At 44.2% G+C, this 72,089-nt stretch overlaps 1 protein-coding gene across 2 annotated transcripts; it reads right to left on the reverse strand.

The window, feature by feature from the left end:
* Positions 1-6,849: 6,849 nt before the first annotated feature.
* LOC138919072 (protein phosphatase 1L-like) lies at positions 6,850-59,598 on the reverse strand. Of its 2 annotated transcripts, none has more exons than XM_070243107.1 (4): positions 58,491-59,589; positions 8,682-9,045; positions 7,593-7,715; positions 6,850-7,514 (listed from the first exon to the last, which is right to left on the reverse strand). In XM_070243107.1, exons 1-2 carry the CDS (start codon positions 59,037-59,039, stop codon positions 8,953-8,955), a joined length of 642 nt encoding a protein of 213 aa, XP_070099208.1. In that variant the 5' UTR covers positions 59,040-59,589; the 3' UTR covers positions 6,850-7,514; positions 7,593-7,715; positions 8,682-8,952. The 2 variants fall into 2 exon arrangements, with proteins under 2 accessions (XP_070099208.1, XP_070099209.1); XM_070243108.1 differs by lacking the exons at positions 6,850-7,514; positions 7,593-7,715; positions 8,682-9,045 and adding exons at positions 13,050-17,933; positions 29,888-30,082; positions 31,748-31,822 and having other exon boundaries at positions 58,491-59,598.
* Positions 59,599-72,089: the final 12,491 nt, after the last annotated feature.

The raw sequence follows: 72,089 nt of genomic DNA on the forward strand, positions 1-72,089 counted from the left end.
AAGAGCAGCAGAATACACATTCTTCTCAAGAGCACACAGAATATTTTCCAGAAGAGATCATGTTTGAGGTCACAAAACAAATCTTAACAAAATTAAGACGACTGAAATTATACCAAGTATCTGTCCTGAACACAATGGCATGAAACTAGAAATCAACATCGCAAGGAAACCTGCATCATTCCTGAGAGACGGAAATTAAACAGCAGCCTCTTACACAGACATTAGGTCAAGGAGGAAATCAAGAGGGAAATTTAAATATAGCTCAAGACAAACAAAAAGAATTAAAAACACAACAAAACTACGGGATGCAGCAAAAATAATACTAAGAGGGAAGTTTACAGTGATTAACTTGTAACATCTTAAAGAATGATCTCAAATTAACAACCTAACTGACAACACACAGCACTAGAAAAAGGGAAAACTGAACCCAAAGTTAGCAGAGAGATGGATGTCACAAAGGTGAGAACAGAAAAAAGGAAATAGAGGAGGAAGGCAAAAGATTAAAAGGATGAGCTAATGTTTTGAAAAAAGAAAATGGACCAATGCTTAGAAGATAGAATGCCTCAGTAAAGACAGAAGAAGCAAGTAAAGTAAATGAGAATTGAAAGAGCAGGTCTTACAACTGATGCATCAGAAATAAAAAGATCATAGAGATGCTTCTGAGCTCTGGCTCACTAACACAATGGGTGACCCAGCAGACTGAGTAAGTTCCTAGAAGCAACCTACCCAGTCTCACCCATGAGGAAACAGACAACTGAAGAGACCAGTGACAGAGAAGGAGGCTGAGTCAGTGATCACAAATCTCCCACAAGGAGGAGAGGGAGTGAGGGCCCGACTTCATCGCAGACGCAGAGCCGGCCTGCCCAGCAGCAGGCTGACTCCTATGCACCTGCTGGCGCCCTGCATGCTCCTGCAGACGCAGGCCCCTGGCTCACCCTGGCTCACGCCAGCTCTAGTGGCCTCAAGCAGAGTCCTTGGCACCAGGGACTCAGCAGGCTCCAGAAACCCAGGCCCCCATCTCAGCCTAGTGCCTGCCATCTTCAGCAGCCCGAGGTGGCTCCCGTGACCCCAAGTTTTGTCCCTGGGACCAGGCTCCTGGTGGGTAGTGGAGGATCCACACTGTGGCTGATGCAGTGCCTGCCTTCTCCCGTGGCCTCAGGCAGCTTCCATGGCAGGGCTCCCAGTGGGTTCTGACAAACCAGCACCCCAGCTCACTTCAGCATTTACTGACTCCAGCGACCCCAGGCAGATCCCAGGGCACCAGGCTCCTGATGCGCTCCTGGGAACTCAGGCCCATGTCTCACCAGGGCACCTTACAGGTCCAGCAGCCCCAGGCAGCTCCCAGGGAAACAGGCTCCTGGCAGGCCCCTCCAAAACCAGGTCCCCAACTAACACATGTGCTTGCTGACTCAGGTGGCCCCCGACAGCTCCCACGGCACCAGGCACCAACAGCTTCCCAGGAACCCAGGCTTCCACCTTAAAACAGCACCTGCTGGCTCCTGCGACCCCTGGCTCATCCCATAGCTCCTGGCTCCCAGCTGGCTCCCAGGATCCCAGACTTCTGACCCACTCCAGCACATGCTGTCTCTCATGACACCTGGCTCTGCCAGACTCCCGTGAACAAAGACTCCCAGCTCACCTCAGCACCAACCAACGCCCATGGCCCCAGATGACTCCTGCCGCCCCCGGTTCTCAATCACCACGTGCAAACCCATGCTCCAGGGCTGGTACTCACCAACTCAGGTCCCAGCTGTGCCCAGGACCAGACTGGATGACATGCACCAAGCTTTCCACTCACCCCAGCACCGGGCTGCCCAAGGACTCCAGCAGCAAGCCTGCCCCGGGACCCCACCAGATGGCCCACATGGAACCCCGAGATGGGCTCACTGTGCCCAAGCCCGTCAGTAAAGCCTGGGAGAGGTGCCCACTTCCTCAAATTTTCTGACCTCACAGCAACGCCACAAAGATCGTGAATAATCAAAGACCCATAACACCACCAAAGAGAATTATAAAACTCCAATGTCTGAAGAAGAAATGGGGATATAAGAACTATCTGACCAACGCTTCAGAACACTGCTCTTGCAAAATTCAGTCAGCTATTGAATTCAGATCCCTACTAACGGAAGTTAGGAAAATCGTGCAAGAACAAATGAGATGATCAACACAGAAATATAAATCATTAAGGCAAAACAAACAGCAATACTAGAGTTAAAGACACAAAGACTGCACTGAAAAATTCCATAAAGAGCTTCAAAATCAGATTCAACAAGGTAGAAGCAATAAGTAGTGAAGAAGAAAACATGACGTTTGAAATCATCCAGTCAAAGGAGCAAGAAGAAAAAGCATGAATAGGGGTGAGGAAAGCCGATGTAAATTATGGGATCCCATAACCAAAACAGCTGTGCATTATTGGATCACCAGAGGAAAAGAGAGGGAGAACGGAAAACAAAGTTGATTAACAAAAATAATCGCTGACAAGTTCCCAAATCTGGAGAGAGATTTAGACATTCACGTTCAGGAAGCTAATACGTCACCCCAACATTTCAGACTCAAATCATCTTCTCCAAGGCAGATTATAATAAAACTATCAGAACTCAAAAAAGGATCATACAACATGATCAAGTCCAACATTTGCAAATCAATAAATGTGACATGCCACACTAATCGAATGAAGGCGAAAATCAGAAAATTAACTCAGCAGATGTAGAAAAAGCATTTGACAAGATCCAGCACCCCTTCAAGATAAAAACTATCAATACATTGATTATTGGAGGAACATACACAAACTTAATAGAAGGTGTACACGACAAACACACACGTAAGAGCATACTGAACGGTGAAAGGCTGAAAGCTTTCTTGCAAAAGATCGAGAGCAAGCCAAGGGTGCCCACTCTCAACAAGACTTAGGAAGGCTTAATCAGAGAAATTTGGCAAGAGAAAGGAATAAAACGCATCCGAACCTCAAAGAAAGAAATATAAGTACCTCTGTTTGCAGACGGTATGATCTTATTTAGAGAAAGTCCTAAAGACTTTCCCCTAAACTGTTAGAACTAATAAATGAATTTAGTGAAGCTTCAGGATACAAATACACAAATCAGTGGCGTTTCTGCACGCTAGCAATGAGCCATCTAAAAAAGATATGAATGAAACAATCCTGTCTACAAAAGCATCACAAACAATGAAATGCTTAAGAATAAATTTAACCAAGAAGGTGAACCATCTATACACTGCCAGCTATAAGACAGTGATGAAACAAATTGAAGAAGACACAAAGAAATGGACAGACATCCTACGTTCACGGATCAGAAGGAATTAATGCTGTTAAAACTACCACCCAATGCTATCCAATGCCATCTCAAGATTCAACGCAATTCCCATTAAAATTCCCAGGGTATTTTTAACAGAAACAGGAAAAACAATCCTAACATTCTTATGGACCCACAAAAGACCTCAAATAACCAAAGCAATGCCAAGAAAGAAAATCAAAGCTGGAGACATCACAATTCCTGATTTCAAACTTTATTACAAGGATATGGTAATAAAAATGGTAAGGTACAGGTTTAAAAATAAACACATAGACCCACACAACAGAATCAGGAGCCCAGAAGTAAAACCACACACATACACTCAGCAAACAGTTCACATCTGAGGTAAGAAGATTCAAGGCAGAAAGGAAAGTCTCCACAATAATTGGTGTAGGGAAAACTGGGTAAGCACATGCAGAATGAAATTGGACCCCAATTTCACACCACTCTAAAAAATTATCTCTAAAGGAATTAAAGACCTAAATGTAAAACCCATAACGGTACCACTACTACAAGAAAACATAGGGGAAAAGCCCCTTGAAATTGGTCTTGGCCATGATTATTTGGATGGAACACCGAAAGTTCAAGCAACAAAAGCAGAACTTAGCAAGTGCGATTACATCAATCCATAAAGTTTCCTCACAGCAAAAGAAACAATCAGCCAAAAAAAGGGGGTTAATATCCACAATACATACGGAATTCTTACACGTCAAGAGCAAAGAAACCAAAAGTATGATTTACAAATGGTCAAAGGACTTGAATACTTTTCCAAAGAAGACATAAAAATGGCCAACAGGTACATGAAAAGATGCTCATAATCACTAACCATTGGGGAAATGCAATCAAAACTGTAATGAGCTATCACCTCACACCTACCAAATTGGTTATCCAGAAGACGACAGACAGAAAGCACTGGTGACGCTGCATAGAAAAAGGAACCCTGTGCACTGATGGCATGAAGGTAAATGGCTATAGCCACAGTGGAAAGTAGTGGGGAATCTTCTCAAAGAAATAAAAACAGAACTACTCTAGGATCAAACAGTTCCATTCATGGGTGTATATCCAAAGGAACTGAAATCAATAAGTTGAGGAAATGTCTGCATCCCCATCTTCATTTCAGCATTATTCACAGAGCCAGGACATGGAAATGATCCAAGTGCACACCAATCGATAAATATGTAAAGAAAATGTGATATATAGATATGTAACTACAAATATAATATAGAATGCAATATTATTCAGCCATAGAAAACAATGAAATCTGGCCTTTTGCAACAACATGAATGGACCTTGAGGGCATTATGCTAAGTGAAATAAGTCAGACAGACAAAGAAAAATACTGCATGTTCTCACTTACATGGAATCTAAAAAAACTGAACTCAGTGAAATAGACAGGAGAATAGTGTTTGCTAGGGTCTGCAGGGTGGGGGAAATGGGGACATGTGGGTCAAAGTGTACAAACCTCCGGCTATAAAATGAGTAAGCTCTGGGGATCTAATGTACAGCATGGTGACCATAATTAACAATACTGTATTACATAATTGGAAGATTATAAGACAGTAAATCTTAAAAGTTATCACTAGAAAAAAAAAAGCTAATTATGTGATGGAATAGAGGTGCTAACTCACCTTATTGGGGCAATCATTTCTCAACACATACCTGTATCAAATCATCGTCTTTCACACCTTAAACTGACATATGTTTTACGTCACTAACATCTGAATAAATCTGAAAAAATTCTCCGAACAAATGAAAACTTAGGAGTAGATAACGTACTGGTGAATTCCACCAAACTTATAAGGAAATATTAACAACAAACCTCCTTACACTCGTCAAAGAAGTGAAAGAAAGAGAATAGTTCCACACTCATTTTCTGAGGCCAGCATTACCCTGATAGCAACACCAGACAGGGACAACTAAAGAAAATAAATTTGCAGACCATTACCTCTGACGACTAGAGTTGCAAAATCCTCCACAAACTATTTCCAAACAAAATTCACCAGCACATTAAGAGTATACGATGTGACCAAGAGAGATTTGTTCCTGGAATGCAAGGATGGTTCAACATACAAAAATCCATCAATGCAACAGGCCAATCACAAAAAGGAAGGGAAGAAAAAACATTATCATCTCCATCGATGCAGAAAAGCACTAGACAAAATACAACACCCTTTCATGATAACACCATTCTACACATAGAAATAGAAGAAAATGACCTCCACATATTAAAAGCCATATAGGAAAAAGCCGCAGTGAACAAAATACTCAATGCTGAAAGACTGAAAGCTTTTCCTGTCAGATCAGGAATAAGGCAAAGATGTGTGATCTCATCACTTTCATTCAACATAGTACTGGAAGTGCTGACCAGAGCATTTAGGCAAGAAAAAGAAATAAAAGCCATCCAAATTGGAAAGGAAGAAGTAAGACTATCACTGTTTGCAGATGATATACTCTTATACAGAGAAAATTCTATAGAGACCACTGAAAATCTACTCAACCTAATAAATGAATTCAGCAAACTAGCAGGATACAAAGATGGCACACAAAACTCAATGGCATTTCTACACATAAATCATGAAAACTCTCAAAAAGGAAGTTATCAAAAAGACAGTCCCTCAGGCCCCCGCCCATGAATCCATGAGAGAACACGAGGGATGAGAGACACAAGGCAATCAAGCAAGATCTTCATATTTATTGATGGTAAAAAACAGATCTCTATAAGGAGCTTGAATTAAAAAACATAACAAGGCCATGAACCCCATGTAAAATAGCCTTTTACGTGGAAAGCAGTTGATGCTCCTTATTTCTTTAAGCCCATTTTCCCTCATGTCAATACCTTCATGAAAAATCTTGGCCTAGGGAGATGTTATTCCAAAGACCACCCAAATACTGCTTTCCTTAAGACTCTTCATACTCTCCTCAAGCCTCATTTCTATGGGCATCTTCCAGACTCAAAAAAGGTGATGGAGAAAAACCTGCCAACCTTCCTTTTCATTCCATGCAGGAGGAAGAGAATTCTTTAGATGTACTGATCTCAAGTCAAAGGGCAACAGGTATGGACTACAAGGGGCATCTCAAAAGGTACGGAGAAAAAACATCCAAGATGACGGAAAGGAAACCACAGGTGGTACCACTAAAGTTGTGGAGGGCCATAAGCTGCCATTCCTTGAAAACAACGGCAGAGCAGGTCATGACAGCAGTAGGGAGAAGGAAAGATGACATGGGAATGACTGCAGAGGGACAGATAACACCCAAGGCCTTGCTCAGACTGTGCATTTGAATCAAGCTCACACAAGTCACAGGCAAACCCAGGGTTCCAGCCCAGGGCTGCGTTCATGATTGGCTTCCCTAAAAAAGCTGCTTCAAGTCAACGCCCAAACTGGATGCCGGACACAGAAGGTGAGCAACAGAGGAGTGGGTGTGGACAGACACCGGGAGGTCACTGTGGCATCTCCAGGTCCCACGATGAACACAAGCGACTGGGACTGATCACTACACACGGGGCCAGAAAGATGAACCCTGCGATAAAAGCATGGAATTACTATTGTTAGTACTTTTACAAAAAATGCTAAAGCAATGAGACCATTAAATCTTTACAATCTGTAACAGCTGAACGAGCGAGCAGCACCTGAGCCGTTCATCATTTAATGTACGAACAAGTAAAATTCGTGTTGTGTATCTAAAGCTCCATTTTGCAAAAATCACTCAGAACAGGAAAGCCTACACAATATAATTATGGTACTTTCTGCTACACAGGAATGCATACAAGGGACAATTAGCATACAGCAAACCGGGATTCCGATGTACTGATCGGGAACTCTAGATGAAGAAAAGGGCCAACAGAATTTGGAGATGAGTCTGCAATATAGTGATGATAAGAGCTGTGCTTATTGAGGGGATGTATGTTATCTGCCACACCTTGTTCTATGTGTTTCCAAGGGATCACCTTTCTAAAAACTACAATTCTATGCAGGAGGAACTATTGCTACCACACTGTTTCACAGCTGGAGGAGCTGAGGCTCAGAGAAATTCACTTCTTCTAGGTTACGCACCTATTAGGTGTCAGGGACAGGATTGGAACCCAGGCAGGTTGACTCCAGAGCTCATGGTCTGAACTCCCATGGTAAACTGCCTCCATTCGGGAGAGCGCGAAGAGCAGAAGTCTTAGAGTTAGGCCGAACTGGGTTCACATCCAGACTCTGCCAACACCTGTGTGACCACAGAGACGTCACTTCACCTCTGTGATCCTCAGTTTCTTTATCTGAAAACTGAGATGGTCACGCCTACCTTACAGGGTTGAAAAATGAGATCCCACGGAAGGCACTGGGCTCACTGGTGAGGCCTCATGGTAGCTGCTATTTGTTGTTAACCGGAACAGAGCATCTCTGAGAACCCTGGCAGAGTCTCTGTCTTGGAGAACAAGAGAAAACCAAGAAGGCACTTCAGGAAGCTGACAGACTGAGGAAGTGGCAGAGCTAACGGAGCATATAACACTGAGAATTTAGTTTCCTCCTGCAATCAATGGAAAGCTATTGGATGATTTAAATAATAGGGTAATATAGTAATATTTGTACTTTTTAATGATAAAAGTGCTACATGCCTGTTTTGAAACTTGCAAACAAGATAGAGCTGCTTAGAAGGAAGAGCTCCCCTGACCCTCCCATGAGCACTTAGAAATGTCACTGCAGCAGCCACATGGGAGTTGGACTGAGGCAGAGGACAGTGGTTAGGGTACTTCTCCAGTCCAGGCAGGAGACCGAGGACGACTGAACTCAGAGGGTGGCAGTGGGGCCGGGCAGGAGGGGACAGAGGAGCTCGTGGGGGAGCTGTGAGAAAGCAGTCTGCAGTCAAGTGGAGAGGGAATCAATGCGATGCTAGGAAAGGAGGTCAGATGGAGAGTCACGTGCCAATGAGAGGAAGCCTTGGGCTTCAAAGGGCGCACAAGTGACCAGGAAGAGAGGAAGATGACAGACCTGCTGGTGTTGAACGGGCTGCGGAGTGGAAGCGATGCAAATGGGTATCCCAGGTCCAGAGCTCCAGTGTCTGGGGGACCCCGGGAATGGTTTATTGCCACCTGCTGATTCAAGGACCATAAGCACACACCTACAGTCAGAAACACTTAAAAGATTACTCACAAACGCAATGTTCTATGAGTTTTAACAGAAAAATTGAGAAACAAGCCATGAGAAACAAGGCTAAGATATCATTTGGCTTTGAACACTGGACTTTGATGAAGAAAGGAGGAAGGAGTAGAAAGACAAAAAGGAACGAGAAGGACAGAGTGGGGTCAGGGACTCAGCAGCACTTGTTAACTGGGCTTCAGACCTTTAGTCAACTGCTTCAGACTCAGGCCATCTGCTTCCTAACGTGACTGACCTGTGTCCTCAAGCAGTGTCATCCAAATTAGAAGTACCATGTGGTCAAGCTATTGTAGAGGCGTCTTCTCACTACACAGGGACCTTATCAGCACTGCCTGGCGCTGGTTCTGAGCAGCTGTCCTGCATCATCGCTGTGTGGCAGGATGTCCCACCAGGTGGAAAGTGCCCATCCCCATTTCTCTAGCACTTTCTTCCTTGTCCTTCCCTCAGGCAGGTCCAGGATGCTCTCTTTTCTGAAAACTGCTCCCACGCTGGGATTCTTCGTCCCATCAGAATGAGTCTTGTTCCCCCTGTGCTCCATTCTCCTGTTCAAGACAAGCACAAGGCCTCTCTGCACGGTGAGGGTTTTGCTTTGACTCACTCTGGGGAGACAGACAGAAGACAACACAAAGAATAAATCTGGGGAATTGTGAAGGTCATGGAGCTGTATAAATTCCTAAGAGGCACCTCTGATTCACATTACCATCCTCAGTGATATGGCGATTACTACGATCCCCCTGGGCCTTATTCCCGAGTGGGGTCTCATCCAGCTTCCCCACTTCACACAAAGCTCCAAAGCCATAAAATAAAAGCATATTCATTCTGTCTACATAAAAAATCTCAAACAGCAAACACTTCCATGAGCAAGGTTTAAAAGAAAGACAACACTTGGGGAACAAGTAACTGAAACTTCCCTACAAAGGACCAATTTCCTTAGTATATAAAGGGCTCCTGCAAAGCAATAACAAAAGACCACTCATTCAGTAGACAAACGGGCAACGGATATAACGAGGCAGTGCAGAGAAATGGGAATATGGATGGCTCTCGAACATGTGAGGTGTTCCTACTGAAGAGAAATTTAAAACCCTACCACGAGATGTCCCTCACCCCTTAGACTGGCAAAGCAGGAGTCCGGCCACATTCTGTGTGTGTGCGTGTGAGGAAACACGTGCTCTCTTACACTCCTGCTGGTGTGTAGACTGGCATCACCTCCACGGACAGCTGTCCAGCAATATCCACCACACTACAGATGCACCAACCTTCCATTCCTGAAATCTGACTTCCAGGAATTCACCCTCCAGATATCCTCACGTGTGCAAAATGACATAGAAACAAGGTGACTGACAGCATTGCTTCTCACACAAAGGGACTGGAAACAACCCACGTGTCTCTCAATAAGACAGTGCTTAAATACTGTTTCTGCGCGATAATGTTCCTACCAGCTATAAGAAAGACCGTGGGGTCAGCCCAGTGGCGCAGTGGTTACGTTCGTGGGCTCCTCTTTGGCAGCCCAGGGTTCGTAGGTTCGGATCCCTGCTCTGGACCTGCTCACTGCTCATCTGGCCATGCTGTGGCACTGTCCCACAGACAAAATAGAGGAAGACTGGCACAGGTGTTAGCTCAGCGACAACCTTCCTCAAGCAAAAAGAGGAAGATTGACAACAGATGTTAGCTCGGGGCCAATCTTCTCAGTAAAAACAATAAACAAAACAGAACAAAGAACAGAAGCTGGGGCCGCGCCGATGCTGTAGTGCTTAAGTTCATGTGTTTGCTTTGGCGGCCTGGGATTTGCAGGTTCGGATCCCAGGCGTGGACCTCCACACCAGTCATCACAGCATCCCACATCAAAATAGAAGAACATTGGCACAGACGTCAGCTCAGGGACAATCTTCTTAAAGATAAAGAGGAAGATTGGCAAGAGATGTTAGCTCAGGGCCAATCTTCCTCATCAAAACAAAAAACAACAAACCAGAAGCTTATCCTAAGAAAGTGTAGACTTTGGCGGAAGTCCTAGGAATCTGGTGCAACTTCAATGCAAGGCAGACGTTGGAGAATCTCTGGAGATGAGAATCGCAAGCTAGACACGGGCTATTCAGTGACGCTGTGCTAAGGAGTTTGGATGTGGTTCTGAAGGCCATGGGGAAGCTCTAGGGAATCATAAGGAGGGGCTTTAGAAAGATGCGACCACACCAGTGTCCAGGACGGAAAGGACAAGACGCAAGGACAAGATCGATGTTCACTGCACAACGTCATTCCGAGGGAGACAGGCTACCTGTGGACGACTAAAGCAGAGAAGCAAGAGGAAAACACGGGGATGATCAACCACTTACAACCTGCTCTGTGTCCGCATCACAGTACACGATTGTTTCTGAAAGGCATGAAAGGAAATTAATTACACTCTCCTTTCTAAGAAGCATGCCAAACAGCTTTTACGTTTGTAGCAGGGCTCATCAAAAAAGTTTGGAATCATTACTCTGGTCATTTTCCTCATTTTATAAACGACTCACAGGGCCTGACCCGTGGCCGAGTGGCTCAAGTTCCACGTGCTCTGCTTCAGCAGCCCAGGCTCAGGGGTTTGGATCCTGGGTGGAGACGCACACCACTCGTCAGCCATGCTGTGGGGGTGACCCACACACGAAATAGAGGAAGACTGGCACAGAAGTTAGCTCAGGGCTAACATTCCTCAAGCAAAAAGAGGAAGATTGGCAACAGATGTTGGATTAGGGTGACTCTTCCTTGGCAAAAAAGAAAGAAAAAAAGACCCATTCATAGTGTATCTATAAGCACAGATGTGAGATGCATCCCTGTCCTCACCCTCACTAGAGTCCTTTGCAAGAAGCTGGCAAGAAACCTGGCTTCTTGCCAAATGTGCCGGGATTAGGATGAAAAAACGAAACAGGACACAGCAGAGCACAGGTAACCGGAAGGCTGACAGTTTTGTTTTCGTTTTTAGGCAAGCAAAACTATTTAAAGATGAAGAAATAGAGCAGAAAAAAATCCACTGACATTCTCCTATGAAAGAAACAGGATGGCCTTCTAAAAGAAAACAATTTCTAGGCCAATGTTGCCTGACACCCTAAGACTATTTTCCCTTAAAAATAATCTTTGGGGTCCATTTCCAGTAACATGGGGGCCAAAATCACCTGAAACTCCTCCCACAGAGTGACACACTTAGAAATAAGGACTAAAAAACGTCAGCCTCTTTAAGTAAAGCTGAGTTTGCAGGTAATTGAAGAAACTCCTAGGGGTCCACGCCCAGAGCATTTAGCGGACGTGAGTTCAGCAGCTCTGAGGCTGGGCCACGGCAGCTTGGTCATCTCCCTAGTGAGGTGCTCAGGTTCTGGTGGCCATGTGGAGGCAGGAGACAGAGCCTTGGACCTCAGTACGGCCGGGGTTGGAATCGAGACCCCTGTGGAAAGTTGGAGCCTTCACAGGCCCACAGCTTCAGTGAGGGCGAGCTAGACAAGAACGAGCTCAGGAGCGTGGAGACAGCCTGGGCCTGGTGAGGTGGAGGGAAAGGTCCCCCATGAGGACGCGGAGCTCCAAGCCTGCTTGCACGCGGGCCTGGGCCTCAGGATGTGTCTCTCCTGCAAGGTCCAGTGATCCTCCAGGTCAAAGTCAGCATGAAGGACCCCTCGCTGGTGGTCTCCCTCGAATCCAGGCAGGAGCAACAAAGACGGCTCTAGAGGGTCATCTTTCCCACAGGATCCACACAGGCAAAGCCGCCCTGAGCACGATGCACAACAAAAACTCACAGAGCACACGAGAGCACCACCACGAGCCCCTGTGAGAACCAGGAGCTGCATTCGACACCAGCCCTTCAGACAGTGGAATCATCTGACCCACAGGCTAAAACGGCCGTGTTAACACGATTAAAGGTCTAAGTGAAAACAGGGAGTAAGAACAGACTTTTGTTTTTAGAAAAAGACCAAGTGGTTGTGAAAGAGAATTCCAGAAATTAAAAAGAAAAACGTTTTCAAGTTAAAAACTCAATGGAGAGGTTAAACCACAGATTGAGCACAGCTAAGGAGAAAAGTGGTGAAATGGAATACGGACACAGAACACAGCACAGAGAGAGAAACAGAAATAGGAAAGAGAGGGAAAGAGACACAGAGAGCTAAGGGAAAAAAGTCACCTTCACAGAAGCAATGGGGAGACTGTTCCCAGACAGATGGAGTGGGATGTGAATGCTCAGCTCAGGAAGTGAGTCCTGAGCAGGAAGAACACAGCTGCCTTCACACCCAAGGCACTTAGGTGAGTCACCAGAACACCAGCACAAGTGATCACAGAGAGAACACAGCATCTCCTATGTGCTCAACGCTTTACTCAAAGATCATCCTTTTAATATGTTGGCCTATTTCCTTCCAGTCTTTCATCTATGCATGTTTAGTACACATACAAAAATTTCAGGGGAAAATAAGATTGATACAATACATATAATTTTGTATGTACTTTTTTTACTCAGCGTTTTCCCATGAGCATTTTCCCAGGTCATTATGCAGCAGCAGCGGAACTGCATCAATAAGAGCGAAGAAGACTTGAGTTGTGGTTACGAACGTGGGATGTGAAGTCAAGCGTTCTGTGTCTGAGTCCCAGCTCACGACTCACCAGCTGTGTGACCTTGGGTAAGTTACTGGTCCTCTCTCTGCTCCCATTTTCTCATCTGTAAATTAGTGTGAGTTGCTATTTACTAAGCTATCTGCCAGGCACTGTGCTAAAGACTTGAATAATCCCATTTGATTTTCACAAAACCCCTATGGATTACATGTGTTATTGGCATTATTTTACAGACGAGAGACTGGGCCTTAGAAAGAATGTGAAGTGATTCGCCCCAAATCACACGGCTGCTGATGGTGCTTCGACTTGAATTGAGATGTGTCTGCAAAACCTGCGCCCTTGATGCCACACTCTTCTTCCATACGTTTGAACAGCCTCAGAGTACGCACAGACCGTGAAGCTGACCACGAGAGGCCCCGAGTGCTGCTCATCTCCACTTATTTCCTTATTTATGTGCTTTGTCCATGTTTCTTTAGACATGTTCATTTTTCTAATTTCTATGTTGTATAGTTATATATTACATTATGTCATACATTACAGTATATGTTATGTGTGTATATATGCATATATGTTACATATATTGTCTATTAGGTTTTATATAGTTATATAGTATAGATATTAGCCAGTTTTATCAGGAATATGTTTAATAAACTTTGATTTTAGAACAGCTCTGGAGTTGCAGAAAAGTTGGGAGATAGTAGAGCGCGCTGTCACATGCCCCACACCCAGTTTCCCCGCTGTGAACACCTTCCGTGGGATGGTACGTTTGCCGGTAGTAGTGAACCAGTACTGACGCGCTATTGCGAGCTACAGTCCACACGTCACTCTGTTTCCTTGTTCCCACCTAAGTCCCTCGTCCCAGGGTCCCACCCAGGATGCACCCCACGGTTAGCCGCCAGGGCTCCCTGGGCTCCTCTCGCTGAGGTGGGTTTTGCCTAGCATTCATTTTTGCAAATCCTCCTTCCAATTTATAATCTCCCTTTCTCATTTGTGTGTGCTGTTTCCTGATGTATATGAAAAATAAACTCTATATTCGAATGGATCAGTCTTTTGTTCTGTGGTATCTTCTGCTGTATTTATTCTTAGAACGTTCTTCCCTACATCAGAATGGCAGAAATGTTTACCTATAGAAATTCACACTGTTTCACATTTTCACTTTTTATGTATATCTAATTCACCAAACCATACGGGATTTCTTTTGGAATATGGTATGAGGGGGGTCTGATTTGCTCTTTTCCAAATAGTTACCATTCCTCTGAGCACCACCTCTTACAGAGGCCTTCCTTGGCCCCTTGATGTGTGATCCTCTGTTCCCTGTGAACGTTTGCTCTTCTGAGCTGCCCGCTCTTTCCCACGGCTATGCCGACCACTCACCCCAGTGTGCTCAGGACTGTATCAGTTTTAGTGCTGGCAGCCCCGGTCCTGGGCACTCTCAGTCCCGGGCAAACTGGGACAGTTGGTCACCCACCCACCACCCAGCCTTGCACCACTGCCATGCTGTACTGCTTACTGTTGTGCGCCTGTTGTGCTCCCCCAAAATGGGCTGTTTCTCTTTCATGAAATACAGAATATTTCACCAAATTGCAGCATAAGAATCCTACGGGAGCTGCAATCCAGGGAAAAATAATTTGAGAGCAGACAGTGTTGCAGTATCGAGTGTCCTCCTGGGAACACGCAATGCCTCTGTCCAGCCTTCTTTATGTTTCTCAGTAAGACGCAAAGTTCTCTACACACAGGCCTCTACATCCACCTCATTCCCGGGCAACCTAAAAGTTCACACTGCTATATTAAATGGCAACTTTTCCCCCATTATATTTGCTAAATAATTTTTAAAATATTCCATGTATATTCACACAGTTTTTCCTAGATGCACCAGTGTGAATATGCGGGTGCTTTATTGATCAACCACAGCCTTTCTTTCTTTTGCTTTTTCTGGGTTACCCTAAGTCTTCTCCACTTCTACCCCCGCCCCACATCTCAACAACCTAATACGTATCTTTTTATTTTCCCCATACAGAGATACACCTAGACAGACAGATGGATAGATAGATAGACACATAAAGTAGTTACGTTTTTTTGATCATTGACTGTTTGGAAAGATGAGACGTTATTATATACATCTTTAAAATCTTCAATACCTCTCACCAGATTGCTTACCATGGCTGTAATACTAAATATTTCTCCCATCAATGTGTGAGAGTGCCTGCACAGAAAAAACACTCTTCCTCCCGGGTGCCTCCTGACTCTCACTCCACTGCCACACAGCACTCCTGACGCCAGATGTGTGGGTGCTCTGCTGGGAGCCGTGGCTACATCATTTGATCGGCTGTTTGACAGGGTCCAGCCGATTAACGCCGAGGGGTGCAGGGTCGCCCCTTGGTGAAGAATAACTGGCCAGCCCCTCACATAGTTCTGAAACCTGTGCTGCTTCTAATTGCCCTTCATTCCTTTTCCTTTCTTAACCTCCAGTTTTCACTCCTTTGGGTGGCTGCTTGGGAGGCACTACCTCCTGGGAAAATTAGATATAGTAAGAGAATGTGACCACCTGCAGGTAACTTTCAAGATATTTTTCAGTTAATTATGGGAGGAGCACACAGTCCCATTTGAGACAATCGGAAAGGAATCCTGCCCAGATAAGATGTCGAGTTAGGTTTATGGCCTCTGTCTGCTTAATGTTTCCTTCTCCCTCCAGTTCTTTGTCTAAATATATATATGCATCGTCCTTCTAAGTTGGTTGATTGGATGATCAAGAAGTATCTACATATTATTCTGGACCTTCTGCTTTCTGTTAAAATGTTATAGAGGTTTTCTCCTAAAAGCAATAAATAATAAATGATTGATGAGTAGAATGGCCGAGGGGTGCAAGAATGCCCCTCGGTGAAGAATGGCCGGCTGACACCCCTGATATTTTCTGAATTATATGCACGCTTTCTAGTAAGGTTATGTTTATACTTATTTCTGTTTTTTATTCCTGAAGATATATAGTTTAGCTTAGCTTTTCAGCCCTTTACTTTACTAACAAAATGATACTTTCTCCGGCAGTGTGCTTAAGGGACTGTTAGCTCTACAATCTAAAAGACAAAGGAATGCTTCCACCCCCTAAAGGGCACGAAAAAGTAAAGATGTTTAACTGCCCGCTGAGAATGCAGATAGCCCTGGGGATAAGACACCCTGGAGTCGCCTTTTGTTCCCATTAACCATCTACACTAATGGCGTAAATGATTGAGGGAGGCAGGGATGGCTCCACCAGGATGCAACCAGACGGACTGCTGTCCTGTCCGGAGGCCTGGACCTTCTCTCTTTGATTTAACTTTGCCATGAATTACAACAGGTGTCTAGGTACCTATCGCCTTTAGCTTAGAGACAACAAACACTAGTTAATTGCGGAGAAGACTACCATTAACCTTATGCTCTATAGAATAGAATGCTAATAAATATTCTTGTGCTCGTTTTTTACTTCCTTATGTCTCTGAGAATATTCATAGAACCATTTCTGTACTAATCCTGAAAAATATATACACAACACTTGTGCACAGTAAAGGCGGACTTGCTAACACCAACCCAAGTCTCACGTCCTCTTTATTTCCCCCTCCCTCAGGTTTTCGCCGGCGCCATCTCTCCCGTGGGAACCTGGACTCTGCCGAGGCTGGACCCCGGCAGTGCTCCACACACCAAGCCATCCTCCAACCCCAGCTGGGCTTCCCCAATTCAACTCCGTTCTAACGCTGACTACTTAGAGTGGGCACCACAGCTCACAAGTTAAGGGCTCAGTCCCACGAGACTGGCCCCACTGCAGACGCTAGTTGAAAAGGGCCAGTTTGTCACCTGCACTTCGGACTGACCAGCTATCAACTGGGGCACACATGACCCCCTCCCTGGGTGTGACAATTTGCTAGAATGGCTCACAGAACTCAGGGAACACTTACATTTACGGGTTTATTAAAGGGCATAATAAAGGATGTGGATAAAGAGCCAGATGAAGACATTTATAGGGCGAGGTCAGGAAGGGCCCTGAGCATAGGAGCTTCTGTCCTCGTGGGTTTGGGATGTGCCACCCTCCTGGTGTGTAAACGTGTTCACCAACTCAGAAGCTCTCCAAACCCTGTACTACTGGGATTTTTATGGAGGCGTCATCACATAGGTCTGATGGACACTAATTCCATTTCCTGACCCTCTGCCCTTCCTGGAGGATCGGGTAGGACTGAAAGTGCCAAACTTCTAATCACCCCTTGGCCTTTCTGGTGATGAGCTCAGATCCTGAAGTTATTCAGGAACCCATGAAGAGTCACCTCGTTAGAACAAGGGATGCTCTTATCACCCAGGAAATTACAAAGGATTCGGGAGCTCTGTGTCAGGACCCAGGCTCAAAGAACAAATGCTAGAACAGAAGATGCTACTGGTGCTTCCATCATTTAGGAGAGCACAAGGTTTCAGGAGCTCTGTGCCAGGAACTGGGAGCAGAGGCCAAAATATATATTTCCTATTATTTCGGAGTACTTTTTTCCCACACACCCAGCAGCAATAACTTTTGCCAGCAAGAGTCACATCATAAAAGATTTCCTGGATAAAATATGGTGCATTGGAGCAATGGAACCCCATGCAGCTGTCAAAGGAAATGAGGAAGGTTTCCATATACTGCTACGGACTGATCTCCAGGACACACCAGGACGGGAACGAGCAAGGTTCAGGACAGTATTACAGGAGGTACTTTTCACGAAACAAAGGGGCAATATAAGACCAGATATGACTACTTGTTTATGTTTTCAAAATAAACAATGGAAGTAGAAACTAAGACCTAATAAAAATGGTTACCTCTAAGAAGAAGGAATAGGTGGTTGGGGGTCAGGAGGGGAAGCTAGACTTCTCCGAATGTGTTTCATCATTTTCACTTTGGAATTATTTTCATAATTATAAAAATTACACCAAAAAATTCCTAAAACATGAAAAAAAATACAACAAATGACTCAAATATAAATCAGCTGTTGGCAGGAGCAACAGAGAGAATTATTCCAGGTTTCTTAAGGCACAGGAATTGCACAAAACTGGTAGGAGATACCCCAAAGACAAAAGGAATCCAAAAGAAATTGTAAATGACATTCAATAATCATATTTGTTAGTAATAATACTGGAATTGTTATTTTTAAACTGTAAGATATATATCGTAGAAGAAAGTAAAGAAATAATTATGTTAATGTAATTAGCATCTGAGATTTCAGCATAAAAGAGAGATGAATATAAAATTAAGGAAGTTGAGAACAAACTCTTTAGTCTTAATGTTGAAGTGGAAATATCAGAATAAATTGATTTATATTTCTCTTTCTAAAATTACACTTTTAATGTTTATAGTGGAATAAGTCTCTCCTCTTTTCTGGAGCTTCTGGGTACGTGGTCTTCACTAGAAAGACTACAAGGCGATGTTTTGATATATGTATACTTTGCGAAATTATTACCAGAATCAAGCTCATTAACATATCCACACCTCACACAGTTATGATTTTTTTGTGCTGAGAACACTGAAGATTAACTCTCAGCAAATTTCAAGGACACGATTCAGGATTGTGAGCTGCAGTCACCATGCTGGGCATTAGATCACCAGCACGTGTTCATCCTACAGCCCTGGAACTTTGTACCCTTTGACCCACGTCTCCCCATTTCCCGCCAACCCCCCTAGACCCAGCCACCACTCTACTCTGCTTTTATGAGTATGACTACTTTAGATTCCACACATAAGTGAAATCAGGCAGTAGATCTATTTCTGTGTCTGGCTTGTGAGTTGTTTTTTCAGCTCTTGTAAATGTAATGTTTGTCTCATTTCCCTTTCTAGGTGTATACAGCTATAACACAGAAAATTATTCATTGTGTGTTTCTGTTGGATCTAAATTGGCTCGTTCATTATACATTTTGGTTACTAAAATCTCCTGGGTTGTCTACGTATATAAACATATGTTAACCAAAAGAGATGGATCATTTAATCTCATCTTTCATACTATACATACAGATATTCTTCTCTGACTTCATTCTCTAGAACAGCATGGCCCATGGAGTTTTCTGATGATGCAAATGTTCTACAGCTGTGCTAACACAGTAGCCACTAGGCACACGTAGCTGTAGGGCACTTTCAGTGTGCCTAGTGAGACTGAGAAACCTTTAAATTTTATTGAAGTTTAACTACTTTAGATGTAAATAGCGACATGTGACTAATAGCTACCCTATTGAACAGATCAGATCTAGAATATCTGAAACAATGTCAAATAATAATGAAATCGTAGGAAAGTCTGTATAGTCCCGGCTTTACTCAAAATAGTTTCAGTCTTTTGCTACTTAGCGTACCCTTTGCTGACAGTTTTTTGGAAACCGAGTATTACATTGAGGTATTTTTTTTTTCTATTTCTATTTTACTTAGACTTTCTATTAGAAATTCTGGCTAAAGTTTACCAAATTACTTTTCTCTATTTATTTATGTAATCGTGGGACTTTCTCCTTCATTTTGGAGACACAATGGATTACGATGATAGATTTTCTAATATCTGACTAGCCTCATTGCTGAAATAAGCCATATTTGGTCATAGTCTAACTTGATTCATGTGATTTTAAAATACAAATTAAAAAGCGACGTTTAACTGGAAATTACGTTCCGGCTTCTTCAGCAGCACCTGGCTCTTTCCGTTTCTTCCCCATGGGTGACAAGGGAGGACTCTGCTCTCCCTGTTGGGCAGAGACCAGCCTCACTGCAGAGCCCGGACTTAGGCTAGGCAGTTCTTATAAAAATGCTTAGGAGGACCAAGTTAACTACAAATTCCATGTGCCACAAACACTTTTTTCTAGTGTTTCAATAGAAATAAAAATTGCTAATTAGTTCAATTCTACTGGGTAACTCCTAGGAATAAAGTAAGGAGCAGCAAAGCGCATGTAGAACATACAAATTAAAGAAAAATTTATTTTCTCTTTATTGCAGAGGTACCAATTTAAGCAATGTTAGATGGCAGGCTTTATATATGGGGAAATATTCATTGAAATATACAGTATTTTCCAAATACTCTAAAAAGTAAAATATCTCCTAAATAAAGAAAGAGGTCAGGGAAATAAAAGATCATTCTCAGCAGAAGTAAAACATTATCACCTAGAACTAATTTGGGAGTATCCACATTAGAAACAGGAATGAGAAAGATAAAGGAGCACTTATGACAATACTAAGAGGAGTCCCAGATAAAGCATCTTCAACCTGTGTACCTGACTCCCACTCAGTCCACCCAGGGCTTGTGAGGACAAAGGCACAGGCTTAAAAACCGGCAGCCTCTCCACTTCCTATGGCAAAGAAGACATGAAGTCCACGGTTAAGTGAGGGAGGCGACTATAGACAAAACCTGGCGTGTCTGTAATATTCTTTACATAGACTACACTTCCGAAAGTTCAGTCCAGCCCACGTAAAGCATCAGAGCTCTTAAACAGAAATACGTGCTGTATACACCCTGAACCCTTACCGAACTCCACTTTAGCGCTACCTGTTTTCCTGATGCAATAAATCCCACGGCAGCTATAAAACAAAGAAGTTCTTACTGATGCCCTGGTGGTTTCTATCATCATTCCAGTGAGCGAAGAGCGAGGTTTTTTTTTTTTTTAGATTGATAGTTTCTAATATGTTATGACCCACTAATGAAAGCAGAAAAGCCACAAGGTACAGACCATATGAAAAAGTTCATAAAGAAGCTCAGGGCAAGAGAGGAGACAAAAAATAAGGACATTAGAGGAATCTGATGCCCTGTCATGTACAGTGGCCACTACAGTAGAGACTAGACACACAGCCAGAACGCTAGCCAGGTTAACATGACACCTCAAGCTAAAGGCCTATTTACCTCAGTTTCTATTATCTGGTACATCATGTCCACCTTTCAAAAAAAACAAGACATGCTAGAGACAAGAGAGAATACAGTCAGAAGAGACAGAGCAAGCATCAGAACCGTGCTCAGATATGGCAGAGATTTTGGAATTATCAGACTTAGAATTTAAAATTACTGTGATTAATATGCTAAGGACACTAATGGAAGAAACGGACAACATGCAACAACAGATGAGGAATGTAAGAAGAGAGAGGAAGTGGTAAGAAAGAAACACAAGAAAATGCTGTAAACCAGAAACACTGTAAGAGAGTGAAGAATGCCTTTGATGGACAAGGCTGAGGAAAGGATCTTGGAATCTGCACATACACCAATAGAAACTTTCCTAACTGAAATGCAAAAAGAGAGAATGGGAGTGTGTGGGGGGAAACAGGATATGGAAAATTTTGGACAATTACAAAAGTAATACCTATCCACAATGGAAATAACAGAAGGAAAAGAAAAAGAGAGAGGAGAAGAAAAATATGTGAAGTAACAATAGCTGAGAACTTTCCCAAAGGGATGACCGATTCCAAAACACAGATCCAGGGAGCTCAGAGATCACCACAAATAACCAATACCAAAACATCTACATCTAGGCATATACTCAAACTGCAGAAACCCAAAGACAGAGAGACTCTTGAAAGAGCCAAGAGGAGCTAAAGCCTTTAGTGCAAAAAGGGTAAGAAGTACAGTGCCCTTCTCATTAGAAGACATGCAGGAGAAGAGGAGAATTCTACATCCAGTGAAGCCATCCTTCAAAAGGAAAGAGGAACTGAAGAGTTTCTCAAATAAACTGAGGGATCTGCTTGCCAGCAGACATGCCATACACAAAATATTAAAAGAAGTGCTTCAGCAGGAAGAAATAGAGAATCGGAATAAACCAATCACAAGCAAAGAAATCAAAACAGCAATCCAAAATCTCCCCAAAAATGAAAGCCCAGGACCAGACTGCTTCTCTGGAGAATTCTACCAAACATTCAAAGAAGATTTAATACCTATCTTTCTCAAACTATGCCAGAAAATTGAGGAAGGTGGAGCATTCCCTAACACATTCTATGAAGCCAACATCACCCTGATCCCAAAACCTAACAAGGACAACACAAAGAAGGAAAACTACATGCCAATATCACTGGTGAACATAGATGCAAGAATCCTCGACAAAAGTTTGGCAAACCAAATACAGCAATACATTAAAAAGATTATAAACCATCATCAAGTGGGATTTATACCAGGGACACAGGGATGGTTCAACATCCGCAAGTCAATCAACGTGGTACACTACATTAACAAAATGAGAAACAAAAACCACATGATCATCTCAAGAGATGCAGAGAAAGCATTCGACAAGATCCTACATCCATTTATGACAAAAACTCTCAATAAAATGGGTATAGAAGGAAAGTACCTCAACATAATAAAGGCCATATATGACAAACCCACAGCTAACATCATACTCAATGGGCAAAAACCGAAAGCCATCCCTCTGAGAACGGGAACAAGACAAGGGTGCCCACTCTCACCACTCTTATTCAACATAGTACTGGAGGTTTTGGCCAGAGCAATTCAGCAGGAAAAAGAAATAAAAGGAATCCAAATAGGCAATGAAGAAGTGAAACTCTCACTGTTTGCAGACGACATGATCTTATATATAGAAAACCCCAAAGAATCCATGGGAAAACTATTAGAAGTAATCAACAGCTACAGCAAGTTGCAGGATACAAAATCAACATTCATAAATCAGTAGCATTTCTATACTCCAACAACGAAATAACAGAAAAGGAACGCAAGAACTCAATCCCATTCACAATAGCAACAAAAAGAATAAAATACTTTGGCGTAAATGTAACCAAGGAAATGAAAGACCTATACAACGAAAACTACAAGGCTTCCCTGAAAGAAATGAATGACGACATAAAGAAATGGAAAGACATTCCATGCGCATGGATTGGAAGAATAAACATAGTTAAAATGTCCATACTACCTAAAGCAACCTACAGATTCAATGCTATCCCAATCAGAATCCCAATGACATTCTTTACAGAAATTGAACAAAGAATCCTAAAATTCATATGGGGCAACAAAAGACCCTGAATTGCTAAAGCAATCCTGAGAAAGAAGAACAAAGCTGGAGGCATCACAATCCCTGACTTCAAAGCACACTACAAAGCTACAGTAGTCAAAACAGCATGGTACTGGTGCAAAAAACAGGTGCACAGATCAATGGAGTAGAATTGAAAGCCCAGAAATAGAACCACACATCTATGGACGACTAACCTTTGACAAAGGAACTGAGGGCCTACAAGGGAGAAAGAAAGTCTCTTCAACAAACGGTGCTGGGAAAACTGGACAGCCACATGTGAAAGAAGGAAAATTGGCCATTCTTCTTCACCGTTCCCAAAAATAAACTCAAAATGGATCAAAGACCTAAAGATTACACCTGAAACACTAAGTCTTCTAGAAGAGAATATAGGCAGTACACTCTTTGACATCAGTATCAAAAGGATCTTTTCAGACACCATAACTCCTCAGACGAGGGAAACAATAGAAAGAATAAACAAATGGGACTTCATCAGACTAAAGAGCTTCTTCAAGGCAAGGGAAACCTGGATTGAAAAAAACAAACAGCCCACGAGTTGGGAAAAAATATTTACAAGTTATTTATCTGACAAAGGGTTAATCTCCATAATATATAAAGAACTCAAACAGCTCAACAACAAAAAATCAAACAACCCAATCAAAACATGGGCAGGGGACATGAACAGACATTTCTCCAAAGAAGATATATGGATGGCCAATAGACACATGAAAAGATGCTCACCATCACTAGTCATCAGGGAAATGCAAATCAAAACTACACTAAGATATCATCTTACACCTGTTAGAATGGCAAAAATAACCAACACAAAAAGTGATGAATGCTGGAGAGGTTGCGGAGAAAAGGGAACTCTCATACACTGCGGGTGGGAATGCAAACTAGTGCAGCCACTATGGAAAACAGTATGGAGATTTCTCAAAAAATTAAAAATATAAATACCTTACGACCCAGACATCCCACTACTGGGTATCTATCCAAAGAACTTGAAATCAGCAATTCCAAAAGCACCATGCACCCCTATGTTCATCGCAGCATTATTTACAATAGGCAAGATGTGGAAGCAACCTAAACATCCATCAACCTCGTAGATGATTGGATAAAGAAGATTATGGTATACATACACAATGGAATACTACTCAGCGATAAAAAAGATAAAATCGTCTCGTTCACAACAACATGGATGGACCTTGAAGGTATTATGTTAAGTGAAATAAGCCAGATAGAGAAAGTCAAACTCTGTATGACTCCACTCATACGTGGAAGTGAACATAGAGACAAAGAGAACTGATTGGTGATTACCAAGGGAAGGGGGGTGGGGAGAGGGCGCAAAGGGTGAAGCGGAGCACCTACAAAATGACTAACAATAATGCACAACTGAAATTTCACAAGGTTGTAAACTATCATCATCTTAATAAAAAGTAAAAAAAAAAAAAGAAAAAAAAGAAGTGCTTCAGGGAGAAGGAAAATGATATAGGTCAGAAACTCGACTCTATATAAAGTAAAGAAGAGCATTGGTGAAGGAATCAATGAAGGTAGATAAATCTTTTCTTTTTCTTATTCTTAATTGACCTAATAGGTAAAAGTTTGTTCAAATTAATAGTAATGATGTGATTACAGCATAGGCATGAGTGAAATGAACGACAACAATTTTATAAGGAATGCAGGAGCGGAATTGCGAATATCCTGTTACATGGGACTTGCACGACCCATGGAGTAGTATAGCGTTATTTCAAAGTGGACCTAGGTTAGTTGTAAACATATAGTGCAAAGTCTAAGACGAACACTAAAAACGTTTTAGAAAGAACTATCATTGATACTCTAAGAAAGGAGACAAAATGAAATAAAATTAAATGTTCAGTTTAAAGCAGAGAAAGAGAAAAGAAGGAAGTAGAAAGCCATTACAAACGTGACAGATATTAATTCAAATGCAGCAATAACCAGACTAAATGTGAATGGTCTGAGTACACCATTATGAGATGGAGACTGTCAGAGAACACAAAATAAACTATATGTTCCCTATAAGAAACCCACTTTAAGGATATACACAAATTACAAGTAAAGGGATAGACAAAGATATATCCTGCTAACACAAATTAAAAGAAACCTCGAATACCTATATTATTTCAGACAAAGCAGACATTAGGACAAGAAAAATGATCAGGGATAAGGTATTCCATAATAACAAAGGTGTCAATACTCCAACACGTAATAATCCTTACTATCTACGTACCTAACAACAGAGCATCAAAGCGTGTGAGACAAAAACTGATAGAACTGCAAGGAGAAATAGACAAATCCGCCATCATAGATGGAGACTTCAGCATCACTCTGTTAGCAATGAACAGATCCAGCAGGCAGAAAATCAGTAACAACACAGTTGACCTCAACAGCACCATCAATCAACCAGATTTCAGTGATATCTATAGAGTCACAAAGACCCCAAATAACAGCTAAGGCAATCCTGAGAAAGAAGAACAAATCTGGAGGCATCACGCTTCCTTATTTGAAACTATACCACAAAGCTATGGTAATCAAAACAGTATAATACCCGCATTAAAACACACCCAGAAACCAACAGAACAGAATCAAGAGCCCTCAGCGAAACCCATGCATATATGGTAAACTAATCCTTCACAAGGAAACCAAGAATACTCTATGGGGAAAGAATAATTTCTTCTGTCAGTGGTGTTGTGAAAACTGGCTAACCGCAGACAAAAGAAGGAAATTGGACCCCCAACTAGACCACTCCCAAAAATTAACTCCAAATGGATGAAAGACTTAAATGTAGGACTTGAAACCATAAAGTTCCTAAAAGAAAACATAAGAGAAAAGCTCCTTCACATCGGTCACGGCAATGACGTTTTGGATATGACCCCAAAAGGAAAGACAAGAAAAGCAAAAATAAACAAATGAGACTACAACTATCTAAAAACTTACACACAGCAAAATAATCAACAAAATGAAAAGGCAGCTTGTAAAATGGGAGAAAATATTAGCAAGTCATCTTCTGAGTTTATAAATAACTCATACTACTCAATAACAAGAAAACAAAAACAAAACAGTCTGAGTAAGAAATGGATAGAAGGGCTTAACAGATGTTTTTCCAAAGAAGACGTACAAACGTCCAACAGGTACATGAAAAGATGCTCAACATCATTACTCGTTAGGGCAATGTGAATCAAAACCACAATGAAATAATACCTCACACCTGTTAGAATGGCTATAGTTGAAAACTGGTGTGGACAAGGATGTGGAGAAAAGGAGATCCTTTTGCACTGCTGCTAGGAATATATATTAGTACAGCCATGATGGAAAACAGTTTAGAAGTTCCTCAAAACATTAGAAGGAGTTACCCAGTTTCCCAGTACCATTTGTTGATGAGAATATGCTTTCCCCCATTATGTGTTCTTGGCTCCATTATCAAAAATTACATGACCTCACATGCAGAGGTTTATTTCTAGGCTACCTATTCTGCTCCCTTGTTCTCTAGGCCCATTTTGTGCCACTATCCCATTGGCATAATTTACTATAGCTTTGTAATGTAGTTTGAAGTCAGCAAGTGTGATGCCTCCAGATTTATTCCTTCTCAAAATTGCTTTGGCTGTTTGGGGTCTTTTGTGGTCCCATCCAATTTTAGAATTGTTTTTTCTGTATCTATCTATGAAAAGTGCCACTGAAATTTTGATAGGGATTGCACTGAATCTGGAGATGGCTTTGGGATTGTGGACATTTTAATAGTATTCATTCTTCCAGTCCATGAACACAGGATATCTCCCCACGTGTTTCTATCTTTTTCAATTTCTTTCACCAAAGTCTGGTAGTTTTCATTGTACAGTTCTTTCACTTCCTTGCTTAAATGTATTCCTAAAAATTTTATTGTTTTTGATGCTATTGTGAATGGGAAAAGGATAGTCTTTTCAATGAATAGTGGTGGAAACGTTGCATACTCATAGGCAGAAAAATGAAATTGGACCCCTAAATTGCACCACTCACAATATTACCTCAAAGTGGATTAGAGACTTAACCCTAAGTCCTGATATCCTAAAACTCCTGGGAGAATACATGAAGAAGCTCCTGACTCAGGTCTTGGCAATTGCGTTTTGGATATGACATCGATAGCACAAGCTACAAAAGCAAAATCAACAATTGGAACTATAAAGCTATATAGCTGTAAACTATAACTATAAAGCTTCTTCACAGCATAATCACAATCAAGAAAATGTAAAAACAACGTACGGAATGGAGAAACAATTCACAGACTGTAGAGTGGAGAAGGGGTTAGTACCCGAAATATAAAAGGAACTCATACATCTCAACAGCAAAAAACCCAAAATAATCCGATTTAAATATGGGCAGAGGATCTGAATAGATATTTTTCCAAAGAAGAAATCCTAATGGCCAACAGGTACATTAAAAAAATACTCAACATCGCTAATCATTAGGGAAATGCAAATCAAAACAACGTTGAGCTATCACCTCACACCTGTTCAAATAGTTGTCATCAAGAAGACAAGTGGTAAGTGTTGGCCACATTGTGGAGAATAAAGAAGCTTTGTGCACTGTTGGTGAGGATGTTGATTGGTTCAAATACTATAGAAAATAATACGGAGAATCCTCAAAAACTAAAAGTTGAACTACCGTATGCTCCAGTAATCCCACTTCCTGTTATACATCCAAAGGAAGCGAAAACAGGATATGGAAAAGATATCTGCACTCACATGTTTATTACAGCGAGTAATATAGCCAAGCTATGGAAACAACCCAAGTGTCCATCAATGGATGAATGGATAAAGCAATGAGGTGTATGCACACACAAGGGAATATTATTCAGCCATGAGAAAGAAGGCTATCCTGCTAATTGCAACAACATGGGTGGACTTTGAGGGCATTCTACTTAGTGAGATAAGCCAGATAGAGAAAGACAAATATCGTATGACATCATCATATATGGAATCTCACATGTTGAATTCATAGAAACAGAGAGTAGAATGGTGGTTACCAGGGGCAGAGGGGTGGGGGAATTGGGGAGATGTTGTTAAAGGGTAAAAACGTGCAACTAGAAAAGGAATAAGTTCTCAAGATCCAGTGCATAGCACAGTGATTACAGGCAAAAACACTAGATTATATACTTCAAAATTCTTAAGAGATCTGTTCTTAAATGTTCTCACCACAAAAGAAGTTATAATCATGTGATGTGATAGAAGTGTTATCTACAGCTATGATGGTAATCATATGAAATACATAAATGGATCAATCAACACACTGGACACCTTTAAGAAATTACAAGCAGAACTACCATGTAATCCAGCAAACCCATTCTGGGTATATATCCGAAGGAAACGAAATCAGAATCTTGAAGAGATTTCTGCACTCGCATGTTCACTGCAGCATTCTTCCCAATAGCCAAGACCTGGAAACATACGAAGTGTCCAGCAACAGATGAATGAGAAAGACCATGAGGTATATACAGAAAAGGAAATATTATACAGCCATAAAAAAAGAAGGAAATCCTACCATTTGTGACAAGGAAGGATCTGGAGGGCATTATGCTGGGTGAAATAAGTCAGACAGAGAAAGACCAATACTGTAAAATCTCATTTATATGTGTAATCTAAAAGAGCCAAACTCGGAGAAACAGAACAGAATGGTTTTTGCCAGGGGCTGGTGGTGGGAGTCTAACAGCTAGATCTGAAGTTAGCATGAGGGAAGCCAGCTTAGGAAAGGAAGCAATTCTGTAACCAGGACCCTGACTCACTAGTCTCTGGGAATACCTTCTCGCCTGCACGCAGCCTACGTGATTAAGCACCTCTCCCTGGTGCAAAATACATCACCTGCTCATTCTGAGACTCTTGCTTATGTACATCCTCCAGCTGTGACAAGACAACTTTGTTCTCTGAGTTCCCCAGGAACATGACAACCTCCAGAAAGAAAAATCCTGCACTGCTACCCATCATGAATGACAGACCAAAGAGATAAATCGGCGCCTTGCAGTTTGTCACACCAGATGGTTGACATCCCTAAACCCTCTCTTTCCCTGCCCATCTCCCCTCCATAAACTGCCTCAAGGTTCTGTAGGATTGGAAGGTGGTTCTTTCGGACACTAGTCCGCCATCTTCCGATTATGCTAGCTAACTGCATAAATTTTCCTTTCTCAGCCACAGGCCTGTGTGCAATTGACTGGCATGAGATTGTGGTGAGCAGAAGGCGCCCCTTTTGCTTAGTTACAGAGGAAATGAGGAGATGTTGGTCAAAGGCTACAAATTTCCAGTTACATGATGAGTAAGCTCTAGTGAATCTAATGGACAGGATGGTGACTATAGTTAACACACTATATTGTATACTTGAAAGTTGCTAAGGGAGTAGCTCTGAAATGTTCTCCCCACAAATAAATGGTAATTATGGGAGGTGATGGAGGTGTTAACTAACCTTATCATTTCACAGTGGTAATCATTTCACAATATACATGTGTATCAAATCATTGCATTGTACACCTTAAACTCAAACAATGTTATATTACATCAACTATATGTCAATAAAACTGTGAAGTAAAAAGAATTTCAAGATGACAACAATGGAGCAGGAAATCAAGGAAGGGCTTTTCTGCACGAAGGACCTTGTGTGACAGCACAGGTGTCACACCTGTGAATCTGGCAAAAACGCATCTAAAATCTGAGCACTTGTCGCCATCTCCACTGCTGACCACCTGGCCTGTGCTCCCACCAGGGTTACTACTGGTGCCCCAATGGTCATCAAGATCAAATGCAACCAGCCACCGTCCCACAACTAACGACATTTAGCAAATGCTGAAATACGTGTACACATATGTATAAAACATGTTAGTTTATAATACATACCTGAAAATCACATATTATCTTATTAGAATTAGATGTAATGTAAAATGAAATTGGGAAATACCCCAGGCTGAAAGCAGAAGTGTCCTGGTGCAAAGAGACCACAGATCTGTACGCAGTTCCCATGACGGGATGACTGTGTGCAGCAAGTGGAAACTGTCCAGGGAGCTCTCAGCGAAAACTCCTGATCCAGATGAAGACGCGCCGAGTACAAGGCCGCACCCCTTGCCCACGGCCGCCGTGAGAAAGGAACTGAAATCTGCGAGAGAGACGCAGAAACATACTTTCTGATTTACACAATAAACAACAAGAAAATAAAGGAGTGAGCAAGGAAGAAGCTACAGATAAAAATATCAATTCTGCTGGGAAAGACGTTTATAATAAAACTAAGGTATAGATATCTTACTTTTACCTTTTGAATGGACATATACAAACTTAAGATGTTTTCAGATTTTACATTTTTAAAGGAGAAAATCTGTTTGCAATGAATGTATCTAATTTACAAAACTGTCATTGTCTTAGGTCTTTAATATGATGAAGCTTTAAGTTGAGTATATTTCATGTTAAATGCTTTAAGCAGCATGCAATGCTGTTATTTTAAAAATCACCATTGTGCTTGGATTGTCTAAAACTGATTCATGATATATTCATATCAGATTCTTACCAATAATTTGGTTGGGGCCTGGATTCATTATTGATGTTTAACAATACTGGCCACATTGGAATCCTGCAAAAATGTTTCAACGAGCTCATATTTAAAAATATTTAAGATTGTAGCTCTGTTATGAGAAAATGCCAATCATGGTAATATTCTCATTTGAAAGCAAGATAAGCAAAGAAGTGTATTTTAAATATATTATAGATAATTTGTCTTCCTTTAAAGCCAGGAAAGTAAAACTGTAATAACTCCTCACTCTGATATACTTAAAATATTGAAACAATGTGTATTAATACGTCATCTTTACCTTTGCAATATTTTTTCAGCTACTTTCTCGTTACAGGAAAAATTACCCATCAACAATTCATGTAGTGCGTGTCTATCTGTACACTTTTTCCCTTTCGCCCAGCAATTCTGTAGTCTCCAGACGTGTCCTGTGTTCCCAGCTCCTTCCCCGGGAAGGCCCGACATCTCGCACATCCTTTCACGAGGGCACCTGTGTGTCTGAATCTGTGCACAATTCCTCCCACAAACCCCGCGAGCCTGTGACACAGCACAGCGGGCTGTGATCGCCCCATGAGCCCCGTAAAGGACGATCCTGTGCACAACAGGCCTCAGGAACACACGCCCTGAGGGAGTAGAGAACAAGCCCCAGGAAAAGTCCAGACCATGCAGCTCTGTGCGCACGACCAAAGGAGAAGGTCAGAGGAGGCACCCAGGCCACTGCTGGGCCGGCAGCGGGCAGGGAGCATCCTCCTCCCCAGGGAGCGGCACATCGATCCTGGGGACAGGAAGCTCTTGTCTCACTGCGGCCAGGAACCAGCATCCATGGGCAGCACACCCAGCGCCACACCCTGGTCTCTGGGGCCCTGGTGAGAACAAGGCGGTGGTGTGAGCCCTGTGCCCCCGGCCGGGGAGCAAGCTGGCTACCGCTAAGCAGGGACTCCTAAGCCGAGGCACAGCAGCTCAGTGGTCACACTGTTCAGTCCCTTAATTTCTGAAGTTCAAACGGAAATGGGCACAGTATCCCAGGCCTTGAGGAGAGTGGATTATGATAACAAGAAGTACAGGTCAAAATGCAACACGCGGTGCGTATTCTCTGTGCTGCCAATGAATGAGGGGAACTTAAAAGAAAAGAAAATACCCTTCACAAAAGGGTACAAAAGGAAAATAAATAAAATCCTTGTGTAAAAATATAAACAAGTAAAGACAAATCTGTATCAGAAAACTACCAAATGCTGTGGAAAGCTGGCAAAGAAAACCTACCTAATAGGAGACGTATTTCACTTCCATGATCAGTAGACTCAGTATAATGAAGATGTCAGCTCTTCCCGACTGGACCTATAGAGTCAACACAACCCCAGTCAATGTCCCAGTCAGACACTTTGTAGATATCTACAAACCGTTTCTGCACCTGGAATATCCTGCACAACACTGAAGAGCAAAGTTGAGTAAGCCGCACTTCCCCGTTCCAGGATTTAAAAAGCTACAGCGAGCATGATGCTGGGGTAAGAATGTGCCAGGAGATAAATGGAAAAGAACACAGAGTCCACAGATAGACTCACAAACATGGTCAACTGATCTTTGTCCAAAGATCAAAGGCAATTTGATGGAGAAAAGTTAGTCTTTTAAACAAATGGTGATGCCACAATCGGGTGACCTTATGGAAAACAATTAACAAAGACACAAACTTTCCACATGACACAAATATTCACCAAAATTGTTCATGGATGTAAATGTAAACTACAAAGCTATTAAAATTCTAGAAATAGCAAAGGAGAAGATATGACCTCGGTTTTCATGAGGACCTTTTATCCCCAACATTGAAAGAATGAGTCTTCAAAGAAAAATCAAGTTAAGGTGGACTTTGTTAGAATTAAAATTTTCTACTCTGTGACAATACTGTTAAGAGAAGAAAAAGACCAACTCTAGACTGTGAGAAATCTTTGCAAGAAGCATATCTAAGAAAAGGCTGTATTAAAAGGTACAAAGCATCATAAATTCAACAATAAGAAAACAAACATTCCAATTAAAAATGGGTAAAGATCTGAACAAACACCTCACTAACGAAGATATAAGCATAAATTAAGCATGCAAGAACACGCTCAAAATCACTTATCATTAGAGAAAAGAAAACTGAAACAAAGTGAGACAACCTTTACACACAAATAGACGACATCAATTCATGGCTGGGGGGCAGGACAGCACAGACTCTCTGTCATCGCTGCTGCCCATGCCGAGTGGTGCAGCCGCTGTGGAAGACACTTGGGTACTTTGTTACAAAGCTAAACATCATCTTAACTCGTGATCCCTCAACCATCTTCCTAGGTATTTACACACTGTTTTCAAATAGAACGTCAACAAAAAAGCCAGCACACATATGTACACTGCACCTTATTTATAGGGGCAGGGAACTTGAATGAACAAAGATAACCTTCAATAAATGAAAGCACACCCAAATGAGGTACATCCATGCAATGTAATGCGATCAAGTGCCAACACTGAAAGAACTATCAAGATGAACAGACATGGAGGAATCTCAAACTCATCTTTATAACTGAAAGAAGCATCTGTGAAGGCTGGGTAGAGTATGATCTCATTGATATGGCATTCTGCGAACACAAAGCAATCAATTTGATACACAGATCAGCTTCCCAGTGCTGTGCAGGGATGGTGTGGGCGGAGAGGTCAGGAAATCTGTGTGATGCTTTAATGGCGGATACTTGCCTCTCTGCCTTTGACAAAATCCCCAGATTTTTACAGTAGAAAGAGCAAATCTTGACTTACACAAATTAGTAAAATGATTTAGGTGGGTGGATCCTTGGATGGAATGCAAATGAGACTAAAGAGTGTAACTATATTGAGAATGGAAAAAACACACAGCAAGTGGTGGGGGAAGTGGTGTTGACCTAAGGACCTTTGGAAATGACTGGAATCTGTACAACTACAGGAAAAGAAACCGACCAAGCAAAGAGCCCTACTTGATAAAGTTCTTTCTCAACAGTTACTGGTTAATAACTGTGAGGCCCCTATGCATCTAGACTGGGATTGGAGAAATGACTGAGTGGTCGCCAGACAGCAGGAGACAGGGTTCCACTACTGGAGGGGCAGGTTTCGGGGAGGGCAGGGCGCGGGCTGGAGGGCTCCATGTGGCCATGCATTCGAGTGGGAAGCCGTGCTCTGAACTGATGCTGACCTTAATCTAAACATGGCCGTTTCCATATAGACACATTTATAGCAGACAGTGTACACACGGTAAGGTCAGCACACCAGCCTAACTTAAGCATCCTGCCACCGAGAGAGCCAAGAAGCAAGGACACCCAGGAGCAACCAGCACACTGAGCTCACAGATCCATGTTTTTAATGCAATTGTCTCATACAAGGAGCCAGCGTTCCTTGAGGAAAAGGCTGATATCCAGGCTGAGGCTGAGAATGCACAAGACAATGCTGCAGAGTCCTGCAGAGCTGGAAAGTAAGGCGGTGTTAAACCACCAACCACACATGGCATTTTTCGATCACTTTCACATCCTAAGACACATTAAGCATTAAAAATAAAGAAGACACCTATACGATTGCAACCATTTCCCCTTTCACCCCAGGCTGCCATCTGCCAGTCCCCATCACTCATGATTGAAAAGTTCCAATATCTGGCATATTCACTTCACAGTCATGTAGGTTTCCCTTCTCCTTTAATTTGTATCAGAATTTCTCCCCAGAAACAATCCTGAATATGCAACAAATACCCAGCATGCTGTGATTCTGAGCCTTCCAACACCTCAATGAAGAGATACTTTTATAAAGTAAGTCTTCTTAAAACATGACTGAGAAAGTAGAGAATAAACCACGAGGGAACAGCCCAGAAAATAAAGCTTCTGTGCTGACCGTTTAAGAAAAACGTCGCGGGGCCCCGAACGCAGCCCCCTCGTCAGCCATGAGGGCCAGACAGGAGGTGTGTTCTTTCTGAGCAGGAGACCCCAACATGACCGCAGCTGTGTCTCCTCCATCCTCCTGACAAGCGAAGCACCTTCCCCGCTGAGGATGCAGCTCCTGCGGCCTCTGGCAGAACCCGCAGGCACCCCACGCTGCTCACAAATGGAGGTCCATGCGCCCCCTGCCGGACACCGGGGGCAGAGCAGGAGGCTCAGAACTCACAGCTGGAGGTGGATGGGCGCCCCTTCCGGAAATGGTGCTAAATTACTCAAACCCGAGTGCCCTAGTCTCTTTGCTGATGGTCCCGAGGACGCTCTGCTGCAGCCAGCGCTGCTCTCTTGCCCAGGACATGCCCCACCCCTTGGAGCCATGGCCTGGAGAACAAGGGAGTCACCAGGCTTTGGAGTCCTTGAAAAAGACCGCCTCGATGCCACGGCACAATGAAATCACCCATTTCAAGTCCCTAGAATACAGCCACCCATTTTCATCATCAGAGTCTCCACAGGATGTTAGGTGTTAGACTCAAAGGACTGCAGCTCTGCTTGTGATCAGACCCTCTTTGATAAACTGCCCTACAGACTTGATCACAGTCACAGAGAACTGAAGCCAAAGATGAGAGCTGAAAATCTGTTGGCTCGTCCTCATTTGTGGTCCTGAATTGTGGTCCAGAGGTGCTTCCGAGGAATCCGCAGCTCTCTGAAGCCCTGGAGGACAGCTGGTCGGCCTGAGAGCTTGTCGGGGAGGGAATCCAGCTGTGTAGCAAGTGCATCCAAAACTGATGAAGTGAGGAAGAATATTCGGGTCCTGACTGTCTCTGTTCGATTGTATTTTTAGGCACAAGAAAGTAATCTGCACTTCTACCAGCTACAAACTATCTGAAAACAAAAGAATGGAAATATATTTAAAATGTGATACATCTTTAATATCAAAAAATTGCTGGGAGAGAATGTGATTTTCGTTTTTTAAATAAACTTATGCACAGGTGGCAAATTATCATGCTCTACACCTGAAACTTATACAATAGGAAAAAATAAATAAATAGACTTAAGAATTACATTTTTAATTTACCCTTTCAGCTCTTCAAGGGCTATTTACTGTTTCCAGATTTGGAAACATATTTTTTCATGGAAAACTTGCTTCAGAACAATTTTTGTTACAGACTTCTTTAAAGTCAAGTCAAGTCATCTGCTGGCCCAAAGATATATGAAAATATCAGTTATTGGAACATTATATAGATTTGTTTCCTGCATATAGCATCTCAACACAAGCTTTCAAATAGCAAGTGGCTCTGCCTATTGATTTTCCTCCAGTCAGAGGGTCAGGACCCAGCTACCTTCAATTTGGGGATTTGCCCTCTTCGACATGTGGATTCGGCTCTGGGCGTGTCCTTAGGTTCCTTCCAGAACGTTGCAAAGGGGAAATGTATGGCACATCCTGAGGCACGTTTTCATGGACTGAGCCTATACATGCAAACAGCCCTTCCAGCCCATTTCTTTGCTGAACACTACTTCACATGGGCACAGAGTGAAGAGAGCAAAGAGGCTGGAAAGGAAATATTATTGTGGTACTAGTGGAAAAAGAGAGAATTTGGTCTAGAAGCCTCTTTTGGGGTTGTTTTATTTGTTTTGTTTTTTGATGAGGAAGATTGTCCCAGAGCTAACATCTGTGGCAAGCTTCGTCTGTTTTGCATGCAAGTCACCGCCACAGCCTGGCTGATGAGAAATGGGTCGGTCCGCACCCAGATCTGAGCCCAAGAACCCCCCCGCCCGGCCTCTGAAGTGCAGCACATGAACGTTATTAACCACTATGCCACCGGGCTGGCTATTGCTTTTTCAATATGTTCACAAATGCTACTTTTAGAACAAACAACCAATTTTCTTGCTTGCACACATTTTATTCAGTAAAAAGTGTGACTCAGTGTCTGATTACCCAAACTAATCACAGGGAACAAACTGATGGAACAGGACAAGGATGTCACTCATTAAAGTTCATGGCATCACTGGCTCTTTGAAAGGGTGATTCCCATTGATTATCAAAGGGCCATTGTTTTCTAAAATGTCAGAAAGATACGATAATAGCTGTAGTAGCAGGTGTGGGTTGATGTGAGTGCCATCACTCAGTCGCGACGAGACGTCTTATGCATCCAGGATGGTCTGTGTTGCTGTCACTCAGTGTGCGGAGAGGTGGGCAGGGGACTCACTCCCTGTGCTTGGAGCACTTTGCGCTGCCCTGCAGTCTACATGTCCTCAGTGCATGGACACACAGGTTACATTCTCTACCTTCACAGAAATTAATCCTGACAAAATGTACAAGAGGCTGATAGATATTCCTGAGAAGAAACACTTAATCGGCTTACTTCCAGATGTACAACCACGAGGTGAGTGAGAAAGTGGCCAAAGTGGTCCTTTGACTGTGAGGAGGAATTCTCCTTCCAGTCTCCCAGTGCCTGGGGAGCAGCATGCCCCTAATCAGAGCCCCTGAGAAGTCAGCCAAAGTCCCGTTACGGAGAAGCCTTGAAACGTGAGTATGTGGATTTTTCTTACCTTACATTTTCTTTAAGTGTGGACTCTAAAAAAGCCAAGCTCATGGAAACAGAACAGCATGGCGTCTGCCGGGGGCTGGGAGGTGGGGGCAGTGGGGGGATGTAGGACACAGGGTACATACTTTCCTTTAGAAGATGAATAAATTGTGGGATCGACTCGACAGAATGATCACTGCAGTTATCAATACTCTATGATACACTAGAATGTTGATAAGACAGCGGATCTGAAATGTTCCCACCACACACGCACACAAAGGTAAATATGGGAGGGGAGGGAGGTGTTCACAATGCTTACTGTCCAATTCATTTCACAAAATGTGCGTGTGTCAAAATATGGCCTCGCAGTCCTTAACCTCACCCAATGTTACACGTCAATCATAACACGATAGAGCTGGGGGACGGCACCTCAGGATGGCAGCAGGAGAGCATGAGAGCAAGCACGGGGCTTTCCTGAGCGAGGGGCCTCATATGACAGCACAGTCACATGCCTGCGGAGCCAGCCCTGGTTCTCCCTGCAAATGCACATCTCAGCCCTGAGCACGTGTCGCCTTCTGCACCGCTCACACCCCGGCCTGAGCTCCCCACGTCACTCCTGTGGCCTCCTGGCTGGCCCTGCTTCTGACTTGGCCCCTGCTCCTGACTCACAGCACCAGGGCCATAGTAAGTGGGATGGCGCCCCTCCTTGCTCCAGCCCTCCCCTGGCTCTTCATCTCGCCCAGAGTCAAACCAGGCTGCACAATGGCTGACAAGTGTTCTCATCCCCCAGGAGTCTCTCCCTTGCTCACTTGGCTTCAGTGACACGGAATTCCAAGCAGTCCTCAGACAAGCCAGGCCTGTTCTTGTGGCGTTTGACCTTGCTCTGTGTCTGCCTGGAACCTCCTGGGCATTGGGGGCCCGTGTGTGTGCTCCCCCCACACTTTTAGGTCCCATTCATTCACACGTCTTTATCAGGCCCCAGACTCTATTCTAGGCACAGATGGCTGGACCCAGCCTCTCTCTGATCAATATGAGGTGGAACTTCATTGCATAAGCGTATTGACTATTTTATAGAGATTTTGCTGGAAAAACAAACGAACAAACAGAAAAGTAATAGGAAGAGAACTAGTCTCTCCTAGTCCCAAATAATTGACATGCAACACAACGCACCATCCTTAATTAGGGGTTGGGTTCAGGGTTAGGGACAGGCTTAGCCATCCTGCAGAGGAACCCTGAGCGAGCAGGTGGCCGGTCCCTGGGGGCCAGGCCTCGGGGAGGGCGGGTCTGGCACTTGTGTGGCGGACACCTGGCAGTCAGGTCTCAGAGGTGTGGGGCCGCGTCCTGAGCCTTGGCTCAGGGCGGACCTCTCCTCATGGTGGTGACGCTGAGAAGGAAGAACGCAGTCAGCCTCGTGGTCCGGAGGGAAGTCAAGGCACGAACTGCCCGCCCACTTGTCCGACACATGAGGGACGCTGGAGGCAGAAAGAGTCGGCCTAAGTCCATCAGTAGAAAGAGCGGTCTCATTCCGGCCAGGGTGGCTCTGAGAGTTTGAGAAAGAAGCCCCCTCAGAATCAGTGGGGGCGTCAGCTGGAAGCTTGTTTAGTTAAGAAAATAGTCTGTTCACGTAGGATTTGAGCAAAATGGCGGGGTGAGCTGACCCGGGACTCTCTCCCCTCCAAAGTACAACAAAGGACTGACAAAAAAACCCTGAATTGCAGCTAATGAACCTAATGCCACGACTCAGAGACCTACAGTATCAAAAGACAGAGGACGGACCCCCTGCTGCCCACCTCGGAGGAGCTGGAACGGGGTAGGAGAAAACTTTGCTCCCTCCCCTAGAAACCGGGATTGCTGCACTGGTCGGGAAGGAGCGGGGGCGGGGACGCATGACGGGGGATCACCTAGGACTCCCGTCCACCAGTACAGTGGAAACCCGCTGACGGGGGAAAGCCTCCGTGTGCGCGGACCCCATAAACCCAGGGCCCCGGGAGACCAGGGAACAAAACTGATGAATCCACATTGGTGCGCAAGAGAAACCGCCCCCACCTCCCCACCCCCACCCAGCAAAGCGCACTGGGCGCCGCCATCTTGCCCGAAGGCAGAGAGCTCAGAACACGCGGCACTAGACCCCCATCTAGTGGCGACGGGCTGTAACTGCAACCGAATTCTACCACCATGCGAAAAAACCACTCCTCTACCACCCAGCAATGTATAAAAGCCCCAGACCAGAAGGAAAACAATAAAAACACAGAATTAGGTCCTGAGGACTTGGAAATAGGTAAACTAAGTGATAATGTTCTTTTGCAGTGAGGAACATATGTAGGCATTTCTATTGGGTGTTTATCTAAGAGAGGAATTTTGGGGACCTAGAGTATGTGAAGCTCCATCTTCAGGAGATCTTAAAACAGCTTTTGAAAGTGGCTGACACCCTCAGCAGTCTGTGAGGGCCCAGTTACTCTCCATCCTCACCGACTCTTCATATTTTCAGTGGTTTTGTTTTAGTCATTGTGCATTAGTATCACATCTTGGTGTTAATTTACATTTTCCCCAGCAGTAACAATGTTATGCACCTTTTCAAATACTTGTTGGGCATTTAATTTTCTTCTTTGTGAAACGCCTAGTTGAATCTTTTGCCCATTTTTTTCTGGTAAGTTGTCTGTTTTCTTAATAATTTACGGGAGTTAGTTACGTATCTTACATGAGGCTTTTCCAGATAAAATATGGCAAGTGTTTATTCCCATTCTGTTCTTGCCTTCTCACTCTCTCGAAGATATCATTTGACGAGGAGATGTTCTTAATAATAAAGTCCAATTTATACATTTTTGTGTTTATGTTTAGTGTACCCTCTGACCTGCCTAAGAAATCTTTGCTTGCCCCAAAGTCATGAAAATATTCCCCTGTATTATCTACTACAAATGTCATTGTTTTAAACATCCACATTTGGATGTAAAATCATCTGGAATTGACCTTTGTTTATGGTGTGAGGCAGGAGTCAAGGTGAATTCCTTCCCGTCTGGATAGCCAGTGCCCCTGGACCACTGACTGAGAAGACTGTCTTCTCCCCAGTGCTCGGCCTGACTCTTCTGTCACATACAAATGTTCACGTCTGTGGGTCTCAGGGGGACTCTCTCTTCTTCTTCCTTCTCCTTGTGGCTGTCCTTGCAGTAGGACAGCACGCTGCCCTGATGCCTGTAGCTTTATACTAAGGCTTCATATCTGGTAGTGGAAGCTCTCCGGGGTTGTTCTTCTTCTAGATTGTCTTGACTATATGTGGCCACTTGTATTTCCTGTGCCAGGTGACGTAGAGGGTCAAATTTGAGTGCTGAAAATGGCCAAGTGGTCTCCATCCTCCAGGAGCTTTCAGTCTGGCTTAGAAATGGAGAGCCATGCCAATCTTCTCTGGATTCCAGCTGGAGCATCTAGAGCCCATTGAGGCAGAGCGAGAAGGTGAGGGCATGCAGTCTGGAAAGACTCTGCTTGGGTTCGTGGGCTGGAGTTCCCTTAAAGGCACTGGAGTCCTTCTGTTCTGGTGGGTTCTGGGGGCACCTTGGTGAGAGGAGGGACGTCTCCAGAGACTGAGACATTGGTGGGGGCCATTGTTCTGAACTGGTCCAGGCATGCTGACACACAGACCCTGGTGGGTGCTAAAGTTGATGATTTCTATTCCTTTCTAAGGTGTTCCCACACCATCAATAAACTGTTTTCTGTTCTGTCGTGAAACCTACTTGATGCCTCTCTTCTTGACTGAGTACAAACCAGGAAGGTCTGGGGTGCAGATCTCAAATATATGAATCATTGTTTCTGCCCCCAGGCAGCTGAAACTGTTCACTTATATTTCCTCACTCTTTGATACTCACTAAATACTACAGATAATCTTATTTCACATGACGCTTTGGGGAGGGAAGCTACAGATTGAACTTTTTTTCAAGTGAGTCTAGGACACGTTCTTTTGTACTTACATTTGGAAACTGAGGCATGTCTAACGTCCTATAATCCATACACCCCTAATCAAATAACTGAACCACCTTTTCAAGGGCAGACTGAGTTCAACCTAAGAATGTTGCCTAGCTTCCTCTGAGAAGCTAGCCTCACTTCTCAAAATTCCTGCCCTACAACCAGAAATCGAGTTACCTGTCAAACTGACAAAAACCACTTGCGTAGGCTAACCTTCAGAAACCTATATACGTAATCTGCACTTTGCTTGGCCATTATTTAAAGGGCTTCTGAATGGACTATACATTGCACAAACCGTGAGAGTCAATGAGAAAAAGAGAGTAAATACGAGTGAATGGTGTAAATGAATTGCTTTATCTCCTCAACTTAATTCCATTCCCATGTACTTGAAACATTTACCACAGATAATCTGACATCTTAGAAATGGAGTGTTAACAGTACCTCAGAATAACCCCCATATGAAGGCCTCGCCAACCAGGCCTGCAAAGACTATGGTACAGGGAAGAGAAGGTTTGGGAGTCAGACAGACAGGGGAAATATTTTAATCCCAGCTCGGCCACTAAGCAGTTGCGTAGCTCTGGGCATATACGGGTGTAAGCTTCAGTTTCCCCAACTGTAAAATGGGGATAACAACAGCTGCCTCAAAAGACCACTAGGATTCAGCATGAGGGAATCCGTGAGAGCACCTGGCACATGGCAGGCACTCAACAGTCAGAATGAGTGGAATCTTTTGGTTTCCACCAGATATCAGTGCTAGCAAATGCAGTCATACAACCCGGTGTTTCCTCTTCCTTTGTCAGGCATCATTATTTCTAGAATTATTGTAAGGCATCATTACGATTAGAACTCAAGCATCTGGAAGAGTGCACGCACACCACAGGGACTTAGAGACTTCGAACTCAGGGAAATTGAATTCTGGTTAGAGAAGAAAAGTTCCTGAAAAATGAACAATAACACAAAAGGTTCAACTGCCTGTCACAGACCATAATTTCAAAGGAGAGAATGATTACTTAAAGATGACACGACCAAGCAAGACTTCAGGGAAGAAGTGGAAACAGGAAAACCTTGAAATAAGGCCAAGACATAGCTATGGGGAGGAGGAATGGGAAATCTCTCAGAGAATGGAACAGATTTCACAGAGTAGCAGCAGTGGGCATGTGTATCCATCAGGTAGTCAGGGAATAATAAAGAGACCAATTCTGCTGTAGCGCAGAGTTTTGTGTAGGTGAGTGACAGAAGATAAGACCGTAAAGTAGTCAGGGATGACATTAGGAGAACCCAAAAAACAAATTTCAGAGAAATAAATCATGTTTGGCAGAAATCATAGACTTTTTCAAAACAAACCATGAACAACCCAGTGAGCTAACAAGACCGATCGATCAGAGATGTCAGTGAGTAGACTGGAGAGGAGAGAGACAGAGACTAAGTGACCAGTTAGGAAGCCACTGTCACAATCCTAGCAGAGAGTGATGAAAACCTGAATTGGCATGATGGTGGCATGACGGTAAAGATGGAGACAGAGATGAGAGGTATAATACAAAGTCTCACAGACCTGAACGCAGAGGGAAGAAGCATGGATGACAGGGTAGACTCAAGAGTGGGAGCCTGAGAGAATGGCAGCACCATGAGAGGAAGAGGCAAGTCTGGAGTCATCTAGGGACACAGGAGGCAAATGTGGTTTCAGATGGGTTGTTACCAAGGTGATACCCAGAAAAAAAATACTAAAAGTCAGCACACAAAGACCTGAGTTCTAGATGGGAAGGGAAGCCCTCTGCTCACCAAGCGTGGCTGAATCCACGCAAGGTGCAAAGATTCCAGCGCAAAGAAACAAAATGGGACCAGCACACTGAGTATGGCCCTCCCTGAAACCCAGGTTCATGAAACAAGTGAAATCCTCAAAGAAATCAGAGAAGCAGCAAAAAAAAAAAACCCAAAATTTAGTGGTGTCACTAAGGCCAAGGAGATGAGTCTCAAGAAGAGAGAGGAGGTCAAGAAAGCCGCATCCCACAGAAAAATCTAAGATGAGAGCTTGAAAACAAGTCATCACACATGACAATTATGAGGCCCCTGGAGACGTTCAAAAAACCAGGTTCAAAGAAGTCTCAGACGGCAGGAAGAAATAAGGAAGTAGGAAGAAAGCAGGAGCAGTATCTACACTCTATACTTTCAAAGGCACTTTCCTAGTAGAAGTCTCATTCAGATTTGTAATCTGGAATAAAGAACATGTGGTTTTAAGAAAATGAGAGGCCGGCCCAGTGACACAGTGGTTATTTAGTAGCCCAGGGTTTGCAGGTTCAGATCCAGGGCAAGGACCTACACACCACTCATCAAGCCATGCTGTGGCAGTGTCCCACATATAAAATGGAAGCGGATGGGCACAGATGTTGACTCAGGGTGAATCTTCCTCACTGCCCCCCAAAAAAGAAAAAAAAAAAGAAAATGAGAGAATCTGATACTACAAACTTCCTTTAGTGGTCACAGGCCCACATCTTTCCCTTCCACTCTTCTTGTTTCATCTGATTTCCTTACCTTGTGTAGCCTCTCGACAACCCTATTTCTAGGCTGTACTTCTGAATCTCCTTTCAGTAAGAGAGGGCCAGGTCTAGTCACGCCTGCCCTTCTCACCTCTCTCTTTTTTTCACTCACATCATATAGGCAAGGACAAATGTCAGATTTTACAAGAAAACCAAGATTTGATCAACATTTCTCTTTCATGTTTTCAAAAGAAGGCCATTTTCCAAAAAGTACATAGACAGATACTCAACATTATTAGTTATTAGGAAAATGCAAATTAAAACCACATTGAGAAACCACTTCACAACTACTAGAATGGCTAAAATTAAAAAGACTGGCCAGGATGTGGAGCAATTAGAGCTCTCAAACACTGCTGATGGAAATGTAAAATAATACAACCACTTTGGAAAACAGCTGAGCAGTTTTTTTAAAAGTTAACATACACCTACCCTACGATCCAGTCACTCTACTCCCAGGTATTTACCAAGAGAAATGGAAGCATATGTCCATACAAAGACTTGTATGGCCAAACACTGGAAGCAACTCAAATGTCCAATAACAAGCCAATGGATAACCAAGTTTTGGCATATCCATACATTAGACTACTAAGCAATAAAAACGAGTGAACTATTCATAGGTCCAACAACATAGATGAATTTCAAAATGAGTATGCTGAGTTGGAAAAAAAAAAAAGCCAGAAAAAAGGGCATGCAGACTGCATATTTCCATTTATATAAAATTTTACAAAATGTGAACTAAATCTACAGTGACAGAAAGCAAATTCATGGTTGCCTGGGGATGGATGGACGGATTGGAGAAGGACATAAGAGAGGTATCACAAAGGGCCATGATGGGGGCTGTTCCCGTGGTGCAGTGGTTAAGTGCGCACGTTCCACTTTGGTGGCCCGGGGTTTGCCAGTTCGGATCCCGGGTGCGGACATGGCACCACTTGGCAAGCCATGCTGTGGTAGGTGTCACACATATAAAGTAGAGGAAGATGGGCATGATGTTAGCTCAGGGCCAGTCTTCCTCAGCAAAAAGAGGAGGATTGGTAGCAGTTAGCTCGGGGCTAATATTCCTCAAAAAGCAAAAACAAAGGGGCATGAAGGAACTTTTGAGGGTGACGGATATGTTCATTATCTTGATGGTGATGGTTTTATAGGTATACACCAAACTGATCAAACTGCATATATTAAATATGTACAGCTTATTTTATGCCAATCATACCTCAGTAAAGCTGTTTTTAAAAAATAAAAGTTGAGACAATTGGCAAAATTTGAATGAGGACTCTGTATCGTATTATAAAGCAAAGTTAAATTTTTCTTTTTGACGAAGATTAGCCCTGAGCTAACATCTGCCGCCAATCCTCCTCTTTTTGCTGAGGAAGACTGGCCCTGAGCTAACATCTTTGCCCATCTCCCTCTACTTTATATGTGGGACGCCTACCACAGCATGGCTTGCCAGGCGGTGCCATGTCCACACCCGGGATCCGAACCAGCGAACCCCGGGCTGCCGAAGCGGAATGTGCGCACTTAACCGCTGTGCCACTGGGCTGGCCCCAAAGTTAAATTTTTAAAAATGAAGAAAGTGGATGTCCTAAATCCCCATAATATAAAGTCACCATGAAGGCTGGGGACAAGGGCTTCTCTCTGATAAAGTGGGAACATCAGTTGCGCACTCCCACTGCTATCCTATTTTTGAGAGAAAAACAACCAGCTGTGCCCTTCATCAAAGAATGCCCTCTTAAGCAATCTTTCCAAAGTACATGCCTGCCTGTACTCTTTCATGTCTAAAACTGTTTGCACTACGTCATCCTCCGAGGACAAACAAGTTCCATCTCCCTGTGGCTCCGCAGACCAGAGCAGGGCCCGTGGCCCTAAAAGGAAGGTGTAGAGAGCTTCTCTCGCCAATGTCAGGATACCAGTTCTTTACCTGCGTGATTTCTTCATCAGCAGCCGCGTGGATCCCCCAGACATTACAAAGACGAACTTCCTCTCCGAGAAGTCCTTGCTGCTCAAAGAGTCTCACTCTTAGACAAACCAGAACCAGACATTTACCAAACAGTTTAGGCCTGAAGGTCCCATTTTGGATGCTCAGGAGGGGTGCCAGGCAAGCAGGAAAGGTCAGAATCCCCAGTTAGTCTCTCTTCGGAAATGACTGGAGGATAAAATCCCCCAGGTCTCAAGCCACACGCAAGAAAAAAACAGCAATTGTGAACTTTTCCTACGTATTTATGAGAATAATTACCAGGCTGAATGCCCATCTCTACGTTCCCATCCGGTGTCAAAAAGATATGGCTAGCACTTAGATTAAAAACAAAGCATCCAGGGGCCAGCCTCGGCCGAGGGGTTAAGTTCACATGCTCTGCTTCAGCAGCCCAGGGTTTGGCCGGTTTGGATCCTGGGTGTGGACATGGCACCACTCAGGCCATGCTGAGGTGGCGTCCCATACAGCACAACCAGAAGGACCTGGACAACTAGAATATACAATTATGTACTGGGGGGCTTTGGGGAGAAGAAGAAATCAAAAAAAGAAGATTGGCAATAAATGTTAGCTCAGGTGCCAATCTTTAAAAATAAATAAATAAATAAAGCATTCAATATGGCATTATAATTATCGTTCTAAAACTGACTTTAAAAATAATCAGGATAAATAAATGTTAACTCCAAAATAGCCACATGTTTATTCTGCTTTCTATCTTTAAAACTTTAAGAAACTAAATTTTCTCAAAGTAATCACACACAGAAATATATAATATGCTCTATTTAAAACATAAAAGAGTTCCTGTCGCCACGTGAAAATTTCAAAATATTCTTCAATTTCTTATTCTAGCATCTTACAGAAGGTACAGTGAAATGATACCATTCACAAGTTTACACAAACTCAAGATACTCTCTTATATCAGTTAAAACACTATAAAACTGTATTTTACATGCACATACTTTATTCTGTACTATACCTTAGTTCAGATACTACACATCCATAACTACATATTGCTCTACAGAATAAGAGGCACAAAATCCCATACGTGATTCTTTATGGGCGATTTGGGGGGTCTTTCAAGGGAAATTGTGGCCATATGTGATTCTGTCTTTATACACCAACCTAGGACCCGACCCCACAGTATAGACTCTCCTGGAAGCAGCTGCAGTTTCCTTACAGGACAGGTAGTTGAAATTAGGGCAAGGATTTTATGCACAGGAAATCCACAAGGACAACCTTCACCAAAACCGGCAGAAGAGCCCAGCAAGAAGGCTCCACACCTCCCACTGCTCTGGAGCCAGAGGGACAGATTCCTGTGTGTCTCACTAGCGCCTCCCCAGCCTGGAGAATCGTATCCTGTCGAGTCAGATGTTTTGCCTGTAGTTCAGACAAATGCTTCCCGGACATTTCCATGAGATGGCTCTAGTGATGATAGTTTTTTCCCAAAGAAGACAAGACAGACTTGCTTCTTCCTTTCACGTGATCAATGCACGCTCATCTCCATTATGTTCTAGTCCATCCTCGTGATCATTCTCTATATTACTATATCTTGAATATCCTTTCTTCTTTGGCTCTTACTTTAGCACTGGTTTCCATTTTTCATTATATCAGCAAGGAAACTTTAGCCCTATTATCCATAAACTGAAGCCACCTCATAGTCCCCTCATGTCAAACTTTTTAACTAACCTCAAATACAGGAACATGATAACACTCATTATCAATGAGAATTCAGAACATTGTTCTGTTCTAGTTAATGAAGTGAGGCAGAAAACAAAAAGTCTAACTAGAAAGGAGGAGACAAAATCACATTATTTGTACACAACATGATAGCATATCTTTAAAAAAAAAAGTAGAGAAAGACTGAATCGCCAGAAAAGCTACTAAAACTAAATGGGAATTCAGTCAGTAAGCACTGCTATAGTCTGTCAATAATGAGCGAGGACAACATAATGAAAAGATGCCCTCATTTTCATCCACTTACAGCACCAGCAGCAGGACGAGTACTTCATCCTCACACGCAGAATCTACTCCAAGTGCGTTCACTTGGCCCACAGAAAAATCCGAAGACTTTAACATCCTCCCCCTCCCACTGTAGCCTAGACCACTGCCCGGCTGTCCCCCTCCAAAACGGGTACAAAAATTCTGAACCTTCCAGGAATCTCTTCTCTTTGGCCTGGAGGAGATTTGAATCTTTTAAAACAAAATAATAGAACTTAAGATACGTAGGGGCCGGCCCCGTGGCCAAGTGCTTAAAGCTCCGTGCGCTCCGCTGCAGTGGCTCAGGGTTCGTGGATTCGGATCCCAGGTGTGGACCTGCTCCACTCCTCAGCCAAGCAGTGGAGACATCCCACATACAAAGTAGAGGAAGACTGGCACAGATGTCAGCTCAGAGCTAATCTTCCTCGGGCAAAAAATAAAGGAGGAGGATTGGCAACAGATGTGAGGTCAGGATGAATCTTCCTCAAGAAAAAAAACTTATGATATGTAAACATTAAGAAATAAAACTCCTTCTAAGTTTGACCAGCAAATTCATTGTCTAAAACAAGAAGATAGTAAAATCAAAATGAATAGCCAACAAAAGAACTGCTGTGACACTCCCACGTTCATCAGTAGCATTAGCTGTGCTGAAAACTGAGTTAGAGAGAGAGAAAGACCACACGCTGTTGTTCTCAAACACTCAGGCCCGTGCTTGTGCTGGTTTACACAGAACTGAGAGAAAACCTGAGTGAGAAAACTACCTACTAATAGCTTCTTAAAACTTGTTGGGACCCTAAAAAACCATATTTACATCTCAGCTCCTAGGCAAAGTCATCTCTAAGCCAATGCAAAAATAAGATGGTTTACTCTTTTCTACAGCCTTGTTAAGCTAATTTTTCCCCATGTCAGTGGTATATACTTTACAGCAACATTCTTCAATGCAGTTGCTAACGTGCAGACAGGAAATGTTCCAGGCCATCATCTCTGAACTCCCTTCCCACCTGTGTGGCCCACCCAAAAACCATTCCTCTTCTTCCTAGCTAACACAACTCCAGTCTTTTTCACCCTCCTGTGCTGTCATGACCTCCAGAGAAGGCGAGACTCCTCCCCAGTCCAGAGTGAATTATGTTGGGTCAGAGTTCATCACAGTGATGGTATTTCCACGACCAAGCCACTGGTTTAGGCATGGACACAATTCTGGCCTGGGAGATGGGAGGCGTAGTTTCTGGAAAGTTTTCCTCAGGCTTTAAGAACACAGAACGGGTACAGTCTCTTTTTCACGTCTCTGGATGTGTAGTTACATAAAGACTTGAAGTCACTGAGCTGCTGGACCAACCAGCCTTGGAAACTCCCACTTCAAGACCTTTTGTTATGTGAGATAAGAAATGCCCCCGGTGTTCAAGCTGCTTTTGTTGAGTTTTCTGTCACTTACTCCCAAAAGCTTCCAAATAAAGCACCATCTAGTCTTCTAGCTAGTATTACTCCACCTGTAGAAGAAGCCTCTGACAGCGGACAGAAAAGACAAAATCAACCAATCTGTGAAACTGGAAGAGGATCTGTCCTTTACGGCCAAACTAGCTCTTCACAAAGAGGAGCTATTATTGATCATTTGGAAACTATTCTGTCTTTGGTAGCAATTACCCTCTCTCTTTTTTTGAGATGAGTGCTTCTCCCATAAATCAAATGTCCTTATTTAATATGGGGGGAGGCAGGGAAGAGATTTTGATTACTATAATCTTACTAATTTACAAACAGTAACAACCTAATCCTAATTTATCTCTCTTGGGACCAGACTAAGAAATAGGCCTAAATCAAAGGGACCTAGTTCACACATAAAGATGAATTCCCTGAGAGAAAGGACTATGGAGAAAAAATTCTCCAGGGACAACGTGGAATCTCCTCGATGAAAGCCTGTAGAAACAGAAGATTCATGCAGCTGTGAAGCCTTAGGCACTATACTTGGATCATACGGCAATTCAAGATCCCTGCCACGCTGATCTAAAGAGAACATTTATCTTCTTTCTAAACAGAAATGTAGAAAAACATCTAAGTGTTAAAATAAAAGCAAAAACTTCTTAATCTCAAACTCTACGACAATTATATATACTTATGCAAACCATTTGCTATGGCAAATCCACCTCATTACTCTAGGGAGCAAAAAAGGCAAACAGTATGACCAAAACTCCTACTATGTCTCAATTCCCGTCAAATCCGGACGGTGTCAGGAAGTGCCTTATTCAGCCAGAAAATGTCCAGTGACTAATTTAACTGAAAGGTAATTTATTTAATTAAAAAGAGAAATGGAAGTACTTACTGGATTAAAAAAGAAATGGTATATATACTTATCAGAATCAAACAGTTTCCGCCCTATGGCAATTCGATAACTAAGTGAATACACCTTTTTAAATGTTTTTAGATTAAGAACTTTACTGTCCAGGAGTAGTGCTGACTATAGACTGTCCTATTAAAAATACAGTTTGAAATATTTAACATTTATGGCTCCAGGGCACTAAATCCCCACTCACATTTATAATGACCAAAACGTAGAAGATGAACATTGAAAAGCAACTGCAAATAAGTGTTCACTTCTCCAGGGAAGTCGTAAGGTTTGCCGACATGATGTGCAATGGATAACTGGTCTTCGGTTCAGCAACTAAGACATAAATTATGTGTCAGCTGCTCACACAGGTGCAGGACAAGGAGGGCAGTGATGGTATGGGAAAGAACGTGAGTCTCAGAAATACAGCCTACTGCTATCGTCCCTTTCCCGCTTGTACACATTACATTCAGGCACCCTTTCCAAGTGATTACAGACCCAGAGATGCCTAGCCTGGGGAGCAGACAGTTCTTCTGCACATGTTAGGAAATGGAGACTCTATCTGGTTTCGCTGTACAATGCACATCTTGCACCATCATACGTAGTGGCCCCAAACTCACCTTCCGGAGCCCCGTGCCCGGCAGCAGACGGGAACTCCCAGGTCTTTTAGGAATGGGGGAAAGGAAGTCTCATTCTTAACAAATTCAACCACCAAAGCCATCCCTCATTCTAGAAAAGTTGGAGGCAGCAAAGGTTCCATTAAATTGGGCCCTATTTCTCACTAAACAGAGAAAGAAAGAATTCTCCAGCGAGATCAAGGAGTCAAGATTTATAGGTTTGTTGCTCAGATGGAAAGTAAATCTTCACTTTTTCAGCAAGGCTTTTTACAGCACACACTTCAACTTTATTGAGAGGATATTAATATATCTGTATTATGATTTTTCTGTATATGATTATTCACTTAAAATGCTTTGTATTTTTCAAAGGAGGGCCTATAACTATAAAAGAAGCTATAAAAGGTACAATGTGCCATTAATGATTTTTTTAAACGATGGCTTTGTTTTTTATTTGTTTATTTAAACTTTGCCTTTGAAGATTTATATGAAAAGCACATTATAACTGGGGCCAGCCCAGTGGTGTAGTGGTTAAGTTCTTGTGCTCCACTTCCGTGGCCCATGGTTTGTGGGTTTGGATCCCAGCCACAGCCCTACACACCGCTCAGCAAACCATGCCGTGGTGGCATCCCACATACAAAATAGAGGAAGACTGGCACAGATGTTAGCTCAGGGCCAATCTTCCTCACACACACACACAAATATTATAACTAACCATCACCAAAGCTTGAACTTGACTTAGGTTAATTGAGGGAATAATGTAATAAGTAGTCTTCTGGAATAGAAATACAAGACTAGCATCTACTAAATAGACCAACTCAGTATTACAAACGAATGAGAAAATATTTTGCTGTTTAAAACTGGCAATCATTTATATATTAGGAAATTACTTTGGTCCTCAAAAAAAAACTGCTTCAGCATAAAAGAAATTATACAAATACATACATACCCCTACATACTTATCCTAAAGTCAAGCCTTTGGTACTTAGAAGTAAAATAAAACATAAATCACTATTGCTTATTGAGAATGGCTATGTTAATGCCACTCTAAGTTCTATGCAAGCCTTTCACGAGCCAACAGGCAAAAATGTTAGAGATTCTCTGTAGCGGGATGGAGATTCTGCCAGCAAACAAGGGGAGTGGGTGAGAACAGCTGTTTGAATGTGACTCACCGTCTGCTCTGACTTCTGACCCCACTATGTTTTTAACTGCAGGGCTTTCTTAAGTAATTGCGAGATCCACCGACTAAGGTTTCCAGCATAGAGTTTTCAAGACCACCACCACATGTCGCAGGGACACAACCATCAGAATCAAACAAGAAACTCCCAGTCCTACTGAGCAACATGAGAAGACCAGGCAGCGTGCACCTAACAAGGCCGTGCACGCTTCATGACTCAGATGATGACATCTGCGAGCTTCAACCAGAAACTGATAGCACACGCTCTGGAGACAGGCGGCTCCAAGTCTGAATCCCAGTTTCAAAGCCTCCTTTCACCACCTGTGAGCTGTGAGAGATCCTGGGTAAATCACTTCACCTCTCAGTGCCTTTATTTCTACAGAGATACAACGGGGACAACATGGCACCTACCTCAAAAGCTGTTACGACAATGAAAATTAGGTGATATATATCAAGCACTTGGAAACACTGCCTGGCATTTTATACATAGTCGATAAATGTCAGCCATTATTATTATTACCAGTAATAGTGGTTTCTTTACTTCTCCTCCAATCCAGAAATCCCACTTCTGGAAATCTACCCTGGAGAAATAATCCAAACTACAGTACAGGCACAAAAATACTTAGTACCATGTTATTTACAATGGTGAAAAGTTAGAGAAACCTAAATGTACACTAATAAGGAAGCAATTGAGTCATTTATCCAATATCCATCCAGCAAAATATTACTCCGTAACTAAGAATACATTAGAAACACAGTAAAGAATTATGGAGCAAAATGGCTATGTGTTTATACAATTATACAAAGCGAAAAGAGCCAAAATTTAAAACTATATGTACATCATTATAACAATCTAAAATTATACTTAAAGTGCATACTAGAAAAACTAAAGCAAGTAATACACCAAAATCATCACAGTGGATGTGAAGATAATATTTGGGGTGAATTTTTTTCTTTTCTGTACTATCACATAGTCATATTACTTTTATAATTTTAAGATTATTTTTAAATGTTTAACTTGCTACAGACTTATTTTAAGACTAATTAAATAGGGTTGGGAAAATGGTAACAAAAGTTAAACCACAAATATATTACTGAAATGGTTAAGAATCAAAGTAGAAATTAAGAATAAAACAAGTGCTTGAAATATTAACACTCAAAATAAAAATATTTTTTAAAAAACTGAGTCCCTAATGAGTTACCCAGTATTTAAACTGGACAGAGTCCAGGGACCACTTACATCTGAGACTGAATGATAGACATATTTTTTATTGTAAAATGACTGTCAGGGAAACGAAATGATTTAAGAGAAATGAAGACATTGCGCTGTTTTTTAGTCTTGGAAAAGCTATCTCCTGTAACAAAACCTAAATTAGTCTCGGTAACAAAGTAACATAGTAATAAATGCCTTTCCATTGAATAAATCAGACCTTATATATAACATATCTTTTCATTGTTTTAAAATGAGTCCATTTAGATAAGGTATGACAGAAATAACGTTTTACAAATTGGGGAGGAAATGGTCGATGAACATTTTATGAATTCCAGAAAATATCTAAATAGAAGGGAGGAAGGAAACAAATTTCTAACCAAACTCACTATTGTCCAAATCTGTTAGCTCAGGGCTAATCTTCCTCACCAAAAAAAAAACGGGGGGGGGGGCGGGCTCATCTCTCCAAGTAGATGGAATGCTCCCTGAGGGCAGAGAATGCACTGCTTGATCTTCAGGCATCAGAGAGAGTTTAACACTGTTTTCCACACGTGGCAGACTATATAGAAAATGCTGGTTTAACTGAACTGAACATCTAAATAATCCGTTCAGAAGAGGCACCAAGGTCAGCAGTCAACTCGAAAAGGTTCCTAAACACAGGATGGGGGCAAGGGGAGGGGGCTTATTAAGGGGGAAGTGCTCCTTGCCTTTTGGCAGAAATCTTAATGTGCCACTTTAAACCAAAATAATGTGAATTTTCTCTTAAACCATAAGGCATTTGTCCATACTAAATCCACAGGCCTCTTGTACATCAGTAATGTGGGAACCCAACATTTACTAAGAGCAGCTGTAACGTCTGAGAGCAGATCACTCGTGCCACTCATTATTTATTTATTCAGAGCTATATCTAATTTCAGAAAGGATCCAGTGAAACGTACATAAGTACATATACCACAACAAGATAAAATGACATACCTAAGAGCAGAAAGAGAAAAATGGGACAAAAGAACGCTGAATGCAGGAAAGAGAGGCTGTCCTGGGAGTAGGTTCATGCACCAAATTAATGTATTCTATAAAATTCTGCACATTTGCTCGAGGAAGGTCAGAGGTTTGGCTCTAAGAATTCTAGCAGCCAACAAAAACAGGACGATCCAATCAGTTACACGAGTCAGCATCCTTAAGATAAAAATAAAAGCTATCAGAGAACTCTCTCCCCCTTGGTCCTCATAAGAGGAAACTACATCGTGTAACAAATCAAATACTCAACGACATCCTTGCAGCTGACTTGTCACAGCTTCGGAAGACCATCCCTCTTAATGACCCTCCCAGGCACATGACAGCACACAAGTCAAATCAACGCAAATGATGAAGAGGAAGGCAACCCACCCAAGGAAAGGGTCCACTACACAGCCCCTGCAGGTCTAGCTTTATCAGAAACAGATTTCATTCCACCTAGACTAACCTAAAATCCAGAGGCTTCATGCATCCACTTACCTTGAAATTATAAACAAAACTTGATGCACAAGTCCATTTCTCGGAGGGATACGTTTGTAGTTTCATAACATCCTCAGAGAAGCATGACTCAAGAAAGGATAAGAGCCCCTGATCTACAGCACTAGACTGTGTGCATCCTTCAGGCATCCCTCCACAAGCACTTTCTCTTCGGAGATTTGGAGAACTGCTGAGCCTCAAGACCGCAGCTCCTGACAAGCATCTGATGGGTGCTCCTCTCTGATGTCAATGTGGAACTCTGAGCTTAACCACTGGCGAGGCTGTGTCTCAGCCGTACAAGACAATGATACGTGACCTTTCAGACCATAATGCCCACAAGCACATGGAGCACCTAACAATCTGCTCTTCTGGGCAGCTTTCCGCTATAAGCATTCACAAAGTTACCTCAAAGGACTGGTGATATTTTCTCTAGATAACATAAAAAGTAAAAACAAAAACCCATCTTTTGCTTGCGGATAAAAAATTACAGGTAAGCACAAAAAAATCGTTTTCCTACATAAACATTATTTTTTAATTTTAAAGATAACCTTCCCACGTCAGTTGATACAATTTGAGCTATGTTCTTTTTTGCCTTTTTGTTGTCTTCATCTTTTGCTATACCGCAACACAAGCACTGCCATAGCCTTAGACACACACACACACACACACACAGTCAACCATCCACCCATAGTATCGTGGTTAGAATGTCTCAAGGGCCCAAGGCCATCAAGTGAGGAAGCTGGCCTGTAGGGCCACCGAGACAAGGCCCTTTAAGATCTCACCCATCTAGAAGTCACAGGCATCCAGAGTCTGGTCCTCAGCATAACAAGGCCAAACACATATCTTTATCAAACATACACACTTGAGTAGACTCAAGAGAACTAACTCATCCTAACCCAACTAGAAGGGACTGAAATGCAAATGACAATACCAATTTACTAATTAATCAAAGAGAATATCCCTTCTCACTAATCAGAAAATTCACATCTGAAGCCACAACGCTGCTTGCCTAATGCTAGGATACGAGGTATCCTGGATTGATAGTCAATTCACCACAAGTTAGACCAAAGAGAGACAGAGAGTTTGGGGAATACCCAATGAATTATCCAACCTACACCTTTTTAGGGACAAAGTTGTCCCTTTCACATGCAGGTCTCCTTCCCTTGGACATCATCGCCCTAACACTGCAGGCTTCTTGGTCTGTGAGCTTTCTTCCTCCACAGCCTTCTCTCCATTAGGAACTTCTCTAGAGAGGGTACAATACAACTGATGAGGGGGTGCCGTACATGCATCATTAGCCTTGTTTCAGATCAAAATCTCCCAGATAAAGCTGCTCAAGCCACCCACCCGAGGCCACAGCTGGATAAGGCAGAGCAGAGATTCAAAGCCAGATCTCAAGCCCAAGCCCCCTTTCGAGCTTGCAGTAAATCACTGCTTTCAAGTGTCTTCCCACAGCTTCCACCTCCCAGCCTGATTGAAATGCCCCTCCTCAGGGTCCCCTAACACCCTAAGCACCCATGGCACTAAGTGCTGGTACACAAATCTCTCACTACACTGAAACGTTCTGAGGATGGGGATCATAGCTCACTCATCTCTGTATCCCTCGTGTGCTATCCATCTATCCAGATAAATATGCCAACTAATTTGTCAGTGGTTTAATATGAAGGTCACCAAACTGAAGGCCTTGAACTCGCTGTGTAGGATTAGGAAGGTCACAACTTCTCCAGCCATCAACAAACATCTCATCTAAAACATGGGATGAAATGGATATATGAGGTGGCTTTAGGTCCCTTCTGGATCTAAAAAGCACTAGCACTATAGACGGGCCCTGGTTTTTTATAGCCTATCTTAGCAGTTTGAATTATTAGAAATAAGTTAACCTCGTTGGTCTTCTGTACCACTCAACAGGAAGCATATACATAAATAATAGTTCAGAAAAAGCTTCCTCTTTTCTGAAAGGAGATAACTATCATTTACACCAAAATCAAACAGTGGCACCCTCCTCTGGTGAGTGTTCAAGGAGCTGAACACCACAAAAGGCAAGAATTTGATGGTGGGATTTTCTTTGAATAAAAGAAAAATCAGAGAGAAATTACCACCTAATATTCTTTGTTATTATCATATTCCCAATAGCAACTAACTCACTCCTTTTTACAGCACTTTCCTCATTTTGCTCTAAAACAAAGCCAAAATGAATGAACTGGCTCCATACTGCAGGAGGTTAGAAATAGAAAATTACTTTATTTTTAAGGGTACTGATTATATTAATTATTTTGCAAACAGCAGGCTTTCTAATGTAAGGCACAACGGAAAGCATTTCATAGTTTGGCTAACAATGATCATCTTCTTGTTTAGCATTTAAGAACTTAATGAAAAGCCCTGTACATGTAAAATACTCCTGGTTAAATAAGAGCATTTATCATGTCCCTTTTCTGGATGGTATATTTACTGGAGGATAGTACTGGAAATGTTTCAATCTGAAATCTGCTTGGGTCTGAAACTTTCAGGTTTTAGAATATCAACTTAATAGAAAACTTAAAATACCCATTCACTTACACGTGCGGGCTCAAAATATGTCAATATAGCACAGCCAAACAAGTACAACCCAAAGTTCCACAACATTAATAGTATATCCAGACCTTTCAATTAAACACAAAACTGTGCTAAGGCCAGAAGCAGACTATCATCTGCCAACAATTTTAATGTAAAACGTATACAGTAAATATAAGCTTTGCTGAATGGTTTACGACAGTCCAGGCACATAAAATGAAAATATGCACATTCTAACTCAAACCAAGGAAACAAATCAGTCATTATACTGGCGACCTCATCATTAAGGTGTGTCTTCCTCAAGTACACAGCACGTCTGTCAATCAAGTTCACATCCTCCTCCTCCTGTGAGGGGAAAGGAAGCCCACACTACACCAGAGGCTGCGAATCACAACCAGCGAGAAACCCTGAGTAGCAAAGCCAGAATACAGAAAGGGCTGGGGCGGGCGGAAACAGGAGAAACTGACTTCAGCTCTACGAAATACACTTTCCAACTAAGTTTGTCACTCCTGGCAAAGTTGGTTCTACAAGGCAGGAAAACACACTGTCCTGGAAAGATGAGCAGAGCAATGGGTGAAGTGATTTTGCGTCGAAGATGCAGATAAGCTAACCAATTGAAAACTTTCTCAACGTCCACCCAAAACAAAGACTGAAGAGCAAGCAAGCCCTTGAAAAGGAGTGACATGCCCTACCGCCCATCCAGATGCCAGAAGGGCCGAGAAGAGAGGTGGGGGAAAAGTTGGATGGGAGCATGGGGGTGTGGGGGAGGGGGAAATGGCGAAGGAGGGCGAGCATGAGTAAGAAATTATGCTGCAAAAAAACAAAAAAAAGTATTCAGCAATAAACTGTCACAAACTGCCAAACTGAGAGAAATGGGGCCGGCCTGGGGCTCTGTGGAGCGCGGCGATGCGGCCACCTGTGCCACTCACCCCACCTGAGCCCATGCCCGAGGACCAGAGCCAAGCCCCGCCTCCACCTCCAGGAATCCGAGCCCCGCGCACAACCAGGGCGCCACAGAAATGCGGGAGAGAGACCTGACTCGGCCTCTACCTTCGCCTCTGGCTCCGAGACAACCCCAAATAAAGGGGTTTAGCAGCAAGGACACCTCTTCGCGCTCACGCCGGCCAGGGCGTGGGGGTGAGATCCGAGCGCCGCCACCCCTGCAAAGGCCGGAGGCAGCTCGGTCCCGCTCCCCGATCCAGCCAACGCGGGCGGCCGGCTGTCACCTGGCCGCACTGCACCCGCCAAGTTAATGGAGTCGGGAAGCAGCGCAGAGACGCCCCTCGGGCGCCTCCTCGGGGCGCAGGCACGGCACGGAGTCCCAGCTCCTTCACCCACCCTGACTCGCCTCTGAAGATTCTGTCCCTTTCCCTAACGAAGCGTCACAGACACTTTCTTCCGTCTTTGTGCCCAGCTCAGCCCAAACCTCAGAACTGAAGCTCTGAGGCCCCGGGCCAAAGGCCACCCCAGAAACCACTCACTCTTCCCGCGAAGCCCGCACGGACACCGCTGGGCTCCGGCCCTGGGGAACCTCACAAGTCACGAGGCACGAACCCGGCTGTGGACGGCCCTCCCTCCCCCAAACGGGATCCAGCCGTGTTTTGGGCAACTTGAGCCGCATTTGAACGAGCGGCCTTGTCCAGCCGGCACCAGGTCATCACCACGCCCCTCGCACCCAGGTCCTACCCCGCGGCGCAGGCAACGTCCTGGTGTACACACACACACACACACACACAAGCACACCCTGTCAAACAAAGCCCCGGAGAACTCCTACCTCGCCCCCGTGCCCGTCGAAGATCCCGAAGATGGACGGGTGCGACTTGTTGGCCAGGTCCGTGAGAACTTCGAAGCGGTCCTCCATGTGGTCTCTCCGGCCCTGGATGGAATACCCCGCCACGTTGTGGCTCTTGAACTCCCAGGTCTTGGAGAACTCCGCCTCCAGCACGTCGAGCCCCCCGAGCCGCTCGTTCTGCACCATCTCGGCCACCTTGCCCTTGACCATCTTCACGCCGTCCCGGCTGGACTTGACGATGGTCTTCACTTCGTCCGTGTGGAAGAAGTAACTCCACAGCGCCAAGCTGATGCACAGCAGGAAGAGCGTCTCGGGTCTCAGCAAGAAGTAGCGCATGAGGCGACCCAGCAGAGACAGCAAAGTCACTGTATCCTCGCTAGAGCCCGACCACCAGCACGCGCGCGCCCCGAAGGCTCGCCGGTCCGGAGCGGGGGGGACGGCCCGCGGGAGGGGCAGCAGGAGGCTGCGGAGCCGAGCGGGGGGCGGACGCCGGCGGCTCGGCGCGGCCCGGAGAGCAGAGGCAGCCTCCATTTTGTCTCCCGGCCTCGCGGCCCGAGGCCCGCGCCCTGCGCACCGGCGCCCGCGCCCGCCGCCCGCGCCGCCGCCCCTTCCTGCGCCCCTTTGTGAGGCGGCGGCGGCGGCGGCGGCAGTCAAGCGAAAGTTGCGCCGGGCAGCTCGGCCGCGGCGGGCGGGAGAGTCCAGGGGCGCCGGCGCGCACGCGGCCCCTCCGCGGGCCCCTCGCCGCTCGCGGAGCGGTCAGCAGGTGAGGCGGCGCGGGGCGCGAGAGCCGGCGGGGAGCGAGGCGAGTCCCCTCGGCCGCCGCTGTAAGGGAGCGCTGAGCCGCGAGCCCGCCGACCCCTTCAGACGCCGGTCCCCCGAGAAAAAAAGTTTTGCGGGAGCCTGGGCAGAGGCGGGGTCCGCGGAGCCCGGCGACGCAGCACGATGGACGCGGAGCCGCAGGCGGCCGGCGGCTCTGCGTGCTTCTCCCGGCAGCTCGCGCTCCGCTCGGCTTGACTCGGCTCGGCGTCGCCCGCGCGCCCGCTCCTCGGCCCGGCTCTCGCTGGCCCCGCCCCCGCGCTCGCCCCGCCCCCCGCGCTCGCCACGCCCCCCGCGCGCTCGCCCCGCCCCCGGAGCCGGGACTCGAGGCCCCGGGGCTCGGGGCGAGCTGTCAGAGGCCAGGGAGCCTCGGCGGCGGCCGGCGCACACGCAGCTCCGGGCGGCCCAGCGAAGCGAGGGCGAGGCGAGGGGCGCGTCCACGACCGAGCTCGAGCGGACGCTGGTTCCTCCTCCCGCGCGGGCTCCCGGGACAACACGACACTGACCCTGGTCGTCGTCACGCTCCTTGCCCGGGAGCCGCGGCCGCCGGCTGGAAAGCAGAGGCCCGGCCGTGAGCGCCCCCCTCCGGCAGGCCGCGCGGTAGCGCCGTCCCCGCGTCGCCCGCATAAGGCAAGCGAGAAGGGACGCACGTCTGCCGCCTCGGAAAGCGGGGCGGAGCGGGCCGGCCGCTGGGGTTCGGTGGCGGGGGCCTGCCCGGATCCCCCGAGGCGAGGAGGATCGGGGCCTCGCAGCCTCCTCGCGACGGGCCAAGACCCTCTGGAGGAGGACAGCAAGTGAGGACTGGGGCGCCTGGAGGTCGCTAAGATTCTCGCCCCCGGAGGGCGAGGAGGGGCTGCCTCTGCGAGCTGCCGCCCGCGAGCAGGGGACTCCGGCCCGGAGGCTCCCCTGGGCGCTGCCGTTCCCCGGAGGGACAGGGAGCCTCCCAGCGTGGCCGGCGCGGCCAGTCTTCCTCAGCAAAAAGAGGAGGATTGGCGGCAGATGTTAGCTCAGGTCTAATCTTCCTCAAAATAAATAAATAATTACAGAGATAGATCAAGGATAGTTGTTTTCCGAATAAAATTTTTATACCATTGCACCAAGTGTTTACATAAACCCAACTTATCCTAAGAATCTTGCATCTGATTGCCCTAGGCTTCTCTAGGAGAATCTTCAAACAAGCTTCCTAAATTATAATCTTAATCTAAATCATCACCTAAATTTTTTTATCCTAATTAACACACATCAACATTCTAGCTAATTTATAATATGAAACATTGTGAATAGTTGAATAATCCTGCTTAAAACCCTTAAATGACTTCTCATTGCTCTTAGAATAAAGACAAAAGTCTTAGCTATGGCCTTCCTCTCCTTCTCAGCCTTATTCCACACCCCCTGCTCCCTCAGCCCACCCACTTCAGCCACATTTGCCTCCTCACACTTCCTGTAAAGCATCAAGCTCCCGCTTGCCTCGGGCCTTTCTTCCTGCAGTTCCGTTTAGCTGGAACGCTGGCCTTCCCAGGCCCACTCTCCCACCCACACTCCTAACTGGTGTGCCTCAGGCCTCAGGTCACACATCCTTTCCTAGAGCCTTCCTGACTCTGCAACCTGAGTCAGCTGCCTCTTGCCCCGCCTCATGGCAACGTGTTCTTTTACTTCAGAGTGCTCATCAAAGTTGTAAACACATATTTTTTGTGAGTTTTTACAAATTAACATCTGTTTCCCCCCACTCTCACTATGATTTATATGCTCCATGAGGGCAGGAATGTGTCTGTTTTGTCCTCCATGGTAACTCCACCACCTAACACACTGCCTTGCACACAGTAGGCATACTGTAAATGTCTGTTCATGAATGAATGAAGTTATTCTGAAATCATCATTTCAGCCCAACTCCAATTTTCTCTACTATTGCTGGTGATAAATGAAACACATTAATGTGCCTTTGAATCCCAGATAACAATAAAAAAAAAAGAAGTCAAAGAATAGCTCACCCATTGGTTAGTTGAAAATTGATTTTACTAACAGATGGAAAACATCAAAGGCCATTCAGATGCTTTTACTTTTTTTTTTTTTACATCTTTGCTCATCTTCTCTTAAGATTATATTTTCATTACAAAGGGAAATTCTTTGCAAGAGCAAACATCTTTTCAAAATGAGTGTCCTGTGTCCATTTTTCTACTAAGATATTTGTCTTTACTTCTACAGTGTAAAAGGTTTTTAATATATTAAGGCTATCATTCCAGTTGTAAAGATATTTCCCATCTTGTCATTTACCTTTCTATTGTTTACAATGCTTTGAAATATAAGGAGCTTTATTTGATTTCATTTTTGTTGTTTATATTTTCTTTTTATAAGGCGAATTCTATCTTTTCCTTCAAAATTTGTGCTGTTTATGTCATGCTTAGAATGGGCAAGTAAGCTTTTTATTCCTCCATGCACAGCAGAATCTGCAATGCACCCAGGGTACTTTTCTCCAGCTATTTTTCCCACCACCCCCAAGACAATGTAGAGTATAACTCATTCATTTACTCATTCCTCTATTTATAACTTTGTCATTTATTCGGCACCAGGAACCTGGAAAACTGACACAATGCCTATCTTCATGGAGCCTGTAGTGAGAAGAACCAATCATAAATATACTACAAATAGACAAATGTCATTAACAAAAGCATACGCGTACAGTATTAATTCCTGTGGTGAACTTGCTGATTGTAAAGTCACGCTTAAGGGGCTGAGGGCCCTTCTATAATGGAAGGAATTGCCATTCTCGGGTTGGCCCTCCCTTTTCCAGAGTTCACTACTTCCACCATGTTGATCTCTTGTCACGTCCACCCCAAATCACAAGCCCATCTCCACCACTCAAGTTATTTAACCTTTTTGTACCTCGATTTTCTCATCAGTAAAATAGATATACTTATCACACCTAATCTATAGGTCATTTTAAGGATTACAGGAGCTAATATACATGAAGCGCTTAGAAGAGTGCCTGGTACATAGTAAGCACCCAATAGAAGTGAATTACTATTAGTTGAAGGGCGTGAATAGATACAATAAGTTTATAGGCAACTCATAAATACAGAGCAGGGTATGATAAGACCCTGCCTGACAGAAGACCTTATGAGGATTCTGAGGAGGAGGCAATCGTACCTGGTTAGAGGGATCAGGAAGGCCTCGTGAAGGGGGGATGGGGCATTTGGGATGGCAGGGTTTGGACGTGCAGAAAAAGGGGGGTAGGACTGGGGGTATAGACTTCCAGAAGGAAGGAATGGCACTCATTCTGTTTGCTCACTGTGTTTCAAAAAGAGGAAAGCTTAGAGGACTAGCAGGAGGGAAAGCAGGATTGGTCCCATGGCACTGTATTTCGAAGAGCTTTGAATAATAAGTTTATATTACTTCATTGGTCATACAGAGAGGCTGGCAGTTTTCGAAAGGGGAACAGTAGCAAGATCGGAATCCGGTTACTAGAATGTGATTAAATCTACTCAAATCCATCATGGTAATAGGAAACGTTTCCTCAGAACTTACACATTGTATTTGCACACCCATGTTCATAGCAGCACTATTGACCAGAGCCAAGAGGTGGAAGCAACCCGCATGTCCATTGACGAATGAAGGGACAAATAAAATGTGGTCTATACATAACACGATGGGATATTATTCAGCTTTAAAAAGAAAGGAAATACTGTCACATGCTGCGACATGGATGAACCTGGAGGACGTTACACTAAGTGGAATAAGCCAGTCACAGAAAGACAAACACTGTATGATTCCACTTACACTATGCGGTATCTCGAGTAGTCAAATTCCTAGAAACATAAAGTAGAATGGTGATTGTCAGGGGCTGTGGGAGGGGTTAATGGGGAGTTGTTCTTTAATGGGTATAGTGTGTCAACTTTGCAAGGTGGAAAAGTTCTGGAGATTCGTTGCACAACAATGTAAACATTCTCAACCTAATGAACTGAACGCTTAAAAATAGTTAAGCTGGTAAATTGTATGTTTTTTACCAGAATAATAAAAATAAAACGTAGATTTGCTGCTGGTGACTTCAGCTTTTGCCACTAATAAGCTGATTTGGAGTCCTTTTTGAAAGAAGAGTCAGCCTTATCAACGTTCATTTAGGAATCAATAGTGTCAGGTGCCTCTTTTCCCCAGTCGTCCTTTGAAACGGGCTCATCACAGCTGGACTTGGTGGCCCCACAGTCACAGTCCTAGGGAAGGTGAGCGCAAACCAATGCGACTTTAGTGCCAGAGTATCTAGAATGACATTAAGAAACAGTAGGTCTCAGAGGTTGGGACAGCCACAACGTGAAGTGACTGCATTTAGGACACATGCTGAAATCCTGGGTACACTTCTGGGCGGAGAAGTTGTGAGCAGACATAAAGTAAGTGTGCTTGCTGGGTGAGACCCAGTTGGAAGTTGAAGAAAAGACCTGATTGCAGTGATTATGTGCCTGAATCTAATTTTAAAATATCCTGAACCTTACAACAGAAAAATCCTGTGGTTTGGTAGCTTAAGAGGGGAGCACATTTTTATTTGAGATTCATCCTGTTGACCTTAAAAATAAAACAGCCAATTATTTTACCTTCAAAACAAGTTTACTTGGGAATAGCCAAAGACTAGCAATTCAGGTTATGCATGCTGTGGGAATCACGGCAAATCCAATGAACAAGGGAGAGGGACGTTATTTTATAAAGAAAAAGGAGAAATTTGGGAGGGGTTGTTTTGCAGGAAAGTCCATTGGAGAAAAGCAAGCATTCAACGATGGTTTCTCATGCTGAGTGTTGTTGGGGTAGCCAATTTCTGTTTTGGATACAAGGCACATTTCTTCCTGTAATTAACGAGTCTTTCCTTTTAACGACTTCCGTTGGGCTCTGTAATTGACTATCTTTCCTGTAATTTAGGTCCAGTGGTGTTCCTGGGGGCTCACCCTTCTGGCCTCCTGACTCCATTTTCAATGAGGGTTTCCCTTATCAATCTTCACAGTCCCAAAGAGTTACAGATACTGAACAATAAAGCCTCCTCGTCATTCACACAGATAATTCTCACCGGGGATGAGGGCAAGGAGGAGAGAAAAGAACACTTATGAGAATTAGATCCGAGGAAGAGGGAGATGTAGTTTGACCAAGCATATTGTTCAAGCTCCCTTTTTAAATGAAATGTGAATGTAACAGGTTGAGTTAAAAAGAAGTAGATCCTTTTACAAAGAATTGTTTTTTATGTTTTGCTCTTGTAGCCTTGAGAACAAAACAACAAAGTGAAAAGGTAACTTCCCTCCTCCTCTCTTGGGGAGGAAGAGCCTCCAGACCTCGGGCTCTGGGCCTCTGGGTCCCTCACACAGGAGGGCACTGACAGCTCTTCAGTGCTGGGAGCTTATTCCACAGACCACCCCGGCGGTGGTTTGGAAGGTCTGTGCCTGTGGAGAGAAGGGGCCTGGAATGGGGGTGGGACAGAGAGTTTTCAGAGAGGTGGAGCACCAAGGGGTAGGACCCTAGCACCCTGGGGCGGGGGGTGCTGTGTGAATTCCTGAGGATGGAGCACCAGGTTCATGACCTTGGGAGCCCAGGCCAGGCTCAGAGGTCCAAGCTGGGGACAGAGGGAGTGGATGCCACGTCAGGATCGTCTGCTGCCTCAGGGTGCAGCCAAGAGTGAGCTGACCTGGGCCCAAAGCCGGGTGAGCAAGCCCTGCTTCTCTTGCATTCGGGGTTCCTTAAGACCCTGGTTGACAGCGCTGCTCTACAACAGTCATAATCCCCAAGCACGCACTTTCAGAGACCCCATCTTACATCATATAAAAGGTACTGAAATGCACCTGTGTCCCACATTAAATAAAATTTTTGTCCAAAACATTTTTTTGAGTTTTCATAATTTTGCTTCCGAGATTTTTCTATGCCTAACTCATTTAATTTATGTTTGGCTCTAATTTCTGAGGAAAATATTGTGTGTATTGTAAAAATTTGTTTTTTTAAGTTTTTTTATTTTCTCTTTTTCTCCCCAAAGCCCCCCGGTACATAGTTGTGTATATTTAGTTGTGGGTCCTTCTAGTTGTGGCATGTGGGATGCCGCCTCAGCATGGCCTGATGAGTGGTGCCATGTCCACGCCCAGGATTCGAACTGGTGAAACCCTGGGCCACCGAAGCAGACTGTGTGAACTTAACCACTCGGCCACAGGGCTGGCCCCTAAAAATTTTTTTGAACTGTTTTCAAATTTGACAGTTTGTCTTGTTGTTTTTTTGAGAAAGATTGGCCCTGAGCTAACATCTGTGTCAATCCCCCTCTATTTTATATGTGGGACGCCTGCCGCAGCGTGGCTTGACATCGGTCCTAGGTCTGCACCCGGGATGTGAACCTCGGGCCTCCAAGGTGGAGCACACAAACCCAATGGCTCTGACACCGGGCCAGTCCCTGTGGCAGTTTTTTAATACTAAATTTAATTACTAATAAATAGGCAACAATAGAACATTTTCCAAAGTTTAATTAAGCATCGATTAATTGTGATTTGGCTAGTTTTTTTGAAATGAGTGGCCTTTTCTCATCTTCAGGTCTAAGAGATTCTCATAGGCCCTGAAAAGCTCATGGGTCCTGGCACTCTGACTCTAGGGTCTACTCGATAAAGTATTCCTGGATGTGTCGCAGGAAAAGGGAAGGGGCTAGAAGGATGACCAACATTCCATCTATTACCAGCCTTGTTGAGTGGAAAGCTGAAATCGCATTTAATTTAGGATGTTCAAGAAATGCAGTATTTCTTGTCTCCAGTGTCGTGGAAGGATCCATGCCTGAGACACACACTGAAGAGAGTAGCTACAGGGGGCACAGCTGTAAAAGTTTGGGAAGCCCTGACCTGGTCAGTCTTACTCCAAGGGTCTTCAGGCAGTACCTAAAAAAGGTGCTGACTGGGAGGGGCTGGCTGTCCTGATGGCCCATGTGAGGTGCCCATACATCAAACTCACCCACTAGTTCCCAAACTGTTTTGAATAGTTGCACGAATTTTGAAGTTATTAGCCTCCAAGAGTAAATATCTCTCTCTATTTTGGTGATGAAGATTAGCCCTGAGCTAACGCCTGCTGCCAATCCTCCCCTTTTTGCTGAGGAAGAGTGGCCCTGAGCTAACATCTGTGCCCATCTCCCTCTATTTTCTATGTGGGATGCCTGCCGCAGCATGGCTTGACAAGCTGTGTGTAGATCAGCTCCCCGGATTCGAACCGGCAAATGCCAGGCTTCCAAAGGGGAGCACACGAACTTAAACCATGCGCCACCGGGCCGGGCCCCAAGAGTAAATATTTTTAAGGACAAAACTCACTTAGCTGGATGTTTGCTAGTGTGTTTAATTTAATTTTATGTTATGCTTATTGCTTGTGTGCTTGTGGTACATAGGTTAAAATGCTGATTTACAAGAGGATATTTTAATTTAGCAAGCTGGCTGTGGTATAAAGTTTTAATTTTCTTTAAAAAATGTAAATTTGCATACCACATAAAATCAAGTGGTGGTTCTGTCTAGCAGCAAGGAAGTAAACTCGAGAGTCTTGTTTGTCCAGATTGATGTATTGTGTCTTGATGACCTGCTCTACTTGGCACCAACACTTTCCCCCTGTGTGTGTTAGTCTCTGCTCTCAGCATGTGATGCTTCTTTGTAAGAGAAAATGATATACTGTCTTACCCCAGGTCCTCTAGAAAACAGAGCCTGAGGCACAACTAATGTGCAAACGCGATACCAGGAAGCAAGAGCAAGGGGAAGGCGTGCTCAGTCACGCCATTCGGCTCTCAAGCAGCTGTATGGGAACCTTACTTCTCAGAACAGTTCGTGGGAGGGAGGGCAGGGAGAAAGGAGAAGTATTCATTTTTCTGCTTCTTCACATTTACTCTCTCTCAGTGGTCAAAGTTAGCCCCAAGGGGCACTCACTTCTGCATTCTTCCTAATTGTTTCCTGGCCCTCTGGGCAGCTGTTGGACACACCAAAGCCTTTGTCAGCAGAAGGGCCTTCCTCTGAGTGAGCTATAGGTCGAGGGAGAGCCAGCAAGATGAGGGCAAGACCCAGGGACACTCCTGCCTGCCTACCTGCAGCCTCAGGACTTGCCTGGTCAAACCAGCACGTGTCAGGAATGCTAGGCAGGTCCTGAGGTGTGTCATGCCTCAGTCGTGACCGTGAGGCCCCAAGGGAGCAGATGAGAGGGATACGGGGTGAGGCCTGAGGTGAGGTGCTAATGAGTTGTTCTGTGAGCACAAGGGACTGGGAGCAACTGCTGCAGAGAGCCCAGCTGGCACCCTGGCGGAGTGCTGTAAGCCCTACTTCCGAGGTGAGCTTGTTGAGAGCCTCCCTCCAAAAATGATCCAGACCTTCTCTCTAAGCCGTAAGAACAAGGTCCATGGCAAGCAACCTTCCCAGAGGGCCATCGGTAGCATTGAGCAGAAAGGCATCTTAGAGGAAAAGTGGGAAGGTTCATAACTAAGTCTAGCACTTACTCCACTAGAAAATAAGTAGAGATCCTTGCAAGGCAGGACAGGTATGTCCCACAAAACATCTTCCCTGGGAGGATGCCTCTTGATTTCAGTGGTTTTTAATATATTTACAAGGTTGTGCAATCATTACCACTATCTATTTCCAGAAGATTTTTGTCATCCCAAGAGAAACCCCATATACGTTAGCAGTCAGCCTCATTGGCCCTTCCTCCAGGCCTGTGAACCACTAATCTAATCTATTTCTGTCTCTTTGTTTGCCTATTCTGGACATTCCATATAAATGGAGTCATACAATGTGTAGCCTTTGGCATGTGGCTTCTTTCACTTAGCATATTTTCAAGGACTATCTGTGTTGTAACATGTATCAGTATTTCATTCCTTTTCATGGCTGTCTAAGATTCCACTGTTCATATATAACACATTTTGTTTATCCTTTGATCAGCTGATAGACATTTTGTTTGTTTCCACTTTTTGATACTTCTTGATTTTTAATGCTCAATTCCATACAATGTCATATCTCTTGAAATAATGTTTTCAGCAATATTTATATAGAACGATTTATATTTCTATCCTGAAAACTTAATACATTTTAAACAAAAGGAAGAAGGAGAAAAGTCATGATTTATATTCTAAATAAAATTGGTAGAATCACACATAGATATTTTGAAAAGTGTGTTGAGTGTCAATGAAGGGGATGTCCATCTGGGACGTTGCTGGAGCTAAGAAAGAGATCAAAACATCATAGTCATCCACAGTGCATAAAGTTTGTGGTTAAATATTTGGTTTAGTTTCCTCAAAAGCAGAAAATAGAGACAAGGATCCGAGTTTAAATATCTTATTTGGTTAAGGATCTGGGAAACACCGGTAAGGTAGTCAGTGTTGGACACATGCCTCAGAGTTACTCCACCAGGAGAGAGGGAGCAGTGGTCTTTAGCCACCCACTCTGTCAGTCATTGGGTGAGAACTGCTCCCAGGGGGCGTTATTGGAGACATTTCGACCCTGTGACAAAGTCCTAGTCCGGGGACTGTGAGCTCAGTGGACTGTGAAGCCCTCAGGCGGAGTCTCAGGTGCTGGCAGCCGGAACTCAGCAGCTGCAGGAAAGGCCCGGGCCACAGACAGGGTCCGCTGCTGCGTGAGTCAGGCTCTCCAGAGAAGCGGAACCGGAAGAACCAACACGTGAAGGGAGTAGAGGAGATCTACTGCAGGAACTGGCTCACGCACTTCCGGAGGCTGAGTCGTCCCACCACCTGCCATCTGCAAGCTGGAGAGCCAGAGAGCCAGCAGAGCCGGTGGTGTCCTTCAGCCTGAGGCCTGAGGCCTGGGACCAGCCCAGTCGGCCAGTGTCATGCCCGGAGTCTGAAGGCCGAGAACCAGGAGCTCTGAGCTGAGGGCAGAAGATGGACATCCTCGCTCAAGAAGGGGGGTGGGGGACGGCCCGGTGGCTGCTGCAGGGGTCAAGTTCGCCCTCTCGGCTTTGGCGCCTGGGGTTCTCTGGGTCAGATCCCAGGCTCGGACCTACGCACTGCTCATCGCGCCATGCTGTGACAGGCGTCCTACATATAAAATAGAGGAAGACGGGCACAGGTCTTAGCTCAGGGCCAGTCTTCCTCAGCAAAAAGAGGAGGATTGGCGGCAGATGTTAGCTCAGGGCTAATATTCCTCAGAGAAAAAAAAGAAGAGAGAGAGGGCATTCATCATTCCTCCACCGTTTTGTGCCTTTGGGGCCCTCAGTGGATTGGATGGTGCCCACACACATTAGTGAGGGCCATCACTTTACGTAGTCTACTCAAGCAAAAGCTAATTTCTTCAGGAACACCCTTGCAGACACACCCAGAAACAATGTTTTACCTGCTGTCTGGGTATCCCTTGGGCCAGTCAAATTGACACATAAAATGAACCATCACAGCAACATAGGACGTGGAAACTGTTCACATTGCTGCATACGAAGCAATCATTAATACAAGAATAAGCCTGTTAATTTTTTGGTGATCCGAAAGTCACAATTTGAGACATTTACATTTTAACATGAACATTGTTTATTACATTTGGGCTTTTCACTGTGTAGTGTTGCATTTTAGGAAAAGCTTAAGCATTGACGCGTAGCCGTTACAGTTTTTTCCTTTCAAAACAATGGCAAAAAGGACCGGTTGTGTTTGTGGCATTTAACACTGGATTTTCAGGACTGGCGTACTCATGTTCAGAGGGAGACGCCTATTTATAAGCAAATGCTATATTCTAGGTCAGATCTCATTCTGGAAAAAGACACCATCCACGTGCACCTTAGTAGGTGGCAAGTGCTTCACTGAAGAGCCTGCGAGGAGCTGTCAGCGAGGAGCAGAGCTGAGGGCGGAGGGGGCGTGGCTGGGGGCGGGGCGTGGGTGTGCTTCCCACGCTCCCCGCAGTGTAGTCACAGCACCCTCTTTATTGAGCTACCCTTCACTAGCGGACATCTAAACTTGTCTTTTCCTGAAACGTCCCTGGAACCACGCTCACATGACCACGGGAACTGTTTACCAAACAACTTTGTCCCATGAACTTTTACAATAAATCAGAGATGAAGACACAGCAATTTATCAGCTACTGAGTAACGTTGTAACAAATCCTTAGTAAGCCATTTATGAAAGATCTTTCCCAACAATGCATTCATAAAATAAACATCAAAACAGGAGATATTTTTCTTTTTCCCATGGTCTCAAACCCTTGTACCAATGCGGAACACGTGAAGGACGTGTCCCACCCTCACTAGCTGCCGGCTGCCCGGCAGCGCTTCCCCCGAGGCCGCAGGGCCCACGGCGTGAGGACATCTCGAGTTGGCGGAGGGGCTCCGCGGGTGATCCAGTTACCTCCTCTGTGGCCACGAGACCGCGCCTCTCCGCCGTCACCCGCGGCGCAACTGACGGAGGGCCCCGCGCTGAGCTCCATCGCCGGGCTTGCGGGGAGGCTGGTCCCAGCCAACGAGCGAGGGCTGCAGGGACGCCGGGCACCACGACGGGCCGGGCCTGGAGACAGGCCTGCTCCAGCGCGGGACGCGGCTCCGGGACTCTGGCGGCCGCGCTGAAGCTCCCTCAGGCTGTGGGCGCCCTGGGACGGCTGCCCAGCCTTCCTCCCGGCTCCTTCCCTCAGTCAGACCCGCAGCAGTTGGACGGGCCCCCAGCTCGTCTGCCTTTCTCCCCGTTTTCTCTCACACAGATGTTTCCCCTAATAAAATCCTTTGCCTTCTAATCCCATCTTGGAGGCTGATTCTCAGCAGACCCAGAATAACACACTTTCTTAGTTTAGAACCACTGAATTAGATTCTCTTTACCCAGAATTTCTGGCTCTGCCTCCGAAATAGAAAGCTTATAATACTCAGTTGTGCGTGTTCCTCCAAATCGTCCTCTAGCCAGGTGGCTGCTTTTCTGTGAAGTCACCTGCTACTGTTTACAAGTTGCCCTCAAAATAAACTCTTCCAGACTTAACTCCTCGGCTTTGATTCCGCTAATTAGTAATTTTCTAAATGGTGCCCTATCCACAAAACCTTAAAAATGAATAAATAAAAGCAATTGTTTTCCTTTATATTTCAATTTTCAAATTAAGATAATCAAAAACGTCTATTTTTCTGTTACTGTTTTGTTCCTTTGTGATTTTTTTAAAAAAACAAAAATATTTCTGAGTTCTGAAACACTGTTCACTGACGTGGTTATTCTCAAGTTTTACTGGGTTCAGGGACCCAGCACTTGCCCCAGAAAAAGACTTAGACATGCAAAATTTTCACAAAAACCCTACACCAAGGGTCTTTCTAGGCTAAGGAACATTTCAGAATGTCCTCGTTGCTGCTCTGAATTTAATGTATTTTGCTTCCTACTCTGAGCTACTTTTGAAAAGGAAAAGTTAAATTTGTTGTTCATGCTGATTCTTTGGAATTCATGTATAAGTCAATGGAACACATAAATGTAAGATTATATAACTTATATTTAACTCAGATGACCATTTTTTCACATAATCTTCCTGTCTGAAGCAGAGAGTTTATGGAGGAAAGTGCAGAAGATAATGTGGGACTATGGAATGCAGGTTCTGGAGACAGACTTCCTAGGTTTGAATTCCACATTGCCATTCCTTACATATAACAAGCACTCTCCCACCTCAGGGCCTTTGCACTTGCTGTACCTTCTTCCTGGAAACCCCTTTTCTCAAATATTTACATGGCTGATTCACTCACTTCTTCAGGTCATTTCTCAAGTGTGACCTTATCAGAGAGACCTTCCTTATGGGCGCCACTCTCCATCAGTCTCTACCCTGACTCTGCTTTATATTTCTTCATAGAACTTGTCAC

Source organism: Equus caballus, chromosome 19 (genome assembly GCF_041296265.1).
Source record: "Equus caballus isolate H_3958 breed thoroughbred chromosome 19, TB-T2T, whole genome shotgun sequence".
Taxonomy (NCBI): domain Eukaryota; kingdom Metazoa; phylum Chordata; class Mammalia; order Perissodactyla; family Equidae; genus Equus; species Equus caballus.

What these genes read in the sequence shown, in the direction of transcription:
- LOC138919072 (XM_070243107.1), bottom strand. Translation starts at nt 59,039, where the DNA reads ATGGAGGCTGCCTCTGCTCTCCGGGCCGCGCCGAGCCGCCGGCGTCCG. An exon ending in TCGACGGGCACGGGGGCGAG is followed by an intron (nt 9,046 to 58,490) that starts GTAGGAGTTCTC and finishes CTGTCTCCCCAG; the next exon opens with AGTGAGTCAAAGCAAAACCC.